General features: G+C 43.6%; 3 protein-coding genes across 4 annotated transcripts in view; all 3 read left to right on the forward strand.

Annotated features, from left to right (window-relative positions):
- The first annotated feature begins 7,499 nt into the window (after positions 1 to 7,499).
- MLKL (mixed lineage kinase domain-like) lies at positions 7,500 to 27,017 on the forward strand. Its single transcript, XM_006878861.1, has 10 exons — positions 7,500 to 7,932; positions 11,045 to 11,225; positions 12,228 to 12,325; positions 13,814 to 13,949; positions 17,679 to 17,760; positions 18,658 to 18,809; positions 19,020 to 19,069; positions 19,348 to 19,488; positions 26,705 to 26,874; positions 26,961 to 27,017. The coding sequence occupies exons 1-10, from the start codon at positions 7,500 to 7,502 to the stop codon at positions 27,015 to 27,017; spliced, it is 1,500 nt and encodes a 499-aa protein (XP_006878923.1).
- A 1,317-nt stretch (positions 27,018 to 28,334) lies between these two features.
- On the forward strand, positions 28,335 to 49,350 carry RFWD3 (ring finger and WD repeat domain 3). Its single transcript, XM_006878862.1, has 12 exons — positions 28,335 to 28,765; positions 29,621 to 29,776; positions 32,500 to 32,620; positions 36,596 to 36,787; positions 36,889 to 36,980; positions 37,328 to 37,442; positions 37,954 to 38,182; positions 42,333 to 42,483; positions 44,351 to 44,527; positions 46,396 to 46,610; positions 47,759 to 47,970; positions 49,207 to 49,350. The coding sequence occupies exons 1-12, from the start codon at positions 28,335 to 28,337 to the stop codon at positions 49,348 to 49,350; spliced, it is 2,235 nt and encodes a 744-aa protein (XP_006878924.1).
- Positions 49,351 to 67,134: 17,784 nt separating this feature from the next.
- GLG1 (golgi glycoprotein 1) overlaps positions 67,135 to 70,621 on the forward strand; it is a 124,755-nt gene continuing 121,268 nt past the window's right edge. Inside the window, exon 1 of one of the 2 annotated variants that reach the window (XM_006878609.1) lies at positions 67,135 to 67,583. In XM_006878609.1, coding sequence (XP_006878671.1) covers positions 67,149 to 67,583 — 435 coding nt within the window. In that variant the 5' untranslated portion in view covers positions 67,135 to 67,148. The remainder of the gene's footprint in view (positions 67,584 to 70,621) is intronic. The other variant, XM_006878610.1, reaches the window with a different exon arrangement.

Here is a 70,621-nt window from a genome sequence, read left to right on the forward strand (position 1 = left end):
CTGTTATTCTGGTCTCACAGCTGTTGATGATTTGAAAGATCACGTGTCCACAGTTAAAGAGGCTGAAGATAATTCCTTCTTAACAGAGGCTAATGAAATGGATACAAAAGCCAATTTTCAAGGATTCTGACACCTCACAAGCATAACATTTGAAAACAGAATTGTAGCTAATAAGTCAACAAGGGAGCAAAAGTGGAATCAAGGCAGAAAAAAAAAAGGAAGAAAAGATGAGACAAATGGAGAACAGAAAGCAAGAAGACAGATTTAAATTTAATCTTATCAATAATCATTAACGTTATTGTTCTCAGTACCTCAATTAACTGCCTCTGAAAACTTGCCAGAGGGTCAGCTATGGTCAGATCTGACTCTACAGAACACAATAACAACAACAGCAACCACCTATCCATGAGGGGATTGGTCAGTTTTGCCGTATTATCATGTGCACATAAGGTTATAAGGAAACAAGACTGCCAGATCTTTTTCTTAGCAAGCAGCTAATGGGTTCGAACCAATGACTTTTCTATCAATAGCTCAACATTAAGTTATTGCACCACCAGGGAAACAGTCCAGGGGTAAAAGATCTTGAGGCCCACATGGGTCAATTGGTATAACTCAGTCCACAAAAACAATGTTCACTATTCTACTTTTGTGAATAGAGGTTTAAAAAAGTTGCATGTCACCATTTAAGATGCAACTTAAATTGGTCTCTCCCTGCCCAGAACAAAGAAGAGGGAAGAAAATTTTAAAAAATCAAGGAAACCACTTGTCCAAAGGGTCACTGAAACACAACGTCCACTAGGGTGAGACTGTTGTTGTTGAGAATCATGGAGTCAGAATCTCACAGAAGGAGACTGGCCATCTTTCTCTCATGGATTCAAACAGTGTACCTTGGAGTTGGCAGCCCAATTCCTTACAACTACAACTAAACCACCAGAGCTCCCTCAAAGCTGAGATTAGAAGCACCAAAAGTTGCTCAAACTATCGCTGAGGATCACTCAGCCTGGAATCACAATACAAGGTCCTGCACAGAGAAGAGGGCGAAATGTAGAACAAAATCCAAATCATAAAAACACTTAAAAATGTGCAAAGGTAATGTCAATATTATTAGTCTATTTCCCCTCCTCTCCCATCCTCAAAGAAACAGCTTAGGAATACACATCTACCTCTCAAAGACACTAGGATCAGAGGTGCAATACCAGCCCTGGGTCTGGGTGTTACTAACCCCTCAGCAGCTTCTCCTCCAGCTCCCCGCAGTGTCAAAATACCAAAGGGACTTCTTTCTCACAGTTGTTCTCAGTCCACATTCATGAGAGGGAGAGTGAAATGGATAAGCAGTGATTCCCCTGCCAAGACTTCAACGTCAAAAGCCTTTTAATACCATAATTCTATCCTTTCAAGGAAACCTAAAGCCTATTCCTTGTCCACACGGTGTAGCTGGGGCCAAGGCTGCCTTGGGTAAAGCGTGAAACACACCCCAGGAGAAAGCGGGCAGTAGGGCTGGAGGAGGTGACTTCTGTGATGGGCGGGTCTCCTCCGGATGGGAGGGCCTCCTCACTCCTCTGACTGGAGCTCTCTGCACTTGGTGTGCACTGCTCTCCCTCCGTGGTTGTCCCCATTCTGCGTTCTGGCCTCTGTTCTGCACTCTGGGAGCAGAGGGGGTGGCCCGGGTGAGCACATCTGGGGGAGGTGGAGGGCGGCGTGGACCTTGGCCCGGGCTTCCTGGGGGAGGTCTTCTGGGGTCAGGGCACGGGAGCCAGCTGTGAAGGCTGGGCATTGCAGGTCGCTCGGTCCCAGGACTGTGGCCGCCGACCGGGGATGCGTGCGGGCACCGGCTCAGCGCAGCTGTGTGCCTGGGTGGAGAGGCGGGTTAGGGGATGGGACAGATCACAGTGTTGTCCTCTGTGGGCACCTGAATCCTGAGGGGGTGCAGGGTCCCCAGGAAAGAGAGCGGAGGGGCCCGAGGAAGGGACACAGGGTCAAGAAGGAGGAAGGGGCGCACTGTCTGCTCCGGGAAGAAGGGACCCAACGTCTAGAAGAAAGGAGTGCAGCAGGGTCTAGAGTAAAGGGACCAGGTTTGGGGTTTCGGAGAGAAAAGACATCCAGAGACTCGCCTTGTGTTGGGTGAGGTCATCCCCAGATACTTTCCTGGAAATCAGGGCCTCGTTGGTTTCACTTCTTCTTCCCAGGCGGTGAGGCTGCCTGCTGAGTCCTGCCTTCTTGGAACTGTGGGGCAATGGCTCCCAAGGGTATCCTGGTGTGCCTACGGGTCTCCTTGTGTCCCCAGGGTCAACCTATGTGCTCAAGGGTCTCCCTGTGTGACCGAGGGGCCCCCGATGGTCCCTCAGGGGTCAGGACTTGGAAGCTGCTCAGAGCCATGGGCAGCCGAGCTCCAGATGTGAGTGGGCATTGCCAGGACAGGCGATTCCAGTTCCTAGGACGCATGACCACCTTATTTTTTGGGGGGTCATTTTAGGCACCGACCCCAACTCAATCCATTGCCTTCTGACTCTGAGAGGGTCCAAGGCTGTAAATTTATGGGAAGAAATGCTCTTCTCCCACAAAGTACCTGGTGGATTTGAACCGCCAACCTTTTGCTTCAAAGCCCAGCATGCAATGCCAATGCTGTAAGTATGAGTATAGCAGAAGGAAAAGAATAGCTGATACTCCTTTCTTTTTAAGAAGTTGTATTAGAGTTCTTTATGGTTTTTATACTGTAACTACCATTTTAAGGTGGTGGGGTTTTTTTTACTTTTAAAACTGGTAACTTTTCCTTCCTCCCTCCTCTCTCCCCACAACATAGTACATTCATTATGTGAATATTCCTAGGTGAATGCAGTCTCCCATTAAGAGTACACCCTCTAAATCTGGTAGAGTCATGATTACTATGAGTCACAATCTGGGCTTTTTATTTTGTGAGTTGTTACAATACCAACAACATACATGTGTTTCTAAAAGATGATTAGCAACTTTCCACAGCGACTGTCTTGTTACACAAAACTGTTTCTACATCCTAAGTTGCTGAAAGTTCAAAATCTTGAGTCAATGAATGTTTATATATTCCTTTTCAGCCTTTTTCTATCTTTATGGATCCTTAGTTATCTTATGTGCTTGGCCTTGCTAATTCTGAAACAGCACCAAAACTGTTTTAGTTCTTGAACATTCTAATATATCTTGGCACCAGAAGTCAGGAAATCAAAAGACAAGTTGCACTGGGAAAAATCTGCTTGTCAGAGACCTCTCCAGAGTACTAAAGAGCAATGATGGCAGTCTAGAGACTAAGGTGCACATGGTCCAGGCCATGGTCTTTGCAATCACTTGCTACACATCTGAGAACTGGACAATGACTAAGGATGGCAGAAGAGTCGATGTCTTTGAGTTGTGGTGCTGAAGAAGAGGACTGAACTGCCAGGTGATTGCCAAGAGAACAAAGAGGTTTCCCTGGAGAGAGTGAAATCAAGTTGCTCTGTGGAGGCAAGGATTTTGAAGCTCCAGCTGACATACTTTGGTCATGTTGTCAGAAGGGACCAGTCCTAAGAGAGGGACATCATGCTTGGATGGATGGAGGGACAGAGCAAGAGAGGAAGGCCCTGGAGGAGATGACATAGTAACTGGGGTAATGGGGGCAGGTGTATCAGAGACAGTGAGACTGGCTCAGCATAGGGCAGGGTTCAGAGCTTTTGTGCATACAGTCACTGCGAATTATAAGCCACTTGATGGCACATAACAACAACAATATCATATAGGGTAAATACTCTTACTTTTCTTTTTAAAAGAACTCCAGCTTATCCCTACAAATGTCTTCTTTCAAATGAGTTTTAGGCTTATTTGGTTTCAAGTCAAGGCGACCTACCATTGACATAAAATCAAATTTCCACTGGGGAAGGACCATCAGGTTAATAATTTTTTGTCTTCCCAGCCAAAAACAGCCATTTTTCTCCATTTCTTCATACTTTCTTTTGTGTGGCTTGCTCCATATTACACCAGCACTTTTTCTGAAAAATTTATTCCTAAAAATTTTGTTTTCCTGCTTCTGCTTCTTCTTCTCTTGTTGATCTGAGCAAGGCATTTGTTCCCATGATCTTTCCTGACAGAGATAGAGGGTTTTATATATATATACACACACACACCACACACACACACATACATATATATATATCCTTTTTTAAATTTTTTTTATTAAATTTTATTAATTTTAATGAACATTTACAGAGATTTTGGGTTTCCATTCATTCATTGTTGCACTATTTTCTCTACCCTATCCCCCCCGAGATAGAGGTTTTTTATGAGGTCGGTAATAAAATCTAGACTGTGTTTGTGGCGCGCCCACTCTCTCATTGCTGACCCTCCACTGGGTTTCTGAGGCTGAAAGTCACATGAGAGAAGATTGCACATTGTTCTCCCATAGAGCTACTGGTGGATTCGAACCTCCAGAGAGACGCAGCCTTGGAGTTAGCACAACTACCTACAGATTAAGCCAACACACCTCCTGGCTTGGAGCTAAAATGCCAAAACCTGCAAGATTTCCTGCAGAACACATCTGCTTCTGCCTGTGTGAACAAGAAAAAGGTCGTGGATTCATGAGGTCTAGGGGCTGGAAGTCTCTTCTCTGCAGATGGAAGAGCTGAAGAGTCTGAGATCCCTTGAGTACCATGCTTCTGTTTTTGTTGTTGTTAGGTGCCACAGAGACTCTATGAACAACAGACCTGAACTCTGTCCTGTCCTGTGCCAGCCTTCCAATCTCTTCCATACTCAAGCGCACTGCTGCAGTCACTGTGTCAGTCCACCTGGTTGAGGGTGATCTTCTCTGTCCTTGTTCCTCCACTTTTCTGAGCCTGATGCCCCTCTTCAAGGAATAACCTCTCCTAGCAACTGTGCTTCCCATAATGCCATCACACCCATTCTCTAACAGATAGAGTTATCTGTTATGTCATCAAGATATGAATTTGTCGTGGAGGAAGCACAGCCCGAATATTCCTTAGAAGAAAGGATGGCAAAACGTCATCTCACCTACTCTGGACATATTCTCAGGAGATAGCAGTCCCTGGAGATTGGCACCATGCTTGGTAAAGTACAGGGTCGGTGCAAAGAAGAAGATCCTGGACAGGAGAGATTGACACAGTGTCTACAAAGGGTTCAAGTACAGCCATGAGTGTGAGGGTGGCACAGGACAGAACCGTGTTCTACACAAGGTCACGATGCATCAGAAAGGACTCAAGGGCACATAACAACAACAAAAAGGCAACCAAAACGAAGGGCGTTCAGCTGACAACTGGTGAGGCAAAGATGCCAGTGAACTGGGGAAAGAGAAGCAAAACTTTAAGATTGACAGAGGCCAAGTTCTCTGCAATCTTAAATAGATACCCTTGGCCAACACCGGTGAAGTAGGTGTTCATGGTGAATATCTAGTTGACAGGTGTGGTTTTTTGGAACTATAGCTTAAAAAACATTTTATTTTATTGGGTTTTTTGTGTGTGTGTACCATCAAATCGGATCTGACTGGTACAGGAGAAGATTGCCCCTCCTTCTCCAGCAGAGCATCGGATGGATTTGAACCGTGTACCTCTGGGATTGCAGTGCACCTTCTTGCCACTAGGCCACCAGAGTTCCCTGGAACTACAGCTTTGCAAACACTTCTTCACTTGATTCAAATATTTCAAAGTAATTTAGAAACTGAATATAGGAATACTTACCTGGCCGGGGAGATACCATGATCGTGAAGGTGGTTTTCCCAGGGAGAGGCTTATCCATTGCACCTGGATGTAATGACCCCTGCGATTTCCCCAAATGTGGGAAACTTGACTGCACAATTCATGGTAGTGGGGGCTGGCGTTCATGCTCTTCCCTATAAGAAAAAAACAGAATACATATTTCTGGCTGCTTTTGAAGTGCTGGGATATCATCTATCACTGGGCCCTTTATCCTTGAAGTCCAGCCACGGATGACTTACTAGGTAATAGCCCTTGGCCTCTTTGGGGCCTGAGCTCTCCAATCTCTGGTCATCCTGGTGATGAGACTAGGGATCTGTTGCCTCCGTCATTACACATCTGCAGTGTTCTTTGTTATAGGACTGTGTTGGGAGATGTCATTGAGTTGGATCTGACTCATTGCAGCCCCGTGCTCGGCAGAAAACACGGCTCAGTCCTGCTCCATCCTCACAACTGCTGCGTGTTAGAGCCCATTGTTACAGCGACTGTGGCGGTCCATCTCAGTGAGGGTCTTCCTCTTTTTCTGACTCTACTTCACTAAGTATGATATTCTTCTCCAGGGACGGGTGCCTAACAAAGCCAAGCTATGTGAGACAAAGCCTTAGCACGCTCACTTCCAAGGAGCATTCTTGGGGTGCTTCTGCTAAGATAGATCTGTTCATTCTTCTGACAGTCCAGGACATCGTTCATATCCCTCACCAATCATAATTCAAATGTCTCGTTGGCACAGGATAGAACAGCATTTAGAGCTCTTGTACATAGGGTCGCTATGAGTCGCAAGCGACTCGATGGCACATAACTACAACAACAACGACATGTCTTTTTCGGTCTTCCTTATTCACTGTCCGTTGGGTCAGGTGCGCCTTAGTCTTCAATGTGATGTCTCTGCTTTTTAACACGGTAAAGTGATCATTGGTCGCTAATTTGTTTAGTGCTGTCTGTGGTGAACAGGAGTCTGTGCTCTTGCCTCTGTCAGAAATGGAGACAGGAGAGACTGGGAAGTCCCGTGTCCCAAGGAAAATGGGAGGAAGAATATTTCTTTGTGATTGTAGAGCATATAGGTTCTGTTACTAGGCCACCTCACTTCACTCATTTGAGTCACCTGCCGACCTTTAAATGTATCCTATGCACTGTGCCATATACAGACTAAACAACTAACAGATCCAAACTGTAATGGCCCAAACCTAAAGGAGGTTACCTCTGGTGGCTTAGTGGTAAAGAGGTACACAGCCAACTCAAAGGCTTGTGCTTCAAATCCATTAGCTACTCTGTGGTAGGAAGATAGATAGTCTCCTCCTTTGCCATTTACTGCCTCTGAAAATTCACAGGAGGGTCGGCTACGAATTGGTTCCACCTTGACAGCAAATAACAACAGGCACATTCCTTACTCACTCAACAGTCCACGACAGGTGTCTGTGGTTTCAGGTCTGTGAGTGACTCTCCTCCAGTGATTCAAGGACCCAGGGTCCTGCCATGCTGGGGTTCTGCCTGCCTTACGGCCCCATCATCCTGCACATCTTATACCAGAAGGGGAAAGAGAGTCAAGGCAATCCTACCTAAACTCAAAGCAGTATTTACAACTTCTCCTCATCACTGGTGAGAACTAGTCAAAGGGCCGTAGCTAGCCTCAAAGGGGGCTGGGAGATTTCATCCTAGTTGGGCTGGCACTTCTCAGAACAGATTCAGGAATGAGGGGGAGGCCTCTTTAGGTCTTTAGATCAGACACACTTGGTTCTCCCTTATATCTTCCGGAGATTCTGAGACGTAAAGGAATTCCATCGATTTCTTCCAGGCATGGATACACTGGGACAGATCATCTCCTTAGGCCACCTTGTCTACACACAGTGTGAAGAGATGGAGTACTGCCAGAACCAGTGCCAGCGCTTGGGGGAACGCGTCCGTGGCCTGTTGGTGCCGCTGAAGATGCTCCAGGACCATGGAGAGAAGACGCTGTCCGCCCCGCTAACGGAGGCCCTGCTCCGTTTCCAGACAGTCCTGGAGGAGGCGAAGAAGCGGATGGAAAAATTCAACAATAAATCGCACATCCTCAAGTTCCTAAAGGCGAGGAAAGACAGAATACTCTTCGGTGACGTCAGCAAGAGACTGAGAGATGTCTGCGAGGAGCTCTCGCTGCTGCTGCAGGCTGACCAACGGAGGCTTCTTGTAAACACCTTACATGGGAGATCCTGGCAAAAGGAAGATCTGCAGGATGCAGAGAAAGACAGCCGTATGGTTTTCTTTTTTTGGGGGGGTGGTGTAAAGGAGGGCCAAATGGGTGCACTTTAATCCAACTTTGATTCCCAAAGGAAAAGGAAGGAGGCAAAGGTTTAAGTAGCACTCTGTCCAAGTAGTCAAGCTCCCTGGATGGTACAAATAGTTTGTATGATCTGTTGTTATTGTTGTTAGGTGCCATGGAGTAATATTGTTTTACTCCTAGTGAACTCACAGGACAGAATAGAGCTGTCACGTAGGATTTTCTAGGCTGTAATCTTTACTGGAGCAACTGGCCAGTCACTTAACAGATTTGGGTCCTTGACTTTTGGTTAGCCACTGAATGCTGAACTGTTAGGCTACCAGGGTTCTCATCAACCAGCCACTAAAGGTTTAGTGGCTCGAATGCACCCAAAGGGGCAGAGACAGGACTGGAGATTTGCTTTTGTAAAGATTATACCCAAGAAAACCCCAGGGAGCAGTTTTACATGGTACCACATGGGGTCGCCAAGAATTGGAATCCACTGAGTGGTAACTGGTTATCCACGTGCCCAGAACTCCTGATGTCCATGACTTAGATATGTATGACTCGAAGGCACACAACAACAGTATGGTGGAGGCTGCTGAAATTTGGGGAAGTCAAGGGAGAAAAAGGACTTGATGAGTCTCCTTTGCCTTTGCATCCTCTCTTTGACACGATTCTAGAAGGTGGTTCCTTCAAATTGAAGGGCAGGATTGACCTTTCATAATAGTCAACGTCAGCAGGCCACTTCCTTTTGAAGTGTGTGGCACATTCCTGCCACCAGCAAGATTCACTTCCTGCACTCATATCTACCGACAAATATTTTCCCCCCATTATTTAGTAGAACTACATAGTACCAAATACAAAAGGAACAAAAAGGGCACAGAATGTAAATCTCCCTCTTGACCTTGACCACAATGGGCCTCCCCCAGATGTCTTACCAGTTCGGTAAACAGCCTTCCAGAGATTTAAGTTCATGCATTTTGAAAGTTGCTGACTTTGTTAGCCACTTAGGAGTATACTGATTACTGCATGCTGCTGCTTGCTTTTGACAGGAGTTCATCTGGAATATTGTTTGCTAGAAATATCCAGAGTCATCTGTTTTGTTCAAGACTATGACTGAACCATGTCATATTTAAGTAGCTCCCTATCTGTGGACCTTTCGTTTCCCATTTTTCACTCTTGTAAATAGTGCTGTTAAAGAGATAATTTCTGTCTCTTTCAGCATACTTTCAGGACATTTTCTAGAAGTGGAATTTGTGGATCTAAGTGGCTCAAAGAATAAGCACGTTAAAAATTGTGATAGAGTGTCTCCCCTACAGAGGTTGTACCAATTCCACTTCTACTGCCAATGGGAGACAGTCTTCTTTCTCCAAGACTTCTTTCCATTAGAGACATGCCCAGTTTTAACAATGAATGCCCTACCTCCCAGCAAGCCCTCAGTCTTGGGCAGATGAGTATGGGTGGTCACGCTAAATTAGTTTGTTATCAGTTCTTTTATATATAACAAAGTTCTTACACACGTTTCACACTATCTTTCATTCATTTTGTATTTCACACAATCATTTCCATTCACTATGTTCTATAAAAGTAATCATAATTGAACTATGTCCACCATTACCCTGTCTTTCTAGATCCCTGCCAGATATTTCCCATTTTCTCTACCCACTCCAGTTTGTTATTAATTCCTAAAAAAATATTTCTGAAGGGAGCTCTGGTGGCCTAGTGGCAAGAGGCTGCACTGCAATCCCAGAGGTATGCGGTTCAAATCTACCAGATGCTCTGCTGGAGAAGGAGGGACAATCTCCTCCTGTACCAGTGAGATCTGATTTGACGGTACACACAGAAAAATAATAAAATAAAATTTAAAAAAAGACTTCTGAGCATATAGAGCAATATAGGTTTGATTATGCTATTTTTAAAAACTTTTCTTTCTCATTAGAGCACATAGTCCAGGAGACTTCTCAAGGCACCTGATATGTTATAGTTCAGCTTTCCAGGGTACAGTCTACTACAGCACTTCTGTGTTGACCTAATTCAATGAGTGTACTTCCATATTAACCTACATTTCCGAGACTCCCAAAGCAGCCACTTTTGTGCAATGAGGAAAAAGAAAAAAAAAACCCCAAAACACCATATATAGATATAGATATATAGATATAGATGATATATAGATATAGATATAGATATAGGTACACACACACACACACATATTCCACTGGGAAGTGGAACCCATCTCTTTCACTGCATTTTTTTTCCAAAGCAAGTCACATGGTCAAATGTTACCAAGCATTTCCTGTGTACTTTGAAATCAAAAGCTGGAGAATGGTAATCAGCCACATTCCTGCCACAGTGAATATGGCAGATAAAAACCCAAGTATCCTATTATAGCTTTCATTTGCATTTTCAGTTCTTACTATCTGCTGCTCTTTTTTCTTCAGAAAAGGAAAATCTAGAATCTTTACTGGAAGAGTTGAATGGGATCATGGAAGCCTTGAAGAAATGTAAGTTATCACGTGCCCTGCTGCTTCTGACTGTGCACACTTGAAGTCCAGTCTCCCTAGCCCTGCCCTTGTCCACACTCTGAGCTGGGCAGCTGAAAGGTTTTCTAGATGTGCTTATGGATCTGGTGGTTCTGCTAACCCTACATCTACACCTCTCTGGCAGTTCAAATCCTCCAGTGGCACAAGGGAGAAGGATGGACAATCTTCTCCCACGTGATTTACTGCCTCTGAAACTCAGTGGAGAGTCAGCTATGAGTTGGATCCAAATTGATGGCAATGAGTTGAGTTTATGGCTAATGAGGAGTACAGAGACCTCTGAAATGAGAGGCGAGTGGGGATAGAGATTGAGGGTGGAGATACAAGCAGGATTTGGAGATAGGAACAATGTTCTTGATACACTTCCGTTCAGCCTTTAGCTGTGTCTCTCTCAGTCACTCACAGCCATTGCACCCTCTCCCTCAGATGAGCTGGATGCTCCAGGCCAAGCCAGTTTGGATCCGTGTGGAATGCCTCATTAACATGTCACTAAGAGGCCTCTTCTCAAATGACACATTCCTAGTCTCATTGACCCTTTGTTTCCTTCTTTCTCGGCCTGAGGTTAGACTTGAAGAAACCCATGAAGGAGCTCCCACAAGAACACATCAAGGAGATTAGGAGGGAGGAGCTTTCGGGGTCCCCCTGGATTGAGCTAAGGAAAAGTAAATACAGCACCCTGTATAAAGGAGAGTACTGCAAATGCCCAGTGGCCATCAAAGTGTTCAACAAGTCCCAGGGCAGCAGCAGGTAAGTCGCTTCAGATTGTCCTCTATTTCACTGCTTCCTCATGGCTACCCAGCCCTTGCTGTGTATCCAAAAGTCTTCAAAAGAAGGACCCAAACAGCTACTTGTATACTAGTGTTCATTGCAGTCAACTTTACAAGAGTAAAAAAAAGAAAGGAAATGACCCTAGACCATCAGTAGATGAATGAAGAAAATGTGGTGTGTGCATATAATAAGATTACTATTCAGCCATCAGGATAAATGAGGATCTAATACATGGATAAGCCTTGAAAACCTGATGCTGAGGGAGGCAAGACAGACACAAAAGTATAACTGTCAGATGATCCCTTATTTGAGCACTTACACAAGCTCTGTAGGATACACACAGACCAAAGAAGAGTGCTTGCTGAAAGTGCTTGCAGAGTTTCTGTCTGAAGTGACGAAAAAAAATGTGGAAATAGATCATGGTACCTGGCTGCGCAACATTGTGAATGTGGCTAATGTCTCTAAATTGCAGACATAAGCAGCATTAAAATGTCTAATTTTGTGTTATATAGCTTCTACCCTAATAAAATGATACATATATCTAATAAAGAAAAATATCATTATAAAATCATAAGTACCTCTGCAACAGATGCTTCAAGTCCTCCTCATTTTCAGCAAGTAAAGTTGTATCATCTGCAAAAAAAAAAAAAAAAAAAATCATAAGTACCGTTCTGTAAGGCTGTTTGAAATGCTGAAAACCAATCAGCAAGCCCCATTGTGATCTTTAGAAACTCTTAGGAAGTCACTTTACCTTCTGTTGTGTGAATATATTTAAGTATACCTTGTTTTCAGTAACTAGCTTAGGACACCACCAGCTCTCACCTCTAAAAGATTCTGAAGATATCTCACTTCATACATGTACACACACACACACACACACACACACACACACACACACACACACACACAGGATCACTACTGTCAAAATTCTCCAAGGAATCTTCCAGTTCTTTTTGTTCTTTTGTTTCTCCTCTCTCACAGACATGTGAAGAGTACTTTTCATAATGAGATCAGAACCATGAAAAAATTTGACTCCCCCAACATCCTGCGTGTGTTTGGGATTTGCATTGATGAAACAGGTAAGGGGTGCTTCTGGGATAGATCATGCTTTTAGTGGCTAGATAGTCTGAGTTGTAAAGTGTTATTTTAATTTTTTTTTTGAAAGAGTGGAATCTATAAAGTGTTATCATTTTGACGATTACTTTTTGTATTCAAGGTATATAAGTCCCCATATAAGTCCTCAAGAGAGTAGAGGTGGAGTTGCCAGTCAATCTGTCAGTCGGTTTGCACTTCTCTCCCCCTGGCATTCCACTAGAAGCCGTGTTCAGAAGATTGCCTTGGTGAAGGGCGCATTTTGTTGCTATAAAATAGTATAAAACCTTTTTAAAAATTCTAAAACTGATCTGAACAAGGAATCCAATCCCTTGATCATCATTAATATAGATCTAATCCCAAAACTAAGGAGCCTGGGTTACTTATGGACAAGGAGCTGCACTGTCAACCTAAAGGCATGCAGTTCAAATCCCCCAGTTGCTCCTTCGAAGAAAGATGGTCAGTCTCCTGCCATGCAATTTACTGCCTCTGAAAACCCATTGGAGCGTCAGCTGTGAGTCAGTTCTGACTCAATGGTACATAACAACAACAATCTAAAAACTAAAAACAGAAATATACTCATTTTTTGAGCATACATTTGACTGTGTGAGTCGTAACAAATTATGGATAACATTATGAAGAGTGGTAAATCCAGAACAATTAAAAGATGGGGACATAATGCAACAATGAATGAATGGAAACCCAAAATCTCTGTAAATGTTCATGAAAATTAATAAAATATAATTATAGGGAAAAAAAAGATGGGGACAGACCATTAGATGCATCTTAAGTGGCTGCTCACAAGCTTTTGAGACAGCTGTAACTCACCAAAACAGGATGTGTAACTTCTTTGTGACCCTGAGGTCTCCCAGGTCCTGAGGCTGTGAGACGAGCAACTCAGGGTGTTTGGTTAAGATAAAAATGTTGACATCACTTTGCCACCTGTTTACTTTATGCATGGGTGTATTTACAGCATATACAAATATGCATGCAGAAATGCATGACAAACCCATGATGGTTATAGATGTAGTCTTTTCACCTGTTTCTGTTGTTCATAGTGCCTGTGTGTAATCTACTTGTAGATTAAACTTTGTCTTTCTGAATAGTGCAAGATTATGTATGTTATGAGACTTCTCAGCCCCTGCCTTAGGGGAAGCATCCATTCATACGTTTATTCATTCATTCCACACACATTTATTAAGTTCCTGCTTTTGTAAGTGCAGTGTGAGCAAAGGAGACACATTTCCTGACATCTTGGGTTATGGTTCAGCTGGGAAAGCATTCCTGAAATAACAACTCAACCAGATGTAGATTTAAGAAATGGCAAGTATCAGAAGAAGAAGAGGAAGAGATCCAGGGGTATTTAACCCAATCTGAGAGATGGGGGAGCAAGCTGAATGAGATGGGATAGGGAGGAGGGCAAGGTGGGCCTAAGTAGGACAGGATCTCTCTCTCATCTGACTCTTCTTCCTCAGAGCATCCCACCCAGTTCTGCATTGTCATGGAGCACTGTGAACTGGGGACCCTTCGGGAACTGCTGGATGAGCAACAGAACCTGGACTACGGTGGGCGCATCTTCTTGTGTTTGGAGGCAGCCAAAGGCTTGTACAGGTAACCAGACGGGATGAAAGGGTACCAAAAAGAGCTAGATCAGAATAGCTACCTACTAATGATCTAGACGGAGCTCTGGTGGCTTAGTGGTAAGGAAGTGAGATGCCAACCCGAAGGTATGTGGTTTGAATCCTCCATGGGAGAAAGTCAGGAAGTCTCTTCCTTTGCTATTTATGACCTCTGAAAACCCATTGGAGGGTCAGCCCTGAGTAAGTCCTGACTCAACAACAATGAGGTAAGAGCCTTAGTGCTATTATACTTGAGACTGTAATATTTTTTCTACTTGGCTCTCCCTAAACTGGTTGGTTTTATGATAAATCACTTTAAAGGCTGTAGGGGACATTGCCAGTGGCCATTCGGATGGTATCTAAACCTGGGTACTGCTTTGCAGACCCCTGCCCTACTCTGCACACTTTGCTGCTTCACAGCTCACAGCTACAGCCTCTAAATGGTTATTGGTGGGCACTGCAGCTCCCGTGGCCTTCAGAGAGCTGTAAGTGCCCTAGAGTGTCCCATCCCCCCCAAACCTTACATTGCCAAACTGGTGTGAGTACAAAAGTCCAGATCCTTTCCCTCGAGCTGGACAAACCCAAGATGTAATCATGCTCCCAGGTTCCCTGGGATCCAGCTGAGACTCTGGGACATCCCAGAAACCAGTCCCTGCTCGATTTCTCCTCCACTATGCTTCCTTCACTCCTTCACTGGCTTCTCCTGAGGGCACTTTTCTCAGCAAGTCAGTTGAACCCTAAATCTTTGGGTCACGGTCAGCTTTTGGGAGGAGCTGATCTAGGGAACACTCCCTGACATCCAGTGGGGACCCAGACCTTCCATTCAACCAAAGTACTTGCCTGTAAGTTGATGGGAACCCCAGGCTCACATTCTGTTTCAGCAGAAGGATCCTAAGCCTGTTCCAGCGTGGCCAGGAGGACTTTGGTTTGCCTCGATCGCACACACTCCCCAAGGGCTGTCACCTCCTTGTAGGGTGGACATCTCGGGCTGCATCTTAGCTCCACTGTGTGCTCACTGCACAACTGTCAGATCTTGCACGTGGACTCGCCTGCACCTCCTTTTTCCTGTCTGTCCAAGGATGTTGTTGTTGTTAGGTGCCATCGAGTCAACTCATAACAACTCATAACAACCCTGCAAAAAATCTGAGCTTTGCCCTATCCTGGGCCAGCCTCATGGCCCCTGTCACTCTCAAGCTATTGTGCTTGTCAGTATCTCAACCCATCTCATGGGGAGTTTTCCTCTCTTTTGCTGACTCACTACCTTTCCTAGCATGCTATTACACTTCAAGGACTAGTGTCCCCTGAAAACACGCCCTAAGCAAGTCAGAAGTTTCACCATCCTTGCCTCTAAGGAGCACTCTGGTTGTAACCCAAGATAGTTTTGTTTGGTCTTTATGCAGTCCATGGGATATTCAGTTCTCTTTACCAATGCCACAATTCAAAGGCATCAATTATTCTTATTCACGGTCCAAATTTCAGATGCACAGGAAGCAACTGAAAACACCATGGCTTGAATTAGGCTCACTTTGGTCCTTAAATGGACATCCTGGTTCTCTAGAACTTCAGAGAGCTCCTCGACAGCAGATTCCCCCAGTGCAACATGTCTTTTGATTTCTTGACTGCTGCTACCATGAGTGTTGACATGGATTAAAAGAAAATGAAACTGTTGACAACTTCAATCTTTTCTCCATTTATCAGGACACCTATCGGTCCAGTGGTGAGGATTTTTGTTTTCTTAATGTTGATATGTATCCCACATTGAAAGTGGTCATTGATCTTCTATAGCAAGTGTTCTAAGTTGTCTTCACTTTCTACAAGCAAAACTGTGTTATCTGCATAGTGCAGGTTGTTGATTTGTCTTCTTCCAATCCTGATGCAACATTCTTCGTTATATTGCCCAGCTTCTCAACTTATTTGCTCAGCATACAGATCAAATACGTACGGAGAAAGGATACAACCCTGATGCACACTTTAATTAGTGCATATTTGATGCATTCATTTTAAACCATGCAGTGTCCCCTTGCTAAGATAACTGCTCCTTGGTTTTGCCTGAGCCCAATTAAGTGTTCTGGGATTCTCTTTCTTGGTTATGTTAGCTATAATTTCATAGATGATCCACACAGTCAAATGTCTTAGCATAGTCAATAGTTAGTTTTCCAGTTAGCTTCCTTTTGAAATATTTTGCCCAGCTCTCTTACCTCAGCATTGCTTCCCTGTTTTGCTTTTTATTCCAATGCAAGTTTTAGAGTCTCTTCTGGCATCCATTTTTGTAATTTCTTTCTTCCTTGTTTTTTTTTCCTTCTTTTTTCTTCCTTGTTTTTTATGCCCTCTTGCTTTTGTCATGGATGATATCCTTGATGTCATTCTAAACTCCTCTGGCCTTTGGTCATTAGTGTCCAATGCATCAAATCTGTTCTAAGATGGTTTTTAAATTCAGTTGAGATACACTCAAAGCTATACTTTGGTTCTTGTGGACTTGATTTTAACTTTGAACTTGCATAGGAGTAGTCAGTGGTCTGTTCCACAGGCAGCCCCTGGCCTGGTTTTAACTGCTGATATTGAGCTTCTCCAACATCTCTTTCCATAGATGTAGGCAATCTGATTCCTGTGTAATCCATCAGGTAAAGTCCATGTATATAGTTGCCATTTATGTTTTTTTTTAAAAGAGTATTTGCAATGAATAAATATTCATTGTACAAAGTTCTATCATTTGATCTCCAGCCTCATTTCTAACACCAAGGCCATATTTTCCAACTAACAGTCTTTCTGTGTTTCCAATTTTTGCATTCCAGTCACCAGTTATTATTAATGTATCTTGATTGCATGTCTGATCAATTTCAAACTGCAATAGTTGGTAGATATCCTTAATTTCGTCATCTCTGGCTTTCGTGATTGGTGTGTATATTTTAAAATAATTGTATTAACAGGACTGTTTTGTATGCATATTGACAGGATCCTATGAGTCACAGAATTGTACTTCAGGAGAGAATCTTGAAATGCTCTTTTAATCATGAATGCCACACCATTTCTTTCAATGTGTAATTTCTAGCATAGCAGATCATGTGATTATCTGATTAAAATTAGTCAATACCAGTCCATTTTTATCTTTATGTGTTCCATTTCACTTCTGACAACTTCCAATTTTTCTAGATTCAAGCCTCTCACATTCCATGTTCCAATAATTAATGGCTGCCTGAAGCTGTCTCTCCTCATTCTGAGTCTCGCCACATGAGCAAATGTAGGTTCTCCACTGGGTGGAAGCCTCACTCCATCCACATCATTACAGCAGGCTCTACTCAGAGCTCTTCCCCAGTCACCGTTTAACACATTGCCACAAATGATGGCAAAATGTGTTTCTAAGCAAGGTCGTCAATTTAAAAGTGTGTGGCAACGTGTTAACTACCTTCCAACCTTATCTTCTGGCACTTTATCCAGCAGTGTTCTTCCACTGTTCATAGAGTTTACGAAGGCTCTTTATCTCAGACATGGATGTCCAGTCCTTCTTCTCAGCCTGGAAACTCCTCTGCAACCTGTCCACCATGGGTGACCTTTCCAGCATTTGAAATATCAGCTTCTAGCATCACAACAACACAAAAGCCACCACAGGATACCACTCCATAAGGAAGGCATGGTTGTGGCAGTCTTATCATCCACAGAGTCAGAGTCCCTAAGAGGATTTCCGTAAAGGGCGTTAAATGCTTTCCCCCTTTGGTTCTTCTAGTCTGCACCACTCCGAAGACCCTGAATTACACAGGAACATTAGCAGCTCCAGCTTCCTGGTCGCTGAAGGCTACCACGTGAAGGTGAGTGAGCCTTGGGGTGGGGGTGGGGGGGCCATGGAGCCAATCCTGTGCATATAAAAGGGAGCTCTGGTGGCTGAGTGGTAAGCAGTTGTGCTGTAATCTCAAAGGAGTGAACCCCAAAGGTTTGTAATCTCAAAGGTGTGAATTCACCAGCTGCTGCATGGAAGAAAGATGGCCTGTCTCCTCCCGTTTGATTTACTGTCTCTGAAAACCTGCTGGAAGGTCAGCTACGAGTCAACTCTGACTCAGTGGCACACATAACAGTGACAGTGTGGATCAAAGGCATTTTTATACGATCGCCTGTTAATGAGATCTGTGGCCTAGCATGATACATGTCTGACAGCGAACTGAAAGATCAGCCGTTCACATCCACTCCACAGGGGAAAGAGAAGCCATCTCTTCCTTTTCCTTCTGTAAAGATTCACAGTCTCAGCACTCCAGTGGAGGCTCGCTATCAGTCACAATCTACTCAGCAGAAGTGGGTTTGGCCGTCTGGGTTTGGGAGTCTATTAAGTGTGCAGCAGCAATTTTAAAAAGTTTGACACAGTGTGAGAATGGCCAGAATGGGCTACAGAGACACATAGTGAGCATACGCTGTCAGAAAAATGACACTCACAGGGTTGCTGGACACAGGATTGCCACAGACGTTCAACCTGTTAAAAACCCACAGTCTCTGCGGAGCGCAATCAGAGACGTGCATCTAGAAATCTCTTTGTGTTTCTCTTCTGCACTGCTCTGTAATCAGTTGAACACATAATAGCAGTATCAGCTACACAACTAGAAGACATCACTGAGAATAAATTCCTAAGGTAAGAGAACACAGGTAGCATTAACCTCTGCCATCCATCCTACCTCCAGCCCCAAATGTTCTAAGTCCCAAGTCCCCTCTCTATTTAGCTTGCAGGTTTTGAATTGAGCAAAACACAGACTTCCATCAGTCGGGAAGCTAAGGAGAAAAGAGCAGAGCCCGTCAGTTATGCTGCCTACATCTCACCTCAGGGACTGAAAAATGTGTTTCATAAATATGATGTGAAAGCTGAAATATACAGGTAGGTACATGCATGTCCTCTCTATGGTTTCCAAGGCAGATGAAGAGGATGTGAAAGTTCAAGTCTAACTCCACCTACGGAGAATAGTTTAATGCCTATTGAAACAATGGGGTGACAATTAACTAATTCATGGAATCTCCTGAAAGTTCCAGAGGGGTGTGGGAAAAGGAAAGTTTGTTATGGTTATTCTGTTTCCTGGTTTGCTTTTAGCTTTGGAATTGTCCTCTGGGAAATCACCACTGGGAAGATCCCGTTTAAAGGTGAGGAGTGTGAAAGCTGGGTCAGAGCTTGGACGAGGTCCCTCCCAGTGGATTAACAGTTCCTCACCAAGGCTTCCAGGAAGTTCTGTTCTCTAATAGGGACACTCCCTCCTTGTGCTGGCCAGTGGGATCACTGAAGTTCTGCTGCTTTTCCAGTACTAAAAATCTTTAATTCTGAGACACATACCTATTCTCCCCACCCCTCCATCAGCATCCAAAGTGACATATGCATGCCAGAGCTGGTTTTTAAACCTCTCACCCTGTCATTCCCATACAAGGTTATGATTCTAGAAAGATCTTCGAGCTGGCGCAGTCAGAATGGTACCAGGAGCCTCTGGGGAAGGACTGTCCTCCAGGCCTGCAGGAGGTCGTTGATGAATGCAGAGCCTATGAGCCTTCCAGGCGACCCTCTGTGGATGGTAGGTATCATTTTGGTCTTTTCATATTCCAGCTCCGAAGCTCTGAGAATCCTGGGTGACACCAGAAGTGATTTTTGCACCCCATTTGGTAACAAGCAGTAAAATATACATGTACAGTGTAAAAGAGTCAGGAGCATAGGAATGGCCTTATCCACTAATTCCACAAGGGGAAACTGTCCCCGTCATCAGCATCTTCTCCTTGCCTTGTCTAACTTTCTATTTGTTTATTCACAGAAATCATAAAGAAACTATCTTTCTTTAAGAACAATGAAACAGAAACCTAAACCAGCAAGTCTTTGGACAAGAACGTGAGAGGCTCGAGTCTAACATCGCTCTGTCTGCATATGCATTGAGTTATTTAGGTTCCTGAAAGACAGCACTTCTCTGCTATAAAGAAAACACAAATCCATTCATACACAGCATATCCCATGCAAATGTTATTTCCAAGAATGTGCTTCAATAACCATGCTAGATGCTTTGCAAAGCTCTTTTCTAGCCACACCCATTGCAATGGTGGGGCTAGGGAGAGGTTCTGCCATAAAGCGGTGGTCTGTTCCCTTACCATTTGAACTGGGCTAGCATCATGACTCTAATTATAGCCTATACTTAGCTTAAACTCTGCCATCTATTAACATCTGGTGATTGTTAACCATTCCTGTGATAAGTCATTATCAAGACTAACTTCCTTAAAACCAGGTCTGAAGTGAAACCATTTCCTAGAGTAACTTCCTTCATAATTATTTAAAAACTAAAGACGTTTGAATCAGTTCCTGGAGGACAGGCAGAAACACTATTTGTAACTGAGGACTGACTTTCCTAGACAAGAAGTGAGGCTATCTACGAGACAGGAGAAGTCAAACCGGAGATCCTGGACACAGCATATGCACTCCATCCCATAATAAGTGATGCCTCTCTAGGGAGTTCTGGTGGCCTAATGGCACTACAATCCCAGAGGTGAGTGTTTCGAATCCACCATATGCTCTGCTGGAGAAGGAGGGGCAATCTCCTCCTGTACTAGTCAGATCCGAATTGATGGTACACACACACACAAAATAATAAAATTAAATTAAAAAGAAATTTTTAAAAATAAGTGATGCCTCTGGACCCAGATGCTTCTGCAACAATGTCGATCTTGAAGAACCAGCGTTGAGCACTTCATTATCATAACTCCTATTATACCAAACATTTTCTGGAATTCCCCATTTTCCTTTATGAATAATCACGAAACTCCTGCTCACCTAAACCTTGGTTGTTGTTGTTGTTATGGGCCATCGAGTCGCTTGAGACTCATAGCGACCCTGTGCACAAGAGCTCCAAACGCTGTTCTATCCTGTGCCAAACTCGCCGTCTCAACCGCAGTTATTCCACCACTCCAGTCACAGAATCGATCCATCTCATCAAAGGTCTTCCTCTCCTTCGCTGCCCCTCCACTCTGCCAAACATGATGTCCCTCTCCAAGGACCAGTCCCTCCTTGCAACATGCTCAAAGTATGTCAGACGAAGCTTCAGAATCCTTGATAAATTTAAGAAACCTTTATAAATTTAAAAAAAAATTGTTTTGTTCAGTGAGCTGTGGGCTAGTGTTGCTTCATCCTTCCACATCTGTAGTTTCGCTTTGTAAAGTCTTTTCCCTAAGAACTCTCTTTGCTTGCATAAAACCCCCTAGATTCCTGTCTGTTATTCAGCAAGAGAAAGAACCCAAATTTAAGGATTATATCATCATCATTTTCTTAGGGAGCACATTTAAGGGGTACTCTGGCAACAGAGAGTCAAGGATTTCCCCTCAAATTGGACACTAAGCACTTTCTCCTACAGCCATTAACCTGGATTTTGATTTCTAGTCTCCAAAACTACGAAAAAATGTATTTCTGCTCCTAAAATCTGCCTACTTGTGATATTTCTGTTATAGCACACTATGAGTTGTATAGTCATTATTCGGCCAATTGAAAGAAGCACAAGCTGCTCTCATTTGGATACCCAAGGCCTCCTGTCTCAGATCCTGACATGATATTCCAGGCTGAGGTCCCAGGACTCTACCAGAGATTACAAACTAATCCTTGCAAGGTTTGAGGGGACCTAAATGACTGAGTTGGGCCAAGAGTGGGCTTCAGTAAACACATGAGCTTTGTTAAAAGCAGCCTCTGATCATCTCCAGCTAATAGCATACCTCATACTGCACTTTGAAGATGTTGGTTTCTTTGGTTTTGTTTCTTTTTGCAAACTGAAGGTTTATGGCAACTCTGTGTCAAGCAAGTCTATTAATGTCATTCCCCCCAGCTGCTCATGCTTCATGTCTGTCTCATGTGAGTCATCTTCTCCATGATTCAAACCTTTTTCATAATACTGTTGCATACTTAATGGACTACATTTTAGTGTAAACAAAACTTGCACACACTGAGAAACAAGAATATTTGTGTGACTCTCTGTATTGCAATGGTCTGGAACCTGACCTACAATATCTCTGAAACTTGTGTGTATTTTTACCATGTAGAAATGGAATCCAAAGATTTTAGGACTTTGTATTGTTGTGGGGGAAAAGAAACTTATATTTTTCTTATACATTCTTTGTATTTTTAAAGACTGGAATATCAATAAAAAATTATTTGAATGTTTTGTTATGTGTCAAGTCAGTTCTGGCTCAAGGTGACCCTCGGTACACAGGTGGAAACCTTGCTTAATCCTGCATCATCCTCTAGTCTTTGTTGCCTTCAAGTGTTTTAGTGAAGCCACTGAGTCGATCCATCTACTTAACGCTCTTCCTCTTTCACTGACTCTCTACTTTTCCCAGCATGATGATGTCCTTCAAGGATTGACGCCTTCTGACAAAATGCCCAAAGTATGTGAACATTTTTGGTCACAAGCTAAAGTTTCACCATCTTTGCCTCCAAGGAACACACTTGTTGCATTTCCTCCAAGACAAACGTGTCTGTTCTTTTGGATTCTCCAATTGTGCTGCTGTGCCTACTCAAGTTAAACCTGGTAGAATGGTGAAACTAGCCAATTCCCTTGTAGATAGAACGTTGTTGTTAGGTGCCATCAAATGACTTCAAGTCATAGGGACCGTATGACAACATATCTGAACACTGCCCTTTCCTGCACCATCTTCATGATCTATGTCATGTTCAAGTCCATTGTGGTTGTCACTGTGTCCCTCCATCTGGTGTAACAATCCTCTCGCTGACCCTCCACCTTTCTAAGCATGGTGCCTCTCTCCAAGGAATAGCCTCTCCTAGCAACATGCTGAAAGCATGTGAGAAAGCTTTATCAGCATTGCCTCCAACAAGCACCCTGGCTGTACCTTCTCCAACACATATCTGCTTATTCTTTGGCAGTTCAGCACTTAACTCCAATACATAGTTCAAAGGCATCAATTCTTCTGTCATACTCACTCACTGTCCCGCTCTCAGATGCATAGCAAGTGATCGAAAAGACCATGACTTGAGTCAAGCGCACCTTACTCCCCAAACTGACATCATTGCTCCTCAATAACATGGAAAGTTCTCTGACTGCAGACTTTCCCAGTGCAACATGTCTCCTGACTTTTTGACTGCTCGTACCAAGTATATATTGATTGAGGATGCAAGCAAGATAAGGTTGTTTACTGTTTCAGTCTTTTCTCCAGCTATCATGATATTGTCCAGTGGTGAGGATTTTTGTTTTCTTGATGTTGAAATGCAGTCCATATTGAAAGCTGCGGTTTCTGATCTTTGGCAGCAAGTGCCTCAAGTCCTTTTTACTTTCAGCAAATAACAATGTGTCATCCGCATAACAAAGGTTATTGATGAGTCCTCTTCCAATATTGAGGCTATGTTCTTTTTCATGGAATCCGTGACATCAGACTTTCCCAATGCAATTTGTCTTCTGATCTCCTGACTGCTGGTGCCAAGAGTGTTGATTGTGGATGGATCCAAGCAAGCTGAAGCTCTCAGCAACCTCAGTCTCTGTCCATTATGAAGCTGTCCATTGGTGCAGTGGTGAGAATGTTGTTGTTGTTATGTGCCATCGAGTCGCTTGCAACTCATAGTGACCCTATGTACAACAGCCCTAAACTCTACTCTGTCCTGTGCCAATCACACTGTCTCTGATACACCCATCCTGATTACCCCAGTCAGTGAATCAATCTACCTCATAGAGGGCCTTCCCCTCCTGCGCTGTCTCTCCACCCTCCCAAGCATGATGTCCTTCTCCAAGGACCGGTCCCTTCTTACAACATGTACAAAGTATGTTAGACAGACCCTCAGAATCGTTGCCTCCAGGGAGCCACCCAGTTTAACCCTTTCCAGGATGAATTTGTTTGTTTTCGTAGCAGTCCATGGTACCCTCAATACTCTTCTCCAGCACCACAGCTCAAAGGCATCAATTCTCCTTCTATCCTCCTTTGTCACTGTCCAAATCTCTGATGCATAACAAGTGATATCAAAGTCTCTGGCCTGTATCAGACGCAGCTTAGTCTCCAGAGAGACACCATTGCTCTTCAGTACTTTGGAGAGGTCCCTAACAGCAGACTTTCCTGTGGCAATACGTCTTTTAATTTCCTGGCTACTGGTACCGAGAGTGTTGACTGTGGAGCCAAGCAAACTGAAGCTGTGAACAATCTCAATCTCTTCTGTTCAATAATTTCCTCATTCTGTTGAATCATCACGTTTCTTGGGAAGAGAAATAAATATGGATCTCTTCCAGTCAGGCCACTGTCCTCCAAATTTCCTGGCATAGACTTGTGAGACTTCTAGGGCTGCATCTGTCATTTGAAGCATGTCAACTGGTATTCCATCAATTCCTGGGACCATATTTTATTTCCAATGCCTTCAGTACAGCTTGAACTTCTTCATTCATTATCATTATCCACTTTGAATCAGACAATCACATGGTATATTATGCCAGGATGAAGAACAGAGGAAGAATGTTGCTGCATTCATAGTTAAAAAGACAATTTCACAGGATATGAACAGACACTTCATCAAAGATGACATTCTGATGGCTAACAAGCACATGAAGAAATGTTCAAAATCCCTAGCTCTAAGAGATATGCAAATCAAAACAACTATGAGATATCATCTCACTCCAGTCAGAATAGCAAAATTTAACAGAACAGCAAGCAAAAAATGCTGGCGAGGTTGTGGAGAAACTGGAACACTTATTCACTGTTGGTGGGAGTGTAAAATGGTGCAAGCATTGTGGAAGGCGGTATGGCGCTTTCTCAAAAAGCTGCAAATAGAGACATCATTTGACCCAGCAATTCCACTACTGGGAATATACCTCAAAGAGACCATAACTGACATCCAAGCAGATATATGCACACCCATGTTTATTGCAGCTCTGTTCACAATAGCAAGGAGTTGAACAAATGGATAGAGAAGCTGTGGTATATTCACACAATGGAATACTACGCTGCATTGGAAAAACAAGGAGCTCATGCAATAGTATTCAAAATGGGTGACCCTGGAGGACATTATGCTGAGTGAAGTATCTCAGTCACAAAAGGACAAATACTGCATGGGGCCACTGTTGTAAAGCAGGACTGACCTCGGGGTTGGGAGGAGACTAAGATGGGTTCAATAATGTATAGTGCACTAAAACAGATGAGGGAGAAAACTATTTAAAAGGGATATGTGATTAGGTATTTTTGTCATGACAGGAGTCCAGAGCGAAGGCTGCATACTGGAGTGGACCTGGGAGAGGGATTGTAATGAAATAATTTTTCTTTTACTTTTCCAAGAGGGTAGTGTACTAGGGGCTAGGGTTGGGAGGGGAGAAAAGTGCAACAGTGAATGAATGAATGGAAATTAAAAAAAAAAACACAATAAAGATGGCGAGGCTTTTTCTCAAAAAAAATTTTTGGAATGAAAAAAAGGAAAAAGAAAAGGTTTGAAGCATGTAACACCCATGATCAAAGATCAGATGCGTTGTGAGAGGACATCAAGGATATCATTCATGAAGAAAAAAACCAAAGCAGATGTCAAGAGACCCAGAGGACTGCACTAGAATGCAGAGATAACAAAACAAAGGAAGAGATGCTTAAGTAAAAGAGCTGAACAGAAGATTTCAAAGACCAACTCGAGAAGACAAAGAGAAACATAATGGAAAGTGCAGAGACCTAGAATTGGAGAATAAAGTGGGAAGTACTCGCTTGACATTTCTGTAGCTGAAAGAACTGAAAAACTGAAATAAATTCAAGCCATATGAAATACTGAGAGATGTCATGGGCACAATCTTGAATGATCCAATAAGCATGAAAAGGCGGAAAGGACGCACAGAATCATATAAATAAAGATTTGACTGGGATCGAAATATTTCAGGAAATACAGAGGTAATAAAGGAAGATGTGCCTTGTCTGGTAGCCGGAAATTCATTGCAATGTGGGCAAATTCTTCCACGTGAGATATTGGGAACTGTCTAATCCTTCTTAGAGACTTTGGAATTCCAAGGACAATATTTTTAATTTACCCAATTAGCCACTGTCTGCATAAAAATAGGTAACTTCACTAACATGTTGGCGAGAAGGTGCAGAAACCAAAGTTTTAATATTTTCATCTGTGTTTTGCAATAGGCCTAGAAAACTTTCTCACAACTTCCTCCCGCCAGAAAGTTCAAAAAAGAGACCGCTAAAAACTTGACCTACCGCTCTTTTTTTCACCAGCTCCGCACGACGTGAGTGACATAGACCTCTACCAATTGTATCAGACTTCCTTGAGCGTGTTCCCGCTTGCTTGTTGTTATCGAAGAATCAGCCAATCAGAGCGCCTCTAGTGGAAGCGCCTCTAATATAGAGAATGGAGGCGTAAATGAATATTGGCCAATAGGAACAAAGGTATGAGTGGCATTGTCTTCGACCGATTGTACGTCGCTTCCTTGAGCTTCCGGTTTACGAAGCTTCAGCCAACCAGTGCGCCTCACAGTGGTTGAGCGACCAATGAAAGAAAAAGAATTATTATTGGGTACCGGCTGGCCAATCGGAGCAGGGCATCCCCGCGGCTCGGGCGGGGAGCTTGAGCTGCAGGGCAGGTTTCCGTTTTGCGCTGTGAGGTCCTACTCGGCTGAAGTTAGTTAGCATTTGCAACGTGACTCGCTGGCGAGCCTCGACCTTATGGCTTCAGGTGAGGTCGGCGTTTGCCTCTCCCCTGACTTTGGCCCGCTGGCTCCGGAAAGAGCTCCTTCGGGTTTAGACCGTGAATACGGGGCCTAGAACCGCCTCACGCGCTCGCTTCGTGCCACCTAGAAATCGGCCACTTGAGCAGCCTCAACGGTCCGGGCAGAGAGGTGCCCAAACGCCCGCTTCTTGTGGGTTGCTGGGGAGACACCGGAGGTTGGGATGAGAAGGCGACGAGGGAAGGGAATTTGGGGCGATCCCCGGAAGTGTCCCAGTGCCCAGACCCCCAGACTCCGTTTGTAAAGAATGCCTCACAAGCCCTGAAGCAACTTAAATTCAAAGGTTTTGAACTCCTTGCGATATCTTCTCCTCTTGCTTCTTGAAGGCCTGCACCCCAGAGCGTGCGGGCGATGGTTACAATCACGGGGACCAAGCCTTGTAAGCGGATAGATCGGAAGTTAAGGTTGTAAACCTCAGCCTGCTTTTCGGTGGCTTTCGAGCACCAGCTCCCCTAAGGCTTGGGGTGACCAGCGCCTTGGATCTTATTCTGGGTACTCCTGCGTTGTCCACGGGTCAGAGGGGTCCGCCTCCGCATGCTTGCGGGAAGCTCTGCAGCTCAACAGCGAGGTTCCATGGAACTCTCTTGCGATCTTGGAAATTGACTCAGTCCACGATGCTCAGTGCGTTAGAGAGAGTTTCATTAGACTCAATAATTGCAAGCCGCGGTTAGTGCGAGTATAACTCCGCCCCCGACCCCCATTAGTTTCTAGAAAGTTGGTTTGGCAGACTTTTTAAGAAATCGCTTGGCCCACTGGTGGTCTCAAACCTGGGTTTGGAAACGTGGTTCATGGGCCCTAGAAGCACTTAGGCAAGATTTCAACATCATTGAGAGCGGAAGTGAGATTTGGAGAAGCAAGTGATTGCTTTCTTGGGTACAGAATTCCTGGTTTCATCTATAGGGTTGGAACTAGGGGCAATTGCTTGTCTGTCACGTCCCTGCCAAGTCAGCACTGACCCTTTGCTAACTGTCCAGCTGGTTTTCAGAGGCTGGACATGGCCAGCGAGGAGATGGCCATCTTTGTCCCGCAGAGCAGCTGGTGGATTCCAACCTTATACCTTGGAGTTAACAGTGCATCTCCTTAACCACTAGGCCATCAGAGTGCCCCAGCAAAACCTTAAGTGATAACAGTAGATGTAGCATCTGTTACTTTTTTCTGGTTTTTGGTTTTGTTATGAGCAGTGTGGTGGATTAATCAATCGATAATTTGATTAATTATCAGGTCAGATATGTGTTAGATGGTGGGAATGGCACAGGACAAGGCTCAGATGGTTCAAATCCGTTGTTTCTCTGTGGTCGCTATGAGTCTCTTTTTTTGGGGGGCGGCAGATAACGACAACAGCTTAGTCTAGGAAATAATACAGAAATGGATTAGACTTTGGATTTATAGATAGAATTGTGTGATTTTTGCTTGTTTTTAAATGCACTAAAATTGGAATCACAGAGGCTTCATGCAGAGCAGTTTACCACTAGGCCTCCAGAGTTCTTTTTCCTAATGGGAGGAGGAGCCGCTGTTGGTCTCAAAACTGCCAATAAAGGTGGCTTCTGTATAGTATGCACAACCCCTTATGGCATACTCCACCACCAGACCTCCCTGGAAAATGTGAAAGACTAGGTGTAATCATATCAACTACACGGCATAATTTTTACCTATTTAACTAATATTTAAACGTTCCTTCTTTAGTTACGGCTCATGAAGCAATGGAGTATGATCTGCCGGAACAGTCCGATCATCCTACTGCAGAACAATCCCCTCCTGCAGAAGAGCCTCCCTCAGCTGACGTGGTCGACAACCAGGCAAGACTGCCCGTGGTCCAGCCTCCACCGCAGGTGTCCATTGACTTGACGGAGGAACAGCCTCCCTTAGGAGAACAGAGAGTGGAGAATGTTGATACGGGACCTTCACGGGAAGGTGGACAGCAAGCTGGTGCTAACCCTGCTGCTGTCCGGGAAGCTTCACTCCACTCGATGACCACCTTCTTCAGCGGACTGCAGCGGCTTCATGGCATGATAGAATTCCTGAGACCTCTCCCTTCAAACCACAGTGTGGGGCCAGTACGAGTAAGGAGGAGAACGGGCTCTGCGCCACGCCGGGCAAGGCCTGGAGGGTCGCAGAGGACAGACAATGCCAGGTGAATAGAGATCTGCTGTGGGATTCATAACAGACAGAATTAGGAAACGTGTGGTTCTTGTGTCCTGATCATAATCCTAGTGCCATCAAAGACTAGAGTGACCTTTGGCCAGCTGGGTCAACTTCCAGAACCCTTATTTCCAAGTACTAAACACAACCCACTATTGGCAGTTGTTTCTGATCCATAGTATTCTGAAGCTATAATCTACCGAAGGAATCCACCTCTCTCCCATGGAGCCCTTAGTCACACTTAAAAATTTATTTCTTTCGCAAATTACTGAGGGAGGGATAAAGTACTTTGAAGCCTGGCACAGTTGACCTGTGGAGATATTGTTTTGTTGGCAAGTTTCTGTAGCATTGGCTTGATCATGTATACCTTAGACACCAGAAAGTATTTCAAGCTTACGAGTCCAACCCAGTCATCCAAAAGTGTTGCTTTTCTGGCACATCATTTGGTGCTTCAACAGACTTGCAGGGTGAGCAGGCTGGATTTAGAAGAGAAAAACTAGAATGTGAATTAGAGTTTATGTGACTACAGTCCTTTTTCAGCCTTACAGCAGACACATGGCTGAGATGTGTTCTAAAAGACACTGTTATGTCAGTAAAAACTAGTTTAGAATTAACTCTTACATAAGACCACACTCTGATGTGGATAATTGATTGTGGGATAATTGTAACTAATGTTTGAATAGAAAAGAGAGAATCTAGTTTTCTCTTTCACTTTTTAGAGCAGCATTATATTGCCATTAAATGGCATTAAGTAAGAGTTAGTTGGTAGACCAGTTTACCTTCATACTGCCTTATTCATGTGATGATGGTGCAATTCACTATAAGTCTGTCTTTTTTTGCACCTTAGGTCAAGGACATCTTTGAATTCTTTCTTTCAAGTGAGCATTTCCCAGTCTCCTTTGCCTGCTAGTCCTTCCCGGCAGCGTGAGAATCCGGCCTCTGAAGACTTGGAGGAGTCAAGCAGTTCCAGTTCTGACAGCTCTGCCGAGGATGAGGAGGTGGTGCAGGAAGAGGAACCACAAACTGTTACTTTGGAAGGTATTTTATCCAAGTTTGGCACGACGCTAGACTGTCAGGATTTGTGCTTTGATACTTGCCTTTCTTTTTTTTAGTTCCATGTCATAGATTCTTATTTAATAGTATACAGCTTTCCTGAGCCATAGTTAGGAAGAAAGGATTTGATCTGACTCATTTTTTGGTGTTAGCCTTTAAAACTCAATTTGCAACTTTTAATCTGACAGCTGATTCAACTTTTAGGTGTATAACAAGTATATTGTTGTTGTTACGTGCCGTTGAGTTGCTTGCGACTCCTAGCGACCCTATGTACAACAGCCCTAAACCCTGCTCTGTCCTGTGCCAGTCACACTGTCTCTGACACACCCATCCCGATTACCCCAGTCACTGAATCAGTCCACCTCATAAAGGGCATTCCCCTCTTGTGCCTACCCTCCACCCTCCCAAGCATGATGTCCCTCTCCAAGGGACATGTCCACGGTATGTCAGACGGAGCCTGAGAATCCTTGCCTCCAAGGAGCAGCCTGGTTTAACCCTCTTCAGATTGAATCTGTTTGTTTTCTTAGCAGTCCATACGAGTATGTGTATTCATAAACACGGATGAGGATATCGCAACACTGTTTGTAACTTTAAAAAAAAACAACGCAACAACCAAATCCTCACCAACCATCCAATTCTAAAGATTATCCCAAATGCCCATTAATGGTATAAATGTATCTTCACAAAATGAAGTATAGTATCACAGTTCGAATGAATGGGCCACAGCTCCACAGTTTAGTACAGTGGCATCCCCTGCCCCCCATATTAGTTTCTTGGAGCTGCCGTAATTACTACATACTGGGTGGTTTAAAGCAACAGAGATTTATTCCTTTGCAGTCTATATGTTGTTGTTTTTAATTAATTTTAATGAAAGTTTACAGAGACTTAGGGTTTCTAGTCATTCATTGTTGCATTTTTTTTTAATTATTTTTTGTGTATGTACCATCAAATCTGATCTGGCGGTACAGGAGGAGATTGTCCCTCCTTCACCAGCAGAGCATCTGATGGATTCGAACTTCTCGCCTCTGGGAATACTGTAGGCCACCAGAGCTCATCTACAGTCTGTATGTTAGAAGTCCAAAACCAAGGCCATGCCCTTTCTGATTGGCATAAAGGAGAGTTGCTTGTGCCTTCCTCTTAGCTTCTGGTGTTGCCAGCAGTCCTTGGTGTTACTTGACTTACAGATGCATTACCTAATACCTGTTTCCATCATCATGAGATTCTGTGTATATGTCTGTGTCTGTCTGTTTTCCTTCTCTCTTTTATAGGGGTACCAGATTCCATTAGGGTCCACACCCATGACCTCACTGATTATATTTGCAAATGCTTACATTCCAAATTCCCATTTGTAGGTAATGAGGATTGAGATTTCGGCATACCTCTTTGGGGGACACAGTCAGTTGTGCTCCATAACACACTTCTAAGATGTTACAAAACCAAAACCCACTATCACTGTTTTAAGTTCCAATTCATAGCAGCTCTGGGAAACAATAGAACTTCCCTGTAGGGTTTCCAAGGCTGTAATGTTTATGGAGGTAAAATGTCACATGTATCTCCCTTGGGAAGATTGCGAGGTTTGAACCACTTTTGTTAGCAGTGTTTAGCTGCTGTGCTTTTAGCGCTCTTTGCTATAAGAACTAAGAGAGGTGTAAAGGTACGTGAAAGAACCCTTGGTAATACGTTATATATTTGACTGCTAACCAAAAGTGGCAAGTTTGAATCTCCCAGCCTCTCCATGTGAGAGTGATGAACTCGGTAATGACTTCAGTTCTATATAGAAAGTTCTTGAAAGGGCCTCATGCTCAAAGAAAACCTTTTTTACTAGTCAAATTATATGGTTTTAAGATTTTGGGGCTATTTTTGGTTTAAGATGTAAAAATTCTCTCAGGGCAGTAGTTTCAAGGTTTCAATCACCCTCCGTGACTCCAGATATCTGGAGTCTTTGATGAGAATGTGCAGTAATGATAGCTGGGCACCATCTAGTTCTTAGTCTCATGACAGAGGAAGCAGTTGTTCCTGGAGGCACTTAGCCACACATTGCATATCCTTCTCTTCCTTACAAGGCACCATGCAGTGGACTCAGGAGTGGAACAGAACCACTGTTGTTAGGTGCCATTGAGTAATTTCTGACTCTTGAGCAAGTGTGAACAGCCGGATATTAGGACATCCTCACAATTTTTACTCTTTGAGCCCATTTTTGCAGGCACTATGCCGATCCATATTGTTGAGGATTTTTTAAAGTATTGCCACCTTTGTGTTTACAGAATGTCTCTTCTGTCAGTCCATTTGTTCGGTATTTGCCATCAGCATAATTCAAAGTCATCTGTTAGTAGTCTACCTTACTCACTATCTAAGTGAGCTCTCATGGCCTAGTGGTAAGGAGCTGTGGTGCCAACCCAGAAGCACCCGGTTTGAACCCACCATCTGCTCCACAGGAAAAAGATGGGCAGTCTCCTCCTGTGTCATTTATAATCTCTGAAAGCCTACTGGGGAGTCACCTGTGGGTTGGTTCCAACTCGATGGTGTACAGCAACAACCACCTTTTATTGTCATTATTGCATGCATAAAAGGCAGTATGAAAATATAATACCTTCGTCTTCAAAGTGACATTTTTGTTGTGGAGCATTTGAAAAGGGTCTTTTATTTCTTTACCCATATTGTAGCTTCTGGAAGTGACTTGCCAGAGCCATCAGGAAGTACTGTAGCAGAGCAAGAAGTTAGAGGACCACAAGAAAGTATTACAGCAGAACAGGAAGTTACTAGTATTGATGGAGAAAAAATTCTCCCCACAGAGGTAATATGAACATCCTTTTATTTCTCCCCCCCCCCACTTCTATAATGTATCTTTACTAATCTTTATTACCAAAGCTACTGTTCTGACCCAAGCCAACATAATCTCATGTCTGAACTACTCCACTCTCTATTCCTCGTCTACTTGCCTATTCCTTTTGTTGGTGAGGTTTGAGGTGACTTTTGCTTTTTTTCTTTTAACTTATTACTGTGTTTTGAATGGAAGTTTATGGGGGAAATTGGTTTTTCATTCAATAATTCATAAACCTTTTGAGACATTGATTGCGACCTAAACACTTTTAAATTAAAGGTTTAGGTTTTCTGATAAGCAGGCTGCAGACTGAAAGGAGTCACTGGGCTGTGGTTCAGTTTAGTCATTTGAGTGGTTAACCCAAAGGTCTTGAGACTCAGAAAGATGGACATTTTTCTACTTGTTTTCATTTAAAAGCCTCTGTAACCTGATGGAAGGTCAGTATGAGTCAGAAGTGACTAGAAGACGATATAAAAGGCTTAGCGCTGGGGAGCTCTGGTGGCCTAGTGGCAAGAAGCTGCAACTACAATCCCAGAGGTGCACGGTTCGAATCCACCAGATGCTCTGCCGGGGAAGGAGGGACAATCTCCTCCTGTACCAGTCAGATCTGATTTGACAGTACACGCAAACAAAAATAATGAAATTTAAAAGGAAAAAAAAAAGGCTTAGCGCTTAGCTGCAAACCAAAATGTTCCAGTCTACGTAGAAACTCCTTGAAAGTGAGGCCTGATACCCATTTCCAAAAAATCAGTCATTGAAAACCAACCGTGTGCAGCACCAGTTCTGCTGACTCATATGATGTAACCACAATCAGAGGCAGCTCGAGGATAGTTAATACTGACTGCAGGCCGAAATGGGGAAGTTACAGTCATGGTGGGCGGGAGGTCCAGGTGTAGATGCTACTCCAGTTATTTGTTACCTGTGTTACTACTGCTTCTGTTTTTAAAAGTTTGGAAGGGATGGACAAGAACAAACTGGGAGGAGGGTAGAGAGAATAGTGCAACAATGAATGAATGGAAACCCAAAATCTCTGTAAATGTTTATGAAAATTAATAAAATATAATTATAGAAAAAAAAAATAAGAAAAGGTATGGAGAGAGAATACAACCCTGGCACACTTCCCTTCCTAATTTTAAATCATGTAATGTTCCCTTTCTCTGTTTGCACAACAGCCTCCTGGTCTAGATAACATATTTTGCATGAGTACAAATATAAGTGCTCTGTGATTCCCATTCTTCTCAATGTTAGCCATAACTTGTTATGATTCAAAAAGTCGAATTCCTGTGCATAATCAATAAAACATAAATACATAAAAAAAAAAGTTTGCAAGGGAGCAGATATGATTGGTTGTGACTAAAGGGGTTAAAAGTCTATTGAAAGAGTAGATGTGAAATAAACAGTTTTTAAAATAACACCTGTCTCCCTACCATTGTCCCAAATAGTGGAGTTGTTTTCATCTGCTGTGGATTCTGCCCTCACATAAGCTTTTTGCCCGTTTCTGTATGGTCACCAAGGAGCCCTAGTAGGACGGAGGGTTAAGCTTTGGACTGCTAATGTAAGAATTGGCAGGCACTTTAAACCCACCAGTCAGTTCACAGGGAAAGGATGAGGTAAAGTGCTACCACAATTTGTAGACTCAGAAGCTGATGAGGCAGCTCTACGCTGTCCTCCAGGGCTGTAAGTCAGAATTGGCTTGACAGCAGTGGGTTTGATACATGATTAGCAGGTTTAATTTTTTTTCTTTTTAAATAAAATTTTTATTTTATGCTGGTTTGTTCTCAAAGTTCATACACATTGTTTTTTACACCAGATCTTTCCCATTTCTTTGACATACCCCTCCCTCTACTCATCAAATTGTATGACTCTATGATTAACTCCCCCCTACCCCCACCCGTCATCATCCCTCTGCTCCCACCCTCCTCCCCTTGGGTCCTCATACACATGCTGCTTTTTTGTGGTTGTCGTTTGCTTGGTGTATTTTTTTTCCGGCCTTTGATTTTGAGTCTCTCTTTCTCTCCACTTTTTGGATGTGTCTGTGTGTGTGTGTACCGTCAAATCAGATCTGACTGCTACAGGAGGAGATTGTCCCTCCTTCCCCGGCAGAGCATCTGGTGGATTCGACCCGTGCACCTCTGGGTTTGTAGTTGCAGCTCCTTGCCACTAGGCCACCAGAGCTCCCCTTGGATGTGTCTCTTGTAGACAACATATTGGTGGGCTTTATTTGTTTTTTTTAAATCCATTCTGCTACTCTATTTATCTTAATTGGCACATTTAGTCTATTCATATTAAGCGTGATTATTGTTGGGCCAGTGCCATTTTGCCGTGTTTCTTTTTCTGTTGTTTCTGGTTACTGGGGTCTTACCTACTTTCCTTTGGCATCTCCTTGTGGAGGACTTCACTTAAAATTTCTTGTACTTTTGGTCTTCACAAATTCTTTAAGATCCTTTTCTGCAAAGGATCTAATTTCTCCTTCATATTTGATGAAGAGCTTTGCGGAGTGTGATATTTAACAGAAGTTTATAGAAAAGTTAGATTTTCATTCATTCATTCTTGCACGTTTTACCCCCTCTCCCATTTCCCTCCCCCAGTTACATTTTTTTAAATATTCATTCATTGTTGCAAGGTTTTAATTTTTTTTTATTTTTATTTTATGTGTGTGTGTGTGTACACCGTCAAATCCGATCTGACTGGTACAGGAGGAGATTGTTCTTCCTTCTCCAACAAAGCATCTGGTGGATTTGAACTGTACACCTCTGGGATTGCAGTACACCTTCTTGCCACTAGGCCACCAGAGCTCGCCAAGGTTTTAATTTTTTATGAGAAAAATTTTAACCCTATGAGTCTCTGTATGTGTATATTTTTAAAAAAGAGATCTTACCCCTTATTTCCCTTCACAATACAGGGATTTTCCCTCTTACCAGTCCGTAAAGTTACGGTTTTTTGTTATGTGCCATCTACTGTTTAGTCAGAAGCCGACTGACTCACAGCTGACCCTCCAGTGGGTCTTGAGGGGCAGTAAATAACACGGGAGGAGTTTGCCCACAAAACTGGTGGATTCAAACTACCTGCCTTTAAATTGACAGCACAGTTCCTTATCCACTATGCCACCAGAGCGAAGTTTAAATCTCTTTGAGCATTTATTTACTAAATAAATAAAAACTAAAGAGAGAGACTGATTCTCCCCTGCCCTCCTTTATTGTTGACTGCTTTTAAGTCAACTTCCAACTCCTGGAATATATACTGTGCAAAACTCAGTGCAATATATATGGATTTCAAATTTTCTCTTTGATAGCTAATGCTAAATTAGTCCGCAAGATAATGTCATCACCTTGTGTCAACTTCCACTTGCAGCAACTATAAAACATGCTTGCTTCTCTCCCTTTTCCCAGTGCTTGATGTCACCTGGCATCAGTTTATTCCCGTCTAATTACATTTCATTCCGTTTTGCGTTGTGTCTCATGAGTTGGAGCTTGACTCAGTGGCATCAGTGTTGTTACTGACAGCACAGGAAAACTGTGATCTCTTTGATAATAAACAGGTGCTTTATGTCTTTTCCATCATAGTTGATTTTTCCACAGATGCATTCACATAACCTAAATATTATACAGCTCTCTGAGTTGTCAATGTATAATAAACTTACCATTTCATCCTTGTTGGTTATATGGCTAGGGGAATATCTTTTTCTGACTTAATTTATTTATATAGTTTTATAAATAACTATAAGAATTATTTAAGATGTAAAATAGTATTTAATGGCTTTTATGACATTTTGCCAGGTTGCCTTATTGAAAAAATGGCTAATAATTCCTGGTGTTGCTGTTTTCTGTAGCCTCCCTCTTGTAATAACACTTGTGTGTGCTTTCGTGAATTTGATAGGGTTGTGGAACCGCCTCAAGACTGATTTTGCATGTTCTGTAATTCAAGTTTATTCTGATTTCCATCTTGTAGTCTCCCCAAAAAGCAAACCCTCCACCACCTTCTGAGTCTGTGGATGACGAAGATGGAGAGACTTGTACGATATGTTTGGAGCAGTGGACCAATGCTGGGGACCACCGGCTCTCAGCATTACGCTGTGGGCACCTCTTTGGGTATAAATGCATTTCTAAGTGGCTCAAAGGACAGGCCCGAAAATGTCCCCAGGTAAGGACTGGTGGGTAGGAGTTGTGTCTCTTTGGTCGACATACTCATGAAGAGGCAGAGGGTTCCTAGAATCTTACTAATTGTGTCTCATCAAACTCTAGTGCAACAAGAAGGCCAAGCACAGTGACATTGTTGTCCTCTATACCCGAACTCTGAAAGCTGTGGATACTGCTGAACAGGAGTACTTGAAAAGGTGGGTGGAGTCTCTGCAGGAACATCCACACACAGAAAGTAGAGTGGATCTGAGATTGACTTGTATCTCGAGGATCTAGCTCCCGACTGAAAAGTTGTCTTGTTTGCTTCTCATGCCACCAAGCTCTCCTACAATAGTTTTCTGCACTGAAGACATTTATCAGTGACATTTTACATGTGCAGTCTTAAGATTAGGATTTCAAAAGGTTGCTGATAAATAACACCAGTTACATTTTTTTCTTTTTCCATTCACTGTTGTGAAATATTTACAGCAGGATATATATGTCGAATGGACTGTGCCATCTTGATGGGAAGTAACCGTGGCGATTTCTGGCTTCCCCCCTCTAGTTCCTTGTTAAAGGAGCAGCTGATGAGGAAGCAGGCTGAGTTAGAATCGGCAGAGTGCAGGCTCCAGCTTCAGGTGCTCACTGAAGAGTGCACCAAGCTTCATGGTCGTGTCCAGGTGAGTTTGCCATTCCTTATTTTCCGTGTGTGTACCATCAAATCAGATCTGGCTGATACAGGAGGAGATTGTTCGTCCTTCTCCAGCAGAGCATCTGGTGGATTTGAACCGTGTACCTCTGAGATTGCAGTGGGGCTTCTTGCCACTAGGCCACCAGAGCTCGCTAGCTATTTCTAATCTAAAGAACTTCTGAGGCCAGAATGAAAGTAGAATCTGAACATCCTAGAGTTCACTCAGATACACATAGAATTTGCTAAGAGTTGTATAAATAAGTGTGGCTGGCTAGCTCTCTGTTTTACTTCTAATTAAGTCATTTAAAAGATAATAATTCTAGACTTGCTCAGTAAAATTAGAGTTTTAGACAGGGTGGCCATGAAGGACTTTCAACCCTAATATTTTGTGATTTTGTACATTCCTTAATTCAGTCACTGAAAACTACAGTAATTTTCTAGAGTTTATGTTAAAATACCACCTTAAAACCCTGTCTCTTACGAGAACCTTTTTCTTACAGGAATTGCAGAAACTTATTATTCAGCATCGAGATCAAATCTTGCAGCACCCCAAGAGCTGCCCGGCACATTCCCTCAGCTCCCTGTCCTCCAGCCAGGGCCAACACAAGTATCAGTTCCAGAAGACTTTCACGGTGTCTCCGACCGGGAACTGCCGAATCATGGCGTATTGTGATTCCCTCAGCTGCCTGGTGGTGTCGCAGCCGTCCCCTCAGGCCTCCTTCGTGCCAGGTAAGCAGGCCAGAACTCCAGCTTGTGGGCTTCATGCATTTTCTTCTTTTCTCCGTGCTCCAGATCTTAATAGTGAGTAATAAACAACCACAGCCCAGACAAAATTAATGACCTTTTCCTCAATTCCTCTTTTAAGACAAACACTCTTCAAGTGTTTGGGTTTTTTTTCCCCCCATAAATTTGCTCACAAGGGTAGAAGTGCTGATACAGTATGATAAATTGAGTGGAAATGAGATAGAATTAAAAATAATTTCTTAGTTAATCTCTAGTAGTGCAGTGGTTAAACTCTCAGCAATTCACTGAAAAGTTGACAGTCCAAACTCATCAACTACTTTGCATGGGAAAGAGGTCATAATCTACTTCCTTGAATATTTCTGTCTTTGGAAACCCTATGGAGCACTTGTACCCTGTCCTGTCCAGTTCATTGGGTTGGAGTGAACTCAGTGGCAATGTATGTACTAATTGGTGTTTTCAGTGATGTTTTACATAGCAGAATTGAAATTCTGCAAAAGGGCAAGCATTGTTTAAGTCACTGTTATACGAAAGTAAAGGAAAATTTTTACATGGAGAACAGAAAATTCTTTAATAGGAACAAGGGATAATCTAGGGAATGGAGGGAAATCACTGAGTAAGAGACATGTAATAAATTGGATGAAGGGAGAAGCAATTTACTGTAAGGGGGTCAGCACACTCATTAAAAGAGGTGTCCAGCTTTCAGCTTTCGGCTTGGAGGAGGCCTCGGTGCAACTTTGTTCGGTCGTCCCGCATCCGGGTTCATCCGACACCAGCCGCCTCCACCATGCCGGCCAAGTTTGACCCCAACGAGATTAAAGTCGTGTACCTGAGGTGTACCAGTGGGGAAATTGGTGCCGTTTCCGCTCTGGCCCCCAAGATCGGCCCGCTGGGTCTGTCTCCAAAAAAGGTTGGTGATGACATTGCCAAGGCCACCGGTGACTGGAAAGGGACTAAGGATTACAGTGAAACTGACCATTCAGAACAGACAGGCCCAGATTGAAGTGGTGCCTTCTGCCTCTGCCCTGATCATCAAAGCCCTAAAGGAACCACCCAGAGACAGAAAGAAGCAGAAAAATATTAAGCACAGTGGAAATAGCACTTTTGATGAGATTGTTGGCATTGCCCAGCATATGAGACACTGGTCTTTAGCCAGAGAACTCTCTGGAACTACTAAAGAGATCCTGGGAACGGCCCAATCTGTGGGCTGCTATGTTGATGGCCGTCACCCTCATGACATCATAGAAGACATCAGCAGTGGCGCTGTGGAATGCCCAGCTAGCTAAGGAACTACAGATGAAAATATTTCTATAAAGGATCATTTGTTAACAAAAAAAAAGAGGTGTCCAAGAGTTGTAGACAAGGATCTAGCATCAGTAATAACAGACATTAATCTACAAGTGGACGCATAGGCTGATGCCAGGAATGTGTAAGCAGAGGACAGGATGTCTGCAAGCATGACCATAGCACTTTGGCAGCAAGATTTGTATATATGTCTGTCTGTCTGTGCTTTAAAGAGGTCCATGCATAGAATGGAAGAAACAGTACAAAATTAGGAAGACTTTTTGGTCATAGCTAAACACCTTGCAGGCGTGAGTTATTGGCCTGGGAGATGGAGAACCGAAAGTCAATAGACATGACCTCGAGTCAGTGGGACATAAAGTGAATTGACATGTCAGAGTCTACAGAGGAAATGCCCCTCTGTGTGCTGCTCTGTGAGTAATAACTGGATTCAGAGAAGTTTCCGAACACCTCAGCAGGTGCAGCTATTGATCTCTTCCCAGTCAGAGCAAATATGAGTGAAAGAAAAATCAAAGACTATTTGTCCAAAGGACAAGTGGGCCCTGGGAACTTGACCCTGAGGTGCCACGCTACCAATGCCAGCTCTTCTGAAAGGGAACACGGAGCCCCTGACACAGTGGTAGAAAAATGGGGAACAAAGCTAAAATCATTACCAACAGCAAAAAAACACCCATGCTTACTGGTCTGATGGACTTGAAACTATTGCCCTTAGTCACCCTCCAGGCCTAGAATTGACATTATTCCTGTGGTTCAGCTTTCAGCTAGACAACACACAGCCTGTGAGAGGTATTCAGTAGCACCGGAAACAAATGAACTTTTAAACAGTTTATCATACTGGAGTAAAAAGGCAGCATTTGTCCAGTGATAAAGCCCAGAAAGAAGGGCACATGCATATAATAACAGAGGAGTGCAAGAGTAATGGAAGCACATGGAATTGTAATCAGCAACATGAAGCATCTAAAACAGAATTTGGAACCTGGCGTATAATTTTCTTTGGCTCCGTCAAGGTTCATCTCCTGTGCCATTGGTCAGAACAGTTGCCAGGGGTGGCAGGCAGCATCTTTTAATAGTTCATCTGATCTCAAAGGAGATGAAGCTGTTGACTCGTAGAGGCTGTGATCTCAATTTTGTGAATTTTAAGCATGCTTTTAAGTTGTCTTAGTGTTTAAAAACCAATTTCCCTGTATCCTTCCTATACGGTGCAGATGTTTTCTTCTAGTTTTAGCCTGTGATCTCTCCCAGCTCCCAGATCCCTTTACTTGAGCCTGATTTTATGTTTTCCCCACTTGCACGTGCCTTTCAAGTGCTTCCGAACTGTCTCCAAACATATGTGTGAGGTTGGGAGTGGAATTCCTAGTCTGTCATGTGCTTTTCTATTCACTGATAGAACTGTGAGTGCACAGACACTCAGGGGCCTCCAGGTAGGGGAGAGGAAGTGAGATTATCCATCTGATTTTCCCTTTCACTTGCACAAGCGAAGAGGCAGTTGGCCTGTGCAAAAGAAAGAGACCTGTATTAATTTCCCTTGTTGTTATTTGCCATCGAGTTGATTGCAACTTACGGGACCCCACGTGTATGATGTAGCACTGCCCCATGGGATTTCTAAGGCTTTGACCTTTCTGAAGTATAATTCAAGGTTATCTTGAATTGGGGAGTTGACATTGTGTTTTTTGTGTAATTCAGATAATAGTAGACATTAAGTAAAAATAACTGTCGTCATATCTTATTAAGAGAACAAAGTAACACATTTAATAGGATTTCTTGATGAAGGGCATCCACTTCCTAAATAACATGCCTCCAGAAACTATGAACTTTGATACATGTCAATAGTTGTAGAGGGGCTCCAGGCCTTTCGTTCATAGGGTCGCTATGAGTCGTGCTCGACTCGAAGGCAATCAACAAGAAGACTTAACTGTAGAGCAGGTATGAGAGGGGCACAGTCAGCATTTTCCCACATGCTGTATAATTTTATAAACTTGCTGTATCATTTCATGATGTTTTACATCAGCAGTCCCTCATTTACTTAGTTCCCTCACTCCTCTATGTCCCTTGGGTGTGCTGGTTCACTGGAAGGTCTCCCAGGGACCTGTCAGCAGAGTACTTCACGTGACTCACTGCTGGCCAGTTTTGCAGACACTGGTGAGCGTTGTAGATGGAAACCAGATGTCCCAAAAAAGAGAGCTATCATTGAGGTCCCATGAGTTTATCTAAGTCTCCAGTAAGGGGGGGCTTGTAACCCACACTTATTCTCTCTCCTTATTATAGTAAATACTTCAGCACAAACTAGTTATTCATTGGTTAGGAAAGACATTTTGAACCATAAAACTTTGACATCAGAAGAGCTCTGGTGACTTAGTGGCAAGAAGCTGCACTGCAATCCCGAAGGTGGGCAGTTCAAATCCACCAGATGCTGTGATGGAGAAAGAGGGGCAGTCACCTCCTGTGCCAGTCTGATCCGATTCGACGGTACACAGTGAGAAAAATAACTTTGACATCACAGAGGTGTATCAGCTTATTTTTTATTACTGAGTACTTAACTCCATCTTATATATTTATAGCAAATTTATTTATTCACCTGTTAATGGCTTTTGGGAATGTACTTGGTCTGAGGGTTTTTTAATTCATTCATTGTTTCACATTTTCTTTGCTCATTTCCTTGCACCTCTTGTTCTAGAAGGTTGGGAATGTGCCTTTTTTAAATGGATTATAACTTTGGGAACTTTTATTTCCTTTGTTTAGCTAGCTGTTTCCCAGGGAATTGCATTCCAAGATAGGTGAGCAGCGGAGGCACACGAAGATAGTTAGCTTTCCCCTGAATTGACTATCTGTTTTGCAGGCTTCGGTGTTAAGATGCTGAGTACTGCCAACATGAAAAGCAACCAGTATGTTCCGATGCATAGTAAGCAGATTCGAGGATTGGCTTTCAGCGATCAATCCCGAGGCTTGCTGCTCTCTGCTTCCCTGGACAATACTCTTAAACTGACGAGGTGAGTGTGTCTTGGAGGGGAGGGGACCTGGGCAGCAGACTATGAGGATTCTATGAGGCTGATAGTCCAGATTCTCTTTGTGTCTGAGAAAATTCCCTTCTGAAATCCAAGCCTAGCAGTTTAAAATCTATTACTTTTAAAAGTGGCCACAGCTGGTTACAAGTGTTTATTTTGAGGTAGAGCTCAAACAGATAAGGGTAGTTCCCTAGATAGAAGTGGTGCGGTAATGACTTGTAGACAGCCTGGTACCCGACACCGTGGAGCCTTGTCAGCTTTTTCCTGGTCTCTGTATTCAGAGTGCTTCCTGACAGAATGCTTCCTGGGCGCTTGCTCATGTTGACGGCCATGAATTACTTCTCTCATATCCTCAGTTATGGCATTTTGTCCTCCATATGTTCTTGACTGGTTTGAAAATACTCCAAAACTTCACCAACACAGCTTCCACATGCACAGCTCAGTGGCCTTGAGTACAGCTTTCTTGTTTGTCTTGTTGTCACTGTCCTTATTGAAGAATTCCACCACCCTAAATATAAGTTTAATGCCCCCCAGACTTCTTTCCCTTCCTCCTGTCTCTGGTAATAATCTTTGCTTTCTACTTAATTTGCTTATTTCCTATGAAGGGAAGACTATACCCAAAAAGTACAGTTTGTCAACAACAGATACATAGCCAGACAGGCAAGGCAGACAGATGACTGATGAAAATGAGATTTAGAAGGAGAAAGTAGGAAAAGTACAATTACATTTGAGTGTTATAAAATTAATGTTATGAAACAAAATGTGAATGAAAGCCCAATTTGTAAGCGTTTACTTTTATCACAGTTTATCTTTCCTCAAAAAAAAAAGTTTCTGTATCTCTCAAGTCGAGTTGAAACTGACCCATGACTGGCTCTCCATCGGGTTTTTGAGACTGTAAGTCTCACAATGGTATTATGGAACCACTGGTGGATTTGAACCACCAGAGAAATGCATACAGCCTTTGCTTAACAGTGTAACTTCCTACCAGGCCTCCAAAGCTTGGTGTATATGTCTCCCACATTTCTTTGTTGTTCATCTGTTTGTTGGTAGATATTTTCATTGTTTTCACTTTTGGCTGTTGTAAAAGTTGTGCAATGAAGGCAGCTCTGGTGGCCTACTGGCAAGAAGCTGCACTGCAATCCCAGAGGTGTGGGGTTCGAATCCACCAGATGCTCTGCTGGAGAAGGAGGAACAATCTCCTCCTGTACCAGTCAGATCTGATTTGACAGTACACACATGAAAAAAAAAAGTTGTGCAATGAACCTTTTCCTTTAAAGTAGTTCTGATCAGATGTCTGGTACTTAATTTCTTATCTAGGTTCACTCACGAAATCTGGGGAATACCAAATAGCTTTATCAGTTCTAATAAGCTTCATAACATTTCAAGAGTCTTCAGCTAAATTTTGGCCAAAATTTGAGTGTGACATTTTGTGTGCATTTGTGTGTTCTGATTATTTAATGAGAGACCTAAGGAAAGCTCATATAGGTTTTTTGGGGGTGTTGTTGTTGTTGTTATTATTATTATTATTTTTGTGTGTGTGTACCATCAAATCCGATCTGACTGGTCCAGGGTGAGATTGCCCCTCCTTCTCCAGCAGAGCATCTGGTGGATTCGAACCACATACCTCTGGGATTGCAGTGCAGCTTCTTGGGAAAGTTCAGATGTTAAAGGTGTTTCTGATTAATGCTTTATGATTGTGCTTTCATTTTTCTTCTTATGTGTATTTGTAATTTTTATTCATTGGCTATAATGCAACTTTTGTAGTAGGTAGCTGTACTGAAGATGGTGGGTATTTTTATCAGATTTTTCATGTTCTTATACATAGTTATAAAACTCTCTTCTAATGCCACAGCCTAGAGACCAATACTGTCGTTCAGACCTACAATGCTGGACGTCCTGTCTGGAGCTGCTGCTGGTGTCTTGATGAGAGCAATTACATGTATGCTGGACTGGCCAATGGTTCGATTCTCGTCTATGATCTGCGAAACACAGGCTGCCACGTCCAGGAGCTAGTGCCTCAGAAAGCCAGGTGGGGAGTTTCTTATTTCTCCTTGTCAGTGGTGACTTCCTCATGTCCTGTTAATGTTGTTGGTGCTCTCTGCAGATGGTATTCCATGACTGGTCAGAAATACTCACAGCCAGCCAGTTCTGAGGTCAGCTGATCCAGTCTGGCTTCAGAATCATTATGATCCTTCAGCTTAAGTCCGTGGTACTTCACATGGTGGAAAACTCTAGTTCATAGTATAGAAAGTTCATAGTTCTTGACTCACCAATATAAAATGACGTTACATCGGTGATCAAAACCCTTCCTAGTTGTATGACATTGGTTATGTTTCTTGGCCTTTTGTGAGCCTAATTTGCAACACGTAGTTAGTAAAAGCAACATTGGGGACTTTTGGAGGCTCATGGCTTAAAAGAGCAACATGTTATTGTTGTTAGGTGCTGTCGAGTTGAGTGTGACTCCCAGAGACCCTTTGAACAACAGATGTGAACTCTGTCCTGTCTTGTGCTGTCCTCACATCTCTGGCACACGTGAGCCCTTTGCTGCAGTGACTGTCCCCCCACCTGGTGGCTAGTCTTCGCCATCCCCCCACCTTCTCAGTCATGATGTCCCAGAGTATGTGAGATGAAGTTTTATCATCTTTGCCTCCAAAGAGCACTGGCTGGCTGCACGTTCTGCAAGATCAGTGTAGTCCAATAAAAAAATGATACTAAAAACTTTCCTAATTGAGAGCCAAACCAACTTAGGCGGCAGTTACCATATTACTGTTGTTTATAATGGAGATAAGGAATTGTGAGATTGATAAAGTCACCTGATGTTCTGAAGATGGGTTGGCCACTAACACCACTAAGGCCCGTACATGAATATGTTTAACATCACTCATAACGCTGCCCTAGGGCGGAAAGTTCTCAGAAGGTGTGTGGGGACTCTGACTTCAGTCGAATTGGAAGTACCTTAAGATAACTTGCCATTTCCAACTCCAGTATTTATTTAAAAGGGGAGAGAGGAAACATCTTAAACATAAAGGTGATGATTATTCTAATTAGGGGCGTCTTGGTGCCGCACTGTATACGGGTTTTGTGTGCACGTGTGGTCCCTCCACCCCCTTCAGGTTTATGGAAGTATATAAGTAGGATTACACCCTCGCCTTCAGGAGATTGACTAAAACACAAGGGAGAATTCTGGGTAGATCTTAACTGCTGTTGCTGTAGAGGGGTCCACATATAGACTTAATAGATGGTAAGTTTTAAAATAGCAAGGGGAAAATTTGTTTTTATTTTCGGTTGCTTTGATTGGCTTAACTTGACAGGGAAGACTTAAATAAAATAAGCACAGTGATAACTTTTGGAAACTTCAGAAGAAACTCACAGGAACATCATCTATACACTTGTGTTTCTGACAAGATTCTTAGTCTAAAATCTTTCCTGATAATGTGCTTACAGAAAGAGACCCAGAGGGGTTTCACGGTCCTGTTCTTGAATTAAAATGTAGTTGCTTCAGATTGTATTTTAAATGAAAGGTCTGTCAACTGCAGCTTGAAGGCTTTGGTAAATGTAAGCTGTGTTTCTTTACTGGATTTTCTTGTATGTATGCTGATCTTGTTACCAGTTGCTTCACTCCAGTCAAGCTTCCTTGTCATTTTGACCTTGTGCCTAAATTGCTTAATTAATTGTAATTATTTTTAGAGCATCTGTCATCTCCCCTGAAATTAGATGCAGGTTACTATATATATATATATGCTATTTTGTTTCTGTAGGTGTTGGTAGTTTTTATCATAGACTGTTGAGTCTTCTGACCTCTTCTGTCCAGGTGGCAGGGTGCTTGGCTTCCTGCTGGTGGGTCTGGAGCAATCCCAGCATTGACGTGAGAGGGTGATTTCTTTTCTTTTCCTTCAGATGCCCGTTGGTGTCCCTGTCTTACATACCCAGAGCTGCCTCAGCTCTGTTTCCTTATGGTGGGGTGCTGGCAGGAACCTTGGAGAATGCTTCCTTCTGGGAGCTCAAGGTGGGCTTCACTCATTGGCCTCATGTCCTGCCCTTGGAACCAGGTGGCTGCACAGACTTTCAGACAGAGAGTACTACTCGGCACTGTCTCGTGACGTACCGGCCTGGTGAGTGTTGAATTGTCCTGGTGGAGCCTCCTGTGAGCACCGAGACACTGTTTCCTATCTCCTGCTGGCCCCTCGTTTAATCTTCACTAGCGAAGGCAACTGAGTAAGACTCAGAGTGGAGTGGTGGTGTTTGTGAACTGACTCATAGTTGACTCTCCAGAGAGTTCCTCTCAGAAGCTAGAAATTGCACAGGAGATTGGCTCTCTTGATGAGTTTGAACCATTTGCCTTTCAGTTGGTAGCACAACTCCTTAGCATTAAGCCACTAGCACTCCCTTACAGTAGGGTATTGACTTGTCAGTCATCCAAGGACAGAGAAATAATATGGACAGCCGTCTGCTGTATGGGGCTACCCAGCTAGACTTTATTGCCCTCATCTAGGGGTCAGCCAACGATACACAGGTTTGCAGTAGCCTAAATAAATAGACTCATTGCTGTTGAGTTGGGAGCAACTCCAGAGCCATTTTTGGGAGACTGAAGTCACATGGGAGGAGATGCCTGGCTTTCCCCTCCTGGTGGATTTGAATTGAGAGGGTGGGTTTTTTTAGCACAGTCCCCGTGGACTAAGCCTCCCGCGCTTGCCCTGCCCTGCAGGCAGGCATATGAACTCCTGGGGACCATTCTGATAGTCAGCAGGTGTTTGGTCAAGATAATTATTAGATTGCCCATTCTGTATGTTTTCTGTTGCCAAAATGGATTGCTGTGACTTGTGCGGACAGATGCCGTGTAGGTGATTTCCTACTTCAGTCAGACTCCTGTTCCTCGGTAGAACATACTTTCACCTGATAACAGTGCACAGGTCCACAGGTTCTTGGGGTCCTCACGTGGGGAAGAGGGGAAAAAAGTCTTTTCGTAAAACTCTGAGGAGCAGTCAGTTTCCAAATGTTTGATGAGATACAGTGATTTCACTGTAAAAGATTAGCTCGTGCTCAGAATTGTTTTCCCCATAGACAAAAACTCACTGTAGAGTCTTGCTTTCTCCTTGCTTAGGGTTTCTGAGTTTCCTTGTACTCTTAATTTATTCTGGTTACTGTGCTTGTTTTCAGTTACTGTGGATTTTGCGGGTTGTTTTAAGTGACTGAAGTTCAAGAGCTCGGTTATTTATTTTAAATCATTTCCACGGGCAACACTGATTTCTCTGTCCTCTAGATAAAAACCACCAAACCATCCGAAGTGTGCTGATGGAGTTGTCCTACACCCTGAATGATACTGGGGAGCCAGTCTGCTCATGCCATCCTGTACAGACATTTTTGGGGGGACGCGCTTGCAAACTACTGACCAAAAGTGCCATTTTCCGGAGCCCGGAGAATGATGGCAACCTCCTGGTGTGCTCTGGGGACGAATCATCAAACTCTGCCTTGGTGAGCTTATTATCTTTAAATAGAGATCTGTTAAGGGAAACCCAAAAAAGCTAACTTTCCCCCCCATAGTACCTTATCAGCTGTAGAGGGTCAGCAAGAAGTAGAAGACCCTCCGCGAGATGCACTGACATAGTGACTGTAACAGTGGGCTTGACCACAGCAGCAGTTTTGCGGATGGTGCAATACCAGGAGGTACACAAGGGATTGCTGTTGCTGTGAGTCAGAACTAACATGATGGTACCTGGCACCCAGCTGGATGAGAACTTGAAACGGGATTACTCTGACTGAAGAACTTAAATATTTCATTGTATTTCATTTTACCTGCATTAACCTGTTTCTATAAGTTGGGCACCATAGAGTCAGAGCCTGCCCCTAGCTGACCTTTCAGAGGCAGTAAATCTCATAAGAGGATTGCCCATCTCTCTGCTGCAGAGCACCTTGTGGATACGAACCTCGTACTCCTGCATTAGAAACACAGTTCCTTACCACTAAGCCACCAGAGCTTCCTGGATGACAACCTCTCTGAGAGTCTAACACTTTCTCTGACCGGGATTGCAGGGGGTAGAGGAACAAGTTAAATGATCACACAGAAAGCAAACAGACAAGCCCAGTGTCTTAGTTACTTTGTGTTACTAAAACGAAAAACAAACAGATTTGCTTTTCTTCCTTGTTTAATCTGCTGTCTCAAAAATTATTGACTACCTCCTCCATATTTCCTTTAAGGAGGGTCTGTCCTTTCCTTTGAGACAGAACGTTCTAATAAATCTATCTTATTATTGTTAAAAAAAATACTTACTAAAGACACATTCTATACCCCTCCTCTATTAACTCAGTCCCAAATGGGTTTACAACCATAGGCCTAGAGTTTCTACGGTGCAGTATTATGTGGAGCACAATTCGTAGGACAAAATGATCAACATTTACAACAAGCAGAAGGTAGGTTCCATTAGAGGAGGGAGAGGAACATGTTCTTATGGACTCTGGTGTCCTCTCTGAGTGCCTGGCAAATGCACCGAAGGAAAGTGTTCAGCTTGATTTGTATCCATTTACAGGTGAACAGCTGTCTCACTAGTTCCAGCATGTGCGACTGTACCTGAAATCTGCCGGGGTGCTGGCTTTGCCTTGTGAAGTTTAGTTGCCGTTTGTTTTGCTCCTTGGGGTGGTACTGTCTGTGAAGTCAGTCCCCCCAACAGAATTGCCTGACTGCTGACCACTTCCTCTCCTTGTTCCCTTTAGCTGTGGAATGCCAGCAATGGCTCCTTGCTGCAGAAACTGCAGACCGATCAGCCTGTCTTGGACATCTGCCCATTTGAAGCGAACCAAAAAAATTACCTGGCCACCTTAACTGAGAAGATGGTCCACATCTATAGGTGGGAGTGACTGTGGTCTTGAATGCTGGCAAGATCTCTGAAACCTAGAACTTGTGGGATCATGGTTCATTTGAATGAATATGATTCTAGGACACTGAGACACTACAGATTTTGTCTGCTGCGTCCATCAAGAGTGCGTGACTGGCAGTCTCGCCAGTCTTCATTTCTTGGTGTTTCTAAGCCATCCTTAATTTTTGTTAAGTTAGGCTACCTGTATATTTGCTCCAATTTTCTGATGGATGTCAGAGTGTGGCCTTCCACCAGTTACTTAAGGTTGGGGTACAGCCAAAGCATTTTCTGGGGGACATGACACTCACCGAGTGGTCTTGTCACGTGGGCCTTCTGGCATGGAGGAATGCCTGTGGTCTTACCTTGCCTGCTGCATGTCCACGTCTCTTCAGTTGAACATTAGAAGGCACTGTAGAGCCTTAAGTGGAATGATTTGTTTCTGACCTCGACCATCTTTTCAGCAGCTGGGTCTCAGGCCCACAAGAACACATGGTGTGCTTTGTGACCGTCACCTTTATGTCCAGGACACGCAGTGCTGGCAGGTTGGGAAGCCCAGTAATAGTGGAGACTGGTGGACCATGGACCTTCTCTTAATACTGATGTCAAAACCCTTACTTGAGTTTTTCATGGAACAGAGATGGGAAAGGAAGGAGCAGCTCAGCTTCCGACAGAGAAGCTGCTACAGAGAATTTGTTTTGAGAGAGAATATCTGTGCAAAAAGCCCTTGGATTGAAGACCTGCTCTTGAGCATGTTTATAAATTACCAGTCTTCACCTTGTGAAACTGACATGTCATTCTGTGTCCCTCGGATTTCTCTCTTAACTTTTCTAAATATTTCCCTAGTAAAACAGTTGTTCTCAGGAAGATGACAGTGGTTGAAGGCCTGTAGATGGTGGGGATAGAGACCCACCATCTTCTACTTCAAACCAGGGGTAGACTGTCCAAAATTGGGGGCTGTACTTATCTCCCAAAAGAGGGCTCTGTTCATATTTATTTCTTTTTGTTAGCAAAGATCCACTGCCTATCCAGGTAAACCAGTACCCAGGTAAACCACTGTCCACTGCAGAGCATGCCTCAAGGTGTGGGGCGGCCACTCCCCTACTTTTGGGAGCACAAAGGCTAATCTACATGTTTTTCTTAAAATTGTTTCTCCAGATGTTAGCAGTTTTCTTATAAAACTGCTTTAACCTGTAAGCTCCTAAGCTGTGTTGTTAGGGTACATTTGCCCAAAGTTCCACATTCCAGTTGTGCCTTTTTAGGGAGCTTTTACATTGGACACATCTCCTTGAATCACTCCTGTTGTATAGTCCAAGACATTCTCCTAAAACCCAGCTTTCAGGCTTGGGAAAGAACCTCTCAAAGGAGATAACCGTTTGTGGATTGTCTGTTGTGTTTGGCCCAGGCCTGGATCCTCAGTGATAGGACAGGACCTGAATTAAAAAGCAGAACGCATCTGGTTTCAGTAGATTGTCACAGAAGCTGGAGGCAGTGAGGTCCTGGCTGCCTTTGTGTTTGGACCTGTGCAGGGTTAGGATTAGACTTTATTGCCCCAGGCATTGCTAAGGGTGAGGCTAGAGTAGCTTGCTTTGAAGGACACTGAACTATGATTATTCTTAGTGTAGGAATCATGTGAGGTTTGGTAGGTTTCACATCTTTACAGCCCTTGAATTCCTACAGTAAATTTGGCTGTCACAGAGTCAGATTGATGTGCCTACTACTACTACTCTCCCCATCCTTTGTCCTCCAGCAGTTCTCGGTGTCTACCCCACCACATTCCCTAAACTCATTTTCCGCTTCAGAATTTGAAGCTCAGAGTTCATCATATCCTTGCAGCTGCTGTGGAAAAAGAAAAGTGTGGAATCTCTTTTTGTGTTCTATGTTTTAAAGTTCATATGAAAATAAAGAATTTGCCATGTGTTACTGTTAGACTCTCTTCTGTTTGGGCACCAAAGGCAGGAACATACCTGCACATCCTGGAAGATTTCTTTCTAGCAGTGCTGTGTCTACTTATACTGCTGAGGTGGTTGAGGTTTTAGCTGGCGGTTCTTTCAGGCTTGTTAATGGAAAAGGTGTTTGCCCCTTAAGAACCTTCTTCTGGTCATTTTCCTATTTACCCGGGCCCTTGACAAGTAGATGACACTTAACGACTTCCAGGTTGTTTCTTGGACACTGGCAGAAAACTGAAAAGGGAGAGAACATTTTTCTCTCATAATTTTGGGAAATTATGACCATTTGCTTCCATTTCTTTGTCCTATTTGAGTTTGGAAATTTCTCTTTGTCACTATTCATGACTTTCTGGAATTAGACTAAGAAAGGGTAAGAATTCTCCAACTGAGTAACAAATGGAGTTGAATTATTAGTAAGTATGAGTTTACTGTCATAATGGAGCCCTAAGCTCCAAGAGAAGTGACAGAGGTTCTGTGCGTGATTTGGGAACCCTTAACTTACTAAGAAGCCTGACACTCACTTTCTCTCCCGCCATGTTCTTCCCATCTCAGAGATTGGCTCTCAGCAAAATTTTGAAAATAGGTGTTTCTGTAACTGTCTCCTTTAGCCAACTTCTAATTTTTACTAAAAGTCTCTGCTGCTTATTTTTTTCCTTGATAGTTTACAAAGCCCCTTCCTGTATGTTAGTTACTAGTTAAAGAGCGCTGTGGGATAAGAATTGTTACTCCTTTTGACAGAGGACAAAATAGTACTAATTCTAATGAAAAGTGCCATTTAGACGGTGTTGAAAGTAAGCATATCCTAGTCTGTCTGCCCTGAGCGGAAAAGCTGAGTTGTGGGGCAGAGGGGAAAGTCTTAATACCTATTTCCACAACATCGTAGACCAATTTCCCACAAATTCCCATTTTTAAAATAAAAAAGCAAAACCTAAGGGAGCTCTGATGACCTAGTGACAAGAAGCTGCGCTGCAATCCCAAAGGCACGTGGTTTGAATCCACCAGATTCCCCGCTGGAGAAGGAGGGCCAATCTCCTGTGCCAGTCAGATCCAATTCGATGGCACACAACAAGTAAAACAAAAAACAAACCCAACTTAAAAATAAAAGCCATCCATCGTGGACATCATTGAGACAATTGGTCCTCTTCTGGTACCCTCACTTCTCTTGGGTTCCTGAGTGCTGAGACTGAAACACTACTTGCAGTTGCAGAATGGTGTCCACAGTACATGGCAAGAAACACCCAGCTTTTAAGTTCTCCTGACAGAAGCCAGCTCAAAATATGTGGCGCCGCTCTGACTTCTAAAGAGCAGGGCCTTGGGCATATGCTTAGGGATTTAGCACCACCAGCATCCAAAGCAGAAACCCATTGACATTAAACAAGACAAGGAAAGGCAAGTTCAGCAGGGAAGGGAATTAGTATGGCAATAAACTAAAACGATCCCACTCTAGTGTATGAGGATGTGCTGGCTCAAGATAAAGCTCCCACATGGTCTCCAGAGTCCTCTGGACAAGGTGGTTCGAGCTGTGAGACTCAACTTTAGTGTCCCCATGTAACTGAAAGTCTCCTGTGGGTTTTTTACTATCTCACTGTTAACTAATAAACAGGATGTGGGGGTGGATGACTAGATCTGACTCTTAGAAAATTCACTGAATGTGCAGTTGTGTCCAATGAGATTTGTTTTCATTGTTGTTATGTGCCATTGAGTTGCTTGCAAATCATAGTGAACCCTTGTAGAATAACCCTGAAACCTGCTCTATCCTGGGCTAACCTCATTGTCTCTGACAAACTTACCCTCATCACCCCACTCACTAGATCAATCCATCTCATTCAGAGTCTTCCTTCTCTTGCACTGTCCCCCCACCCTTCCAAGAATGATGTCCCTCTCCAAGGACTGGTCCCTCTCAACAACATGCCCAAAGTACGTCAGACAAAGCTTCAGAATCCTTGCCTCCATGGAGCAGCCTGGTTTCACCCTCTCTAGGATGAACCTGTTTGTTCTCCAGGGCAGTTCATGGTATATTCAATACTCTCCACCAGAACCCTGCTCAAAGGCATCAATTCTCTTTACTAGGCAAAAAATATATTCATAGATAACAGCTCTCTGATATGCTGAGAGAACCTTCCTTCTTGTACATCCACATCATCTGTTCCAGCAGCTACAACCATGATACAAACAAGGGTTTGTCCTTGGCACCTGTTCTGGTGCGCAACCAACCAAACTCTACTCCCAGGTAACACTCAAATCGAGAAAACTTCAAAACTAAATTGACAATTGTAATGGATTATCCAGTAACTTTTTACTGCATAACCTCTATGCAGAACATTAGATTTAAATTTTATGAATGCTTATAACATTAAATTGTGTTTAATATGAGGCATGCATGCAGGACACATCTAGCATGTGTTTATATTACTATTACGGGTGATAATAAGTATCCCAAAATACTGGGTATAGTAATATATACCTAACAAAAAGTTTTAATTGGTTCATCAAGTGAGGTTTGATTTTTATTGTTTTATGCAGACCATATGTTATTACTCTTTAACTCAGTTACATTTTAATATGAAGCATGCCTCAACATTGCAGTATGAGTCATAAAGTCGAATTTTCATTGTGAGAGACCAAAAGGATTTTTATATTGATAACCATTAAAATGACTCACTTTAGTGACTCTTTGTTGTAGAACATGTGGAATATTCCTTTTGTAGAAATTTTGGTGTATGACAAAATTCTCATTACTCACATCCACTAAAAATTTGTAATCCACTTCCTCATGCTTCTAAAATAGCATACAGCACTTTGGCTTTCAGTTCCTAATAGAATCACATTTAAGAAGTGATTACATCCGGATAGTCAAGATAGACATACTTCTATGTAGAGCTCACATACTCCATTCAAACGTGTGAGTAAGCAGAGGAGAGAATATCAGTATTTAGTTCCTAATATGCCTTAATCGGAACCTCTTAGGTATCTCATGCTGTTCTGTGCATTCCAGCTTACTGCAACCTTGGGTTATAAGGATATTGTTCTTGGTAGGTGCTGTTGAGCTGAGTATGACGCACAGTGACCTTATAAACACACCTGAACCCTGTCTTACTCTGTGCCATCCTCATTATCTCTGACATGCATTAGCTGTTGCTGCAGTCACTGTTTGAATACATCTCATTGAGGATCTTCCTCTGTTTTCCTGACCTTCCACTTTGCCAAGCATGATGTCCCAAGGCATAGCCCCTCCTAACTCCGTGCCAGAAGTATGTGAGGCAAAGCTTTGCCATCTTTGCTTCTAAAGAACAGTCTGACTGCACTTTTTCTAAGAATCTGTTTATTCTTCTGGCAGTCCATGTGATACTCAGTCCTCATCTCCCAACACTACAGCTCAAAGGTATTAATTCTTCTGTCATCTGTCTTCATTGCCCAGCTCTCAGATGCATAGCAAGTGATGGAAAAAAATCATGTCCTGAATCAGGCGCACCTTACTCTTAACTGACATCATTACTCTTTAGCACTTTGGAAAAGTTCCTGACAGCTGACTGCTAGTGCAATGTGTCTCCTGATCTGACTGCTAGTACTATTTTTTTATCCCCCAGAGCATCTGGTGGATTCGAACTGTCTGCTTTTTGATTAACAGTGCAACTCCTTACCTACTAGACCACCTGAACTTCCTGAGAATGGCATTTTTAAAAGGAGGAAATACTAATATGAAAGTGTTAGGACGTTATGGGCCGATGCTGCTGCTATTTGATCTTGGAATCAAGATGAGTTATCTATCGATGGTAGAAAGCATATTTCCCAACAATGAGGAGTTTTGGAACATTGTTCCAGGTGATTCAGACACACCGGCAAGTTGGGAAAGTATTTTTGTGCTTTGAAACAGGAGGATTATAGGACATGTAATGAGAAAAAGGACTCTATATAAACACCTCTTTGCATCTTCCTTGCTCAGACAGTGGGGAGGACTGCTCCTGGGGAGCTACAGGGGACCTGAGCTTTTCAGCCAGAGAGTAACATGAGGAGGCATCGTGCCCAAATCAGTGAGCCTTCAGCGCTCGCCCTGCGTGGCCAGCATCACACTGAGCCCTGCTGGGAATGAGAAGTTGACAGCTTTACCTATGTTCACTCCTGCTGGGACATTATTTCATACCCCTGCAGAAAACGCTCTGAAGGTTCCTCATCGCATTTAAGTTTGGCTTCGATCTAACTGCGATTGTTTCTTATTTATCACATCTGTTCTTCATTATCCTGTTTCCCCCCCTCCTTTTGCATGTCTCGCAATTCGTCATGTGCATTTTAGTCCAGTTTCCCCTTCTCTTCTATGAGCTTTCCACGTCTACATTCTTGTATTATTCTTTTAGCATTAACCGTAGGCTCTTGGGTCTAGAGCTTCCTTGATTACATGCTGTGGGAGTCAGATGTTTTACTTTACAGGTGCTATAAATTATTGTTGTTTGATATTAGAAGGTCTGATATTTACTCTTTCCACTGCATTTTATTCCTTCCCACAGTCCCCTCTGTCCAGCTGGGATCATTGTCTTTAGCCTGAAGTTGTGCAGGTCTGCTGGCATTGAATGATCTGATCTTGGCTTTTGTTTGATTAAAAAGATCTTTTACGTGTGTGTGTGTTTGTGTGTGTGTGTGTGTATGAGAGAGAGAGAGAGAATATAGCTTTATTTTTTAATTTCTGTAGTGAGAGAAAAATTCTATAGCACAGCATATGTCATCTTGTGTACTGTCAAATTGGAACTGACTCAATGCTAACTCTCCAATGTGTTTTCAGAGACTGTAAATCACATGGAAGATTACCTATCTTTCTCCCATGGAGTAGCTGGTGGACTCAAACCACATGCCTTAGGATTGGCAGCACAGATCCTTACCACTAAGCCACCAGAGCCCCATCTTAGACATTAGTTTAAGAGCGCAGTTCAGGAGTTTCTCTGAGGTGTGGCCTCTGTCACCTTGTATCTTACAAGTAAAAGGAGAAAATAACAAAGAGAGGAGAACCTGGCTACCACCAGAAAAGAACTGGGAGTGGAGTGTGTCCTTCGGTCCTAAGATTGATGCCAAGAGACACGGAGCGCTCCTGGGAATGTCATGTCCATGAATACTGGAGAGACAAAGAGCCTTCCCCTAGACCTGGCCCTCTGCATTCAAACTTCTAGCTTTGCAATCTTTTCAAAATTTCTTTCTAAATTAAAGAATACATTTCTCCTTGTTAAAGCCAACCACTTGTGACATTTTTGTTATACCAGCACAATACAACTAAGACAATGTCTATTTTAGATTTTAACTTTATCTTTTATTTTAATCAGTTTGACTCTGATGTGCCGAGGTATGATAGTTCTTGTATTTATTCTAATTTGGGTTCACAGAACTTCGTGAATCTATAGGTCAACATCGTTCATCAGTGGTTAGACATTTCATGGCTTTTGTCCCTTCAGATGTTGGTCCTAACCCATCTTCTCTCCCCTTTTATTTTAGGACTCTGTTGTGTGCTGTTGAGTCAGAACAGATCCATAGCTGACCCTCTGGCCAGTTTTCAGAGTTGGTTAATTGCTCGGAAGGAAGTTGCCCATCTTTCTTCCGCAGAGCCGCTTGTAGGCTTGAACCACATGCTTTCAGGATTGCAGTGCAGCTTCTTACAAGGAGCTGTGCTGAAACCCCAAAGGCATGCAGTTTAAATCCACCAGCTGCTCTGCAGGCCAAAGAAGGGCAGTCTCTTCCCGTGCGATTAAACTACCTCTGAAAACCCACTGGAGGGTCAGCTATGGGTCGGTTCTGACTTGACAGTCCACAAGAACAATGATTACGTATAGAAAGAGTTCTGATGGCCTAGTTATAAGTTCAATATCTGAACGATATTTGGTCTATTATTATCACCTTTCTTCTTTTGGGTTTTGTTATTTATTTAGCTCAGTTTTAAACTAAATTTGGTGCAGCTTTGTTTCTTACCCCATTTTTTAGCATACGTTATTTGATGATAGATACAAAATTGTAGAGGTACTCGATGAGGTTATATTTCTTGAAAAAAGGAAAAGACTTTATCCTGTTCACAGTGTACTAGTAGTTAACCTTGATATGACTGAGACATGTTTTAGATTTTCTAGGCTTGGGCTAGGGATCTCTGGTGGCCAAGTGAGTAAGGAGTTGCTCTGCCAACCCAAAAGGTAGGCAGTTCGAATCTACCACCTGCTCTGTAGGATAAAGATAGGCAGTCTTCCCCTGTGCAATTAATTTGCAGCATCTGGAAACCTACTGGTTGGGTCTGATTTTAGGGCAAATAACGCCAGGGTTTGTCTGCTGCAGTTTTTCCTGGGACAAAACTCTCACTCCTAGAGTTGTCCTTTCTCCTGGTGTGTGACCAATGCTTTTAAGTTGTCTCAGCTGAAATCCTGCAGTGTTTACGAAGGCCTCAGTACCTCAGCAGACTTTGGACTCTAACCTCTTCTTCCCTGGCATTTATGGGGTTGTTGGCATCTCTGTGCAGTGTGTTATTCTCTCACCTGTTTCCTTCTGGGTTTGTTGGAACCTCATCATGTGCATGCACTGCTCGAGAGTCAGCCAACAGCTAGAGAGAAATTTCACAGATTTGTGGCTCTTTCTCTGTGTATTCCTCCTCTCCAGCATTCCGACCCTTAATTCCCAGCCACTTTGGGGAGCTCTGAACTCCTACCTGCGTATCCCTAGCTTACTGAGGTTGCTGCTCTCTGGGTGGCCTCTGTTCCTCTGAGCCACAGTTTGGACCACAACTACGTTGGAGAAAAATCAGCTGGAAATCCCGTGTCCTTTTCTTGCCTCGAGAATCAGAGTCTCTCATTTCCTGACTGCATTGGCTGCTTCCTAATCCCTTCCAGAAGATGTTTTATATATTTTCCTAGCTTTTATAGCATTTTCCCCCCTAGTGGAAATATAGGCTCTTAGTCATGGTTGGAATCCGAAGTGTTCCCAATTACATATTTATGGGGCCTACAGGGTGTATATAATCTGACCTCTGGCTAACTCTAACCCCTTTTCAACACCCCCTTCCCTCATTTGAGTGCAGCCACACAGACCTCATTCCGAATCCTGAACATGCCGAGTTTATTCCCACTCTGGGACCTTGAATTTGTTAATCTCTACCTGGAACGTTTGAGATCCACTTCTTTACCTAGATGTCATCTTTATGGCGATTAGCTCTTAGCTCAGTTATCCCTTGGGCATTTCTTCCCCTTGTGCCTTTGTGTAAAAAGCTTCTCTCCCCTCAGCCATGACTGCAGAGTTTGCTTTTTTTCTTTCTCATGGCTCTTAACAAAATCTGGAATGGTTGTCCTCTTTGTTTATTCTCTTATTTATATCACATAAATTATATCTTGAACAATATTCTAAGACAAAAAAAAAACTCCCAACACTGCAGATACTTACAAATGAATAAACTTAGGAACGAATAAAGAAAGTTAAATGAATCAGGCCAGCCTATTTTTTTGGTGTTCCACTTTATATGCTCTCTGGATATTCCATTTTTCACAAGTTGAAGCTTTGTGGCAGTCCTGCATTGAGCAAGTCTTTTGGCTTCAGCAGCATGTATTAATTTTGTACCTCTATCACATTTTGGTAATTTTGTCAATATTTCAAACTTTTCCATAATGCTATTCAATACTTAAAAGACTACAACATAGTATAAACATAACTTTTATAAGCACTATGGAACAAAAAAATTCCTGTGATTAGCTTTTTTAAAAAAAAAAGTTTATTTTTTATTGTATTATTTTTTATGTGTACCATCAAATCAGATCTGACTGGTACAGGAGGAGGACATTGCCCCTCCTTCTCCAGCAGAGTATCTGGTGAATTTGAACCGCGTACCTCTAAGATTGCAGTGCAGGTTCTTGCCACTAGGCCACCAGAGCTCCCTCCCTGATTAGCTTTTTTTTTTTTTCAATTTTATTTTATTATTTTGTGTGTGTGTACCGTCAAATCAGATCTGGCTGGTACAGGAGGAGGACATTGCCCCTCCTTCTCCAGCAGAGTATCTGGTGGACTCGAACCATGTGCCTCTGGGATTGCAGTGCAGCTTTTTGCCACTAGGCCACCAGGCCACCAGAGCTCCCTTGCTTTTTTAAAAAAATTTTACTATTTTTGTGTGTGTACTGTCAAATCAGATCTGACTGGTACAGGAGGAGATTGCCTCTCCTCCAGCAGAGCATCTAGTGGATTCGAACCGTGCACCTCTGAGATTTCAGTGCAGTGGTTAGCTTTATTGTGGTGGTCTAGAATTGAGCCCTGACCTGTTCATGCCACGTGTCTGCTGATAAATAAGCATGTTATCCCTGCTTCAAGAACCAAAAGGTACAATCAGGGGAGAAATGAATTTCTAGCTTGTAAGTATGACTCATAGTGACCTTGTGAACAACCAATCTGAACGCCTGTCCCAAGCCACCCTCACAATCTGACACACTCAAGCTCAGTGCCACAGTCATTATGCCAATCCACCTAGTCCCTTCACAACCCTCTTCCTTCCCAAGCATGATGCCTCTCTCCAAGGAGTAATCTCTTAGCAACGTGCTCAAAGTATACGAGATGAAGCTTCATCATTATTGCTTCCAAGGAGCTCTCCGGCTGCACCTTCTCCAAGACTTATTTTTTCGTTCTTTTGGCAGTCCATAGGATCTTTAGTACTCTTCTCCAACAGCACAGCTCAGTGACATAAATTGTGGTTTTTTGTACCAATTCTTTTGTCATTCTTTTTTTTCCCTTCTTCTTTTGTCATTCTTATTCGTCGTCCAGCTCTCAGATCCGTAGCAAGTGACTGAAAAGACTATTTCCAGAATCAGGTGCACCTTAGTCTTCAAACTGACATCCTTAATCCTCAGTTATTTGGAGAGGTCCCTGACTACAAACTTTCTCAGTTTTTGATAGCAGTAATATATTTCAAATGGAAACGTCAGTGTGGTAAGGGGACCTCAGTTAGGCCAACTATCTTTCCACTGGCTTGGAGCTTGTATAAAGTGCGGGTTCATCTGACGCAGCCTGAGCTGGCCGGCTTCCCAGATTTCTTTTGAGTTTTCCCTTCTTGGTCATTGTGATTTCAAGATAAGCACATCTAGCCCTTCCTATCTCTAGAAGCAATCTATGGCTGGGTGTAGGGTTTCCTCATTGCAGTCTGAGAGATAATTAATTGCTGATTTCTCTGAACAGATTGTCAATTTCTAGACTTAAACTGGCTTAAGATAATCTCTCTCTTGTTTCCTACACTCATCTAGACCCATATGTGCAAAGTAATGGCCTCTGGTGAGTTTTTTCTAAGGACTTTCTTGCTATCTTTTGTCTGCCTGACCTATCTATGTCCTGTGTCTGCTGATAAGCATGCACATTTATCTGGCAGACCCTGGACTGCTTTAATCAACACTCAAGGTTGGCAGCAGCCTCAGAACTATTTCATGGCAGTGAGCCTGCAGGACCGTTAGTGGAGAGGCCAACATTTCCTCGTTCTCGGGCCCTTGGCCACAGTGGGCAGGATGTGCCCCCAGAATATGGTCATTTTGGGGTCTCTGAAAGTCCACCAGACCTCAAGTTCTAGTTCTCTCTGATCTGACCTGGGCCGCTCATCTGTGAGTGAGGAGAGCAGAAGCTGCATCCCTGAACATGGATGACTGGTGGGGAGGACATGTCCCAAACTGCCCTCCATACAGCCCGAGTGCTCTGTGGTAATGTGCTGCATTGCCAGCAATGAGATTAAAGGACATATACCAGGGCACAAGGGACATCAAGGTCAACTGGGCAGCGGCTGGGGATTTAAAAGCTTAGAGCATCCATCTAAGGTGCAATTATTAGTCTCACCACTTCAGGGCAAAGAAGAGTGAGGAAAATCAGAGACTTAAGGACTAATGGATCATGCAAACTTCAGTCTCCACGATCCTGAGACTAAAACTAGATGGTGCTCCACTATCACTGCTGATCGATTTAAAGGCATCACAAACCGCTCTCCACAGTGGTCGTACCATTCTCCAGTGCCACCAGTGGTGCATGAGAATTCCAATCTCTGCATCCTTGCCAACATTTACTGTTCACTGTCCTGTTAAACTTTGCTATTGCAAGTGAGGTGAGATGGTGTCTCATTGCTGTTTTCATTTGCATCTCTCAGACTGCTAGTGACTGGGAGTATTTCCTCATGTGTTTGTTGGCCATCTGAGTATCCTCAGTGAAGAGCCTTTTCATGTCTTTTGCCCATTTTGTGATTGGTTTATTGTTTTTTCTTTTAGAGGCACTATTGTTATGTGCCATCAAGTCGTCTGCATCATAGCGACCCTATATACAGCAGCCCTTAACCCTGCTCTATCTCTTGCCAATCTTATTGTCTCTGACATGCCTATCTCCATTACCCCAGTGACTGAATCAGTCCATCTCATCCAGGGTCGTCTTCTCCTGCGCTGTCCCTCCACTCTCCCAAGCATGACATCCCTCTCCAAGTATGTCAGACGGAGCTTCCAAGGAACAGCCTGGCTTCACCCTCTCCAGGACAAACCAGTTCATTCTCTTAGCAGTCCATGGTATATTCAATACTCTTCTCCAGTACCACAACTCTAAGGCATCAATTCTTCTATCATCTCTAGTAATTGCAAAGACCATGACCTGTATCAGGTGCACCTTAGTCTCCAGATTGTTGCTCTTCAGTACTTTGGAGAGGTTTCTGACAGAAGACTTGCTCAATGCAGTTCGTCTTTTAATTTCCCAGCTACTGGTACCAAGAGTGTTGATTGTAGAGCCAAGCAAACTGAAGCTGTCAACAGTCTCAGTCTCTTTCTCATCTATCATGCTGCCAATCAGCCCAGTGGTGAGAATCTTTGTTTTCTTAATGTTGAGCGTCAATCCATATTGAAGGCTGCAGTCCTTGACCTTCTGCAGCAAGCGCTACAGGTCCTCCTCAGTTTCAGCAAGCAGCATTATGTTGTGTCATTGGCATAACGCAGACTGTTGATAAGTCTACTTCCAATGCCTCATATAGCCCAGTCTCCTGGACAATCTGTTCCACATATAGATTGAAAAGAGAGCCACTATAGTGTTCTGTATATTTTAGTTTTAAGTCCTTTGTGTGAAATGTTGCCAAATATTCTTTCAAGTCAATGGGCTTTCTTTTCACCCTGTTAGAAAAAGGTTTTGTTGCACAAGACATTTACTTTCCTCAAATATAGACATTGCATATGATCCAGCTATTCTACTACTAGAAATAGAGCCCAAATCAGAGCCATGGTACAGACAGATAGATACACCTAGGCTCATTGCAACATTATTCACAATAGCGAGAATACCCATCAGCGAATGAATGGATAGAGAAATTGTGGTACATCCATACAATGGAATACTATGCAGCACTGAAGAACAACCAATTAGTGAAATACTATGCAACATGGAAGAGGTTGGAAAACATTATGCTGAGTGAAATACAGTCACAAAGGACAGTACTGCATCAGACCAGTGTTGTTGTGGTATACCATAGAGTCTGGAACTGACCTATAGCTGACCCGCTGGTCACACCGGAGGCAATTACCCATCTTTCTCCTGTGGAGCAGCAGGTGGAAATCAAACCACATGCCTTCGGGATTGCAGCAGAGCTGCTTACCACTACTAGCTCACCAGTGGTCTCATTACTTTGAAAATAGGAGGGTAACTAAGGGGAAATTGGGAGAGCGGAGATAGAATGCACAGTCAGTGAATACTGTGAAGAATCAGGACAGTGGAGGCCCAACCCGGGAAGAACTGTACTGCTATTGCAATATTAGCAAGTAGGAACAGGGTGTGTTCAGAAGAGGAGAAGGGAGGAGGGGAAACAGTAATTATATAAAGTACTGTGCAGGGAGCTCTGGTGGCCTAGTTTCAAGGAGCTGCACTGCAATCCCAGAGGTACATGAATCGAATCCATGAGATGTTTTGCTAGAGAAGGAGGAGCAATCTCCTCCTGTACCAGTCAGATCCTATTTGATGATATACACACATACACACTGTATTGAATGAATGTTTAAAACGCAATGTACATGAATAAAAAAAGCATTGATCAATAATTCTATAAAACAATGCATATGAATGAAGCAACATGTATATGAGTATGTGAAAACCAATAAAGAGGAAGGAAAGGAGAAGGAATCACCATAGAAGGACCTAGGAGGAAAATAGAGAGCAAAACTCAGCGTCATAAAGAAAAAAGATCAGAGATCTTTTGGAGGTCTAGAGACCATGGCCCTTAACCACCCTTCAAATCTGGAACTGAAATCACTCCTGTGACTCCACTTTCAGCCAAACAATAGACAGACCTGTAAGGTGATCTTTAGACAAAGGAGGAATGCAGGGCTTCCTTAGAGCAATTAGACACATAGGATCAAAAGGGTAGTGTGCCCTGAACTATGCTTGCTGTCCTGCCCCTTTTCAAAAGTATCTTCTTTCCCACTGCTTGGCTGTACAGGAAGTGTGTATTTTCCCTCACAGTAGTGAGAACGTGCCTAGACATGAACCACAGAAGGCAGGACAAGGGCGAATGGAAACAGGAAACATGGGGAGGAAGTAGAAGAGTGCTGTCACACTGTTAAGATCCTGAAACACAATATGTATGAGCTGTTGAATGGAAAACCTATTTTCCCTGTAAACTTTCACTCAAATCACATAAAAATTAAACTGGGGAAGAGTGTCCCAGAGCAATAAAAACCCCCAGGAATTCCTGTAGCTTTTGAAAACCCACTGAACAGTTAACTGAGTCTGTTGAGAGGAAGATGGGCAGTTTCCTCTGCGATTTACTGCCTCTGGAAACTCAATGGAAGGTCGGCTTATGAGTTGGTTCCCATTGGATGACATATAACAACAGATGCATACACTCACTCTCTGCTATCTAGTGGATTTTCAACTCCACGACTTGTTAGGACAGAATAGAACTACCAAGGTTCCTAAGACCCTAATCTTTATGGGAGATTGTTATTGCGTGTTGTCAAATTGTAAAAATCACTTGGGAGGAGATTGCCCATCTTTGGCCTGTGGAGCAGTTGGTGGAGTTGAACCGTGTACCTTTGGGATTACAGCATAGATTGCCACAACTTTCTCCTGCAGAATGGCTAGCAGGATTGGGCAGTCTACCTTTGGGTTAACCACTGTGCCAAGGCTTCTTGAATCCAAATAACAATGGTGAAGACACTATGGAAAGATACTTCTCCTCAGAGGAATGGTCACTCCTGTGAGATGAAACCATCTGTTCCTGTGATGTAGGAGTCTGCTTCCATTAAAACTACAGACCAAAAATGGGGGGGGGGAGAGATGCCATGCACTAGAACACCAAGTACCTGCAGGCTTAACTAGACGTCTGAGTTCCCAGAGAAATGGTTTGATATTTTATCCTTTTGTTGTCAGAGTATCCCTTAGATGTAGTTGTTAGGAAAATGTCTCTAGTCTAAAATTTTGGTTTTTCCTCCTGCTAACAGGAGTTCAGACTTTTCTATTCAAGCATGGAAATTGGAGTGTGTGTGTGTGTGGGGGGGACTGCTTTGTAGTTTACTTTGCAAAGGGAAGGACTCATGGAGGGATGAAGCAAGACTTACAAGATAAAATAATATTTTGGTTTATAAAGATTTAGGTAAGGAGTTTATTCATAAAAGAAGGTGGGAAATTCTAAGAAATGGCACATACAGGAGGAGTTATGATAAGTGCCCGTGCAGCTGGCTCTCAAGATAGATGCTGTTGCAGAGGCTTCTGGGTTGAGACAGCACTTATTATGGGATGCTGCACAAGGGATGCATAGCAAGGGCTTTCTGGTAGATAGCTTTACTTCTTGCTTGGGAAGGTCAGTTCTTGGTCACAAGTGGCATTTCTGCCCATGCTCCAGGAATTGATTCTTGCTTCTTACCAGGCTTCCAGGAAGTTAATTTACAGAGAACACTGTCTTATCAAAAGGGGTAGTAATTACCTGATGTTAATGGATAGCTGAGTTTAAAGCAATCAGGATACTGGGAGGAGCTAAGGGTGAAGTTCTAAATTTAGCCTTACATATCTATTTCAGAGCTTGGTGCTTGGTAATATAGCGAATCAGTGAAAAAGACAAAAGACTTTCAATAAAATAGATGGGGGAGTACTAACTGTTAGGTAACAATGAACCTAACTTGATGATGGTGCCTCGCTGGGTAGGGCTTCATTCTGTTAAACGAGGACCCAACTCTAGGAGCCTAACAGCAATAACATAATTTTTTTCAATTCCCTGCTGGCAATGGGATTCACAACTGCATTGTTAACAGATAGGTCATTGTTTGATGCCATCAAGTCAACTATGATGCCTAGCTACCCTGTGAACAACAGATCTGAACCTTGCCCTATCCTTCCAGGTTAAAAGAGTACAGTTGAGCCCGTTGTTAAAGCACTGTGTCAACCCACCTCACCAAACTGCAAGATGTCTTTTTGGAAAAAGGATTGGCAGATGGGATTTATCAGGCATTCTGTTGGAGATCAGTGTGGCTGCCTTTCTCCAAAGGAAGGAAATCCTATGAATTACAGCCTTGGGAATCACAGGGGCAAGTCTCCTTTTCTCTGCTGAGCTTTTTTTCTTTTAATTTTTTCTTTTATTTTTATTATTTGTGCGTGTGTGTGTGTGTACCGTCAAATCAGATTTGACTGGCACAGGAGGAGATTGTTCCTCCTTCTCCAGCAAAGCATCTGGTGGATTTGAACCTCTCACCTCTCAGATTGCAGTGCAGCTTCATGCCATCTGCTGAGCGTATTAAAAAATTCAGTGGCAAAGTTGAGTTTTTTTGTGGTGGTCGTTTCTTTCATTTTTGAGTTTCTTCCTTCGCTCATACTAACGCCATGCGACTCTGGCCATCAGAACCTATCCAGCTGCTTTCTAGGAGAAAGATGAGCAGTCTCCTCCCAGTAAGAATAATTTCTGCTTCAAAAACACCATAGAAGGTCACTTTGAGTCAGACCCAAGTCCTGGGTGGTAGCGAGTTTTTGAATTTAGGCTTTTTAAAGTAAGCCAAAGTCCCCAGGTGGTGCAAATGAGTTTAAACTCAACTGCTACCCTAAAAGTTGGTGGTTCCCACCCAATCAGAGGCTCTGCAGAAGAAAAAGCCTGGCAGTCAGTCACCTTCCATTGGCACCACAGCCAAGGAATGGAAAATGAAATAAAATCATGGCCCAGAAAACCCCACGGAGTAATTCTACTCTGTAACACATGGGGTCGCCACCAGTTGGAATTGACTTGAAGGCACCGGAAAACGTGGACCACTGATATGCTTATTAACATCATTCTTCATAATAATAACTTTAGAGATTACCTTTTTCTAGGCGAGAAAAATGAGAAGTTAAGAGACTTGTCTGCCAAAGTGCAAGGACTATAACCCAGGGTCTTTGGTAGCTCTGGATTTTGTGCTCCTAACTTTTACTCAATCCTGCCTCGCTCTTTGTGGCTTTGGGGGCAAATAAAAGGGAGGACAAGATGCAAAAAAGCCTTTTCTTTCCAGTTGTTGTAAAGTTTGCCTTTCCTTGCATTAGGTTGTACCCACCACCTCCCTCCAAATCACTGTACCAGCGACATATTTCACCGGCCATCTTGGTTGTGGCAGCCCTAATTCCTTTTTCTTTTACTGCATCCAGAATGAAGGAAATGAGGTAGAGCTATCCTGGCAAGGCATTTTACGGAGCACGAGCAGCTCTGAAAAGTACCGCTTTCCCGCCCGCCGAGGTCCGGGGCTCCGGCCATTGGAGCCAGACTTCCCTCCCTCGGCCCGTTCCCGGATCCAGGGCGCGCTGACCGGGGCGGGGCTTCGGCGGGCCACGCCGGCCCACGCCCCGACGCCCCGCCCCTCATTTAAATACGCGGCGCCGGCGGCTGCGTCGAGCTCGCCGCGGATCCAAGATGGCGGCGTGTGGACGTGTACGGAGGATGTTCCGTTTGTCGGCGGCGTTGCAGCTGCTGCTGATCGCGGCGGCCGGAGCCCAGAAAGTCCTGGGCCAGGGCGGCCACGGTCAGGGCCAAGGCCCCGGGGCCAACTTTATATCCTTAGTCGGGCAGGCCGGAGGCGGCGGCGTGCAAGGGGCTCAACAGCTGCCCCAGCTGCCTCATTCACCTCAGCTCCAGCAGCAGCCGCAGCAACAGCCTCAGCCGCCGCAGCCGCCGTTCCCGGCGGGTGGGCCTTCGGCCCGGCGGGGAGGAGCGGGGCCCGGCGGGCCCGGCGGGGGCTGGAAACTGGCGGAGGAAGAGTTCTGCAGGGAGGACGTGACCCGCGTGTGCCCCAAGCACACCTGGAGCAACAACCTGGCGGTGCTCGAGTGCCTGCAGGACGTGCGGGAGGTGAGGAGGCGGGCCGGGGCCGGGAGGGCCTGGCCTGGTGCAGGCCCCGGGGTGTCGGCGGCCTCGGCAGCCGCTGACGCCGGTCGGCCGCCGCTCCGCGCTGTCGGTGCCGCGCTCGCTCCTTTGCTCTCTGTCCTCGCTCGCGGGCGCCTTTGGGCGAGGGGACCCCACCCGACCCCTTCGATCCCCGGCCCCTCGCCGCCTCCTCCTCCTCCTCCCCCTCCCGCTCCCCGGAGCAGGGGTCTGCAGCCGAGACCCCAGCCGTGGGGCTCGAAGGCCCCGAGCGTGTTGACATTGGCTCCTGTCTTTTGTGTGATGCTGTGTGCGGAGTGGCTCCACGCCTGGCGTTTTTGCCCTTCCGTTTCGATGTGGGCAATTTGCAGCAATACGTTTTATGCGTGAAAAATGGTTGGCGTACTTGAAACTGTTAGAGAATGACGGGCCGCCTTTTGGCAGTGGAGACTGTTGATTAGGGAACTCCAGGTCTGTTCCGATGACCATTGTTAACTGGTCTCGAGCCTGTTCTTGTCAGTTGCAGTTCGCTGTTATTTTTTTTTACTGGATGCTGAAACTAACACATGCCTTTTCCCCCACCCCTTTCCATCCCTTCCCATCCCTTTCACTTCTTTTGGCCAGTTTGTGAATCCCGTGTTGAAGCTATTATTGCAGATGACTTGGCGTCTTAAAAGCTTGAAAAGTTGGGACAGCATCTGAAATGCACACCTAGTATTTGTGATTGGGCTGGGGGGCGGGGGCTGGCCTTTCTGACGTCTCTTATTAAATTTTAGCAGCAACATTTAAATGAGATCTAGATCTGTTGTTGATTGATTGAGATTCTGGTTCAGCCACCGTGGAAGTGATTTCTCTCGATTTCATGCTGCAGACGCAAAGTGCATTCACGTGACGCTTCTCAAAGTTTGGGGACACATCTGCTGCTGGTACTTTTTTCAGAAGGTGGTGCTGGTGATGCCTTGAGTCCCTTGGGCTCCCAAGAGCCCCAAGTGTGCTAGTAGAAGCACTAGCTAAGGATTGTCAAAACTTGAACTTTTAGAAGCAGAGTACCAGATCTTTCTTCTGAGACACCTATCAGTGGGTTTGAATGGCCAGTGTGTTTTTTTTTTCCTGTTACTGGTTGAGTGCTTTAATGCATATAGTATTTGTCCTAGAGATTGGCAGGGCCTGCTTTTTCCTAAATATGTTTTCATTGAGAAAATTATGTCATTGTAATTCTCTGAAGTATTCAAGACTAGAGGAAGATGTTCATTTTGTAGAAAAACACTTCCTTTTAGGTGCTAGTGGGGTGCCGACTGCCAGTGACCCTGTGCCTAAAAAGAACAGAACTCAGCCTGGTCCTGCACCAGCCTCATGGCCATTGCACTTTGCCCTGAGTGAAGTAGCCACTATGCCAGTCCATCTTGTTGAGAGTCTTCCTCTACTTCAGGCACCTTTACTTTCATGCATAATGTCTAGAGTCCACTCCCTCCTGGTAACATACCCACAGTGCAGGAGACAAAGGAGTCTTCTGGCTGCTCTTTTTCCAACAGATTTGTTCTTCTGATCGCATAGACATTATTATTATTTATTGTTGTTTCTATGTGCCGTTGAGTCACTCTCGACCCTATCTATGTACAGCAGCTCTGAAGTCTGTCCTGTTCTGAGCCAGTCCTACTCATTCCAGCACACCTACACCCAGTGCCCCAGTTACTGTATCAGTCCATCTCACCTGGGGTCTTCCTCTCCCCTGCTGTCCCTCTACCATTCCAAGCATGATGTCCTTCTGGCCACATGTCCAATGGAAAAACTTGGTTTCACCCTCTCCAAGACAGACATTTGCCAATTGAAAATTGAAAATCTGATAGTTGCTCTAGTATTCTATATCAAAATAAGGCAGGAAAAGACACCGATAAGGAGGAGACGGAAAGGTTTCCAGAGCCACAAGAAATATGGGGCCTTAGATGATTTCTTGTATTACAAGTAGAAGACTAAAAGGATAATCCTTTGCCATTTCCCTTGTTTTCAGTTGCTCTTCTGGTAGTTCCACTCTTCTGTGTGGGAATTGAGGATAAAGAATAGGAGCTGTTTCCTCAAAGTAGAGTCATGATATTGGTGACCAAAGCATTAGTAGCTTCGAGAAGGAACAGGATCTTATTAGTTAAGGTGCCAAAAAGTAACCCATTCAAGGAAAGCATGTCCTGTCCCTTGAGTACATTGGGATATTTAGGAATCAGTCATACAGCGTGAGAGCAGCAGTATACATTATCTAAAATAACTTAGAGATTTTTACTAATTTTGTAGTCTATTTAATTTGGTCGATAACTTTCGTGTGAAGAATCTGGCCTAGAAGTTTGGTCCTAGCTCTGCAGTTGTTTTTATGATTCCCGGCAAGGACATTATTTCAGTAACTCTTAAGTTCCTTTATGGGGATGTTCTGGTGGCTTAGTGATGAACACAGGTAAATGTACGGTTCAAAGCCACTAACTGCTCCACGGGAGCAAGATGGGCAGTCTCCTCCTGTGCAAACTTACTGTCTCCAAAAACCAGCCAGAGGGCCAGCTGTGGGTTGAGTCCCACTCGAGGGCACACAACAACTTTCTTTATAAGGATGGTATGTGACAACTCTTTGAGGGTAGGTTCTAGGTCTGTCCTTTATTTCTTTTGTCACTTTTCTGGAGAACCAGTGTGGTACTTTACACTGGTTACTCAAAACCTCGTTGCTATCAAATCTAGCTCTGACTCTTCATGACCCCTAAAAATGCAGCAGAACTGCCTAAAAGGTTTCTAAGGTCTCTTCCTGTGCAGTTTACAGCTTCTGAAAACCTGCTGGAGAGTCAGCTGTAAGTCAGCTCTGACTCCTGGCTTCTAACAATAAATATTCCTTGGAGAGGGATATGCTAGGAAGGGTGGAGGGTCGGTGAAGGGAGAGGAAGACCCTCGCCCAGGGGAATTGATGTGGTGACTGCTGCAGTGGGCTCTTGGGTGTTGGGAAGTGAGAGATGGCACAGGATGGAGCAGGGTTCAGATCTTTTTTTTTTAAACTT

The sequence above is a fragment of the Elephantulus edwardii genome, unplaced genomic scaffold, assembly GCF_000299155.1.
Source record: "Elephantulus edwardii isolate Elephantulus edwardi_28Jun2011 unplaced genomic scaffold, EleEdw1.0 scaffold00001, whole genome shotgun sequence".
NCBI lineage: Eukaryota > Metazoa > Chordata > Mammalia > Macroscelidea > Macroscelididae > Elephantulus > Elephantulus edwardii.

What these genes read in the sequence shown, in the direction of transcription:
- MLKL (XM_006878861.1), top strand. Translation starts at nt 7,500, where the DNA reads ATGGATACACTGGGACAGATCATCTCCTTAGGCCACCTTGTCTACACA. An exon ending in CTGAAGGCTACCACGTGAAG is followed by an intron (nt 17,761 to 18,657) that starts GTGAGTGAGCCT and finishes CTCTCTATTTAG; the next exon opens with CTTGCAGGTTTTGAATTGAG. An exon ending in GTGAAAGCTGAAATATACAG is followed by an intron (nt 18,810 to 19,019) that starts GTAGGTACATGC and finishes GTTTGCTTTTAG; the next exon opens with CTTTGGAATTGTCCTCTGGG.
- RFWD3 (XM_006878862.1), top strand. Translation starts at nt 28,335, where the DNA reads ATGGAGTATGATCTGCCGGAACAGTCCGATCATCCTACTGCAGAACAA. An exon ending in AGCTTCATGGTCGTGTCCAG is followed by an intron (nt 37,443 to 37,953) that starts GTGAGTTTGCCA and finishes TTTTTCTTACAG; the next exon opens with GAATTGCAGAAACTTATTAT. An exon ending in TCAGGCCTCCTTCGTGCCAG is followed by an intron (nt 38,183 to 42,332) that starts GTAAGCAGGCCA and finishes TCTGTTTTGCAG; the next exon opens with GCTTCGGTGTTAAGATGCTG.